We start from the raw sequence: 72,089 nt of genomic DNA, 5'->3' as shown, positions 1-72,089 counted from the left end.
TTTCTATTAAGTGCCGCCAATATACGTAACAAATTTGTCCCAGAACTTCCCCAAACTACCGTCGGAAATTACAACACGAGTATGTTGGTCACAAGCAGGCATGAAAGTGAAACTTCATTAAGTGTGTTGGTTTCCAAGATAAGAAAAGAGAAGATCGACCTTGAACGACTACAAAATGTGTAACTGGTTCAACAAAGAGAGCATTCGATTCTGTCAAATTTTCTGATTAATGAAGATGTCGAAAATGTTGTCAAGAGATCTTTTTTGATGTCGAGCTTATGTGGGTTCCCTTATTACAAAGTCGATTTCGGATGGGGAAATCAGGCAGTTTCAAATATGACGTTAAGACATGCGTATCGAGCTGGTTCCTACTTGATAGATACTCCCAACGGAGATGGTATTGAAGCATGGGTGACTTTAGATACGCAAGACATGGAAAGATTTCAAAATGAAAAGGAACTCCTCTCATTTTGCCAAATTTAACAAAATTTGATTTTATGCGTCAATAAAAGCATATGCGTTGGGAATGAACCGAATACATTGTTTTTAATTTTGGGTGGTAAAGTTATCATATTTAAGTCCGTCGGTTATTTCTGAATAGCTTCCATTCACGTGTCGAAGTATATCAATAAGGCTAAGTGTGATAATCATTGTTCTTTTCCAAATTCCTATTTTTAAGATCAGATGTTCACCTCTTTATTTTGTTGCTGCTATATATAAAGCAGCTTTGTTCATTAATAATATTTTCTTGTTTTGTTTCATTTAATCTAATGTGCTTATCAATTCTGATCCAACTGATGGAATCGATTATCAATTATCAAACACAAAATAAACATCATGAAGAATACTGAATGATCAACGCTAACGTTGTTATTGACAAGCCTACAAAATGGTGTGAAGCAATCAGCGTGATGCTTCAAATGAGCTATGTTCTTAACACCATAAGTAACCACCAAATCCTAATTAACAGACTCTAAGCATATTTACACTTTTGAGTTTTGGCACGTATACTAATTAAATGCATAACAATCAACTTAAATAACTAAGTCTAGATTACTAATATATAATTTAAGATTTGAAGAGGTCGATCTTCTTGCATCGCTTTTCAGTCTTTATATTTCAACTTCCCTTTCTTCAAGATTTGGCTTTGACTTGTTCTTTGTTAATTTCCTTTTGTAGACAATCTTCTTGTTTCATTTTGCGTGTTTTGATAAATTTTTGGCATTTATAGTCTTTTATTGAGATAACGATTCCTAAGAGTTTGGAATCTTCAACTTATTTCATGTTCCTTCAGTTTTTACGCCCATATGCATTGATATATAATTGGAAGGAATTTTCAGCATGAGATATTTCAAGTTGTTCGTAGGTCTCAAACATCATACGGATCAATCTTGAATCAGAACCGAGATGGATGTATGGAGCAAGATCAATCAAACATGAAAGATATATGTCCAAAATGAATTCATTTGAATATACTACGGATAAATCTATATAGATTTACTAATCAAATAATTTCAATATACAGAAGGTGATAAAGATTTGAACCTCCACTAGTCAACAATGAGCCATCACAAAAATGTTTTAACTCAGTCATGATCAAATTGTTCAGTATTTTCAATTAGGCTCTCCTTCCTTGTTATGCCCTCCTAATTATTAAGATGTCTAACCATTTTCTGTCAAGCACTCGAATGAGAAATTGAACCGGCTTGAAAAACATTGGATTCTTTTAAAAATCCCGAAATTGCCCGTTTGACTTTTTCTTGTTAACCAACACCAAACTTTAATTTCCAAAACTGACCCGTGTGACCAATCTTGAATCTGACCCGAATTGTGACCGTAAACACAACCATCAGTGTACCACAATTCGGTTGTCTTTACTTTGACGTAAATAAGTCAATGCCTCAATTTAAAAACAAATCCATCGATGTTCATTTCCCTAAAATTTGGCAAGATTAATATATATATTTTTTTTAATAATGGTTGCAAAATTCTCAGTTTGAGGGTACGAGTTGAATGGTGTAATCAATTACTAATTCTATTACTCTTGACATGCCTGGCAGATCTATGTTTTGTTTATCAAAAAATTTGTTGATTAACAAAGGAATTAGATTTTTAGATGTATTTTTTAATGATGCAAGTCAATGTACACCCTGCTAGTCTCATGAATCCTTTTTAGTATTCTTCAAGAAATAAAACATATGGAAAACCCCAGATCCAAAGTTTCAGGAAGGACTTGAAATCAACCAAAAGCGATTAGCTGTTTATTAATTTGAGCATGCGCATCCATGAAGTATGGATCGATGGGTAGCCAAAGCCTTTACTTTAATGAGGATTACGAATCTTAACAGTATTTGCATTAATTAACTGACAAGCGTGTATGTCCCGTTGTAGATAATATATGCAAGAGACTGATAGGGTGACACTCTGGAGATCCATCCGCATACACGAACAACAAAAAAGTAGGGAACCGGGAAATCATGGATCAAACAGGCTCCGATTTGATTAACTCATTTCAACAGCGTTGGAACCGGCTCATCGAAGCTTGATTATATATATCAAGGGTTATTTAATTATTTATTTATTTTTTTTGTGGGGAACAATACCCGGTAATGTTTTATAAAATTTAAAAACAAGTACAAAAAAAGAAACAAAAAAACCTTAACACCTCTTATGACAAGCCTTAGGGATGAGCAGTGGTACCGGGTATTTTCAGTTTCCACATTTTGAGGTTTGGGGATCAACACTGTACGTATATGATAATCGTATTTTAATGATTTTCGCCTTCGTATATCGTACCTTACCGTACCGAGCATTTTCATACCGGTACTGATACCCTTTTCTTTAGATTTTTAGGATTAATACTTTCGGTCACGGTCCAGCACCGAGCTCATCCCTGACAAGCCCCACAGTAAGTGCTACTTCTCAAACACTTAACTATACATGAGTTTTTCCAACCCAGCAGGCCAAAGAACGATCCCTATCATATTGCAACCAATTTCTATATACTAACAAAATACCGCCTAGGTGCAAGAAATCGAAAAACCAATTCAAAACCGAAAAAACTAAAAAAATCTAAACCGAGAAAACCGAACCAAAACAAAAACCGACAGTTTGGTTTAATGTTTTTGTAAAAACCGAACTTATGGTTAGGTTTTGGTTTTGCATGTAATAACAACCGAACCGAATTTCTAGATTTCTTTATTTTTGTTTTTTATTTTAAATAATTTATAAGAATTTAATAAATATGTAACTTAAATACTTTTGGCCAAATGTAAAATAGTCTGTTAGTTATCAATTAAAAAAATTATTTATACCTAAATTCATTATATCGGCTTCAAGCTCAAATGGCAAAAACCAAACAAACCGAAACCGAACTAAAACCAAACGAAAACCGAAAAAACGAAACTGAACGGTTTCAAAAATCCAAAAACCGAAATCTTAATGTTTGGTTTTAGCCCAAAACCGCATCAAACCGCACCCAAGCAAACCCCTGAGATATCCACAATCTCGGCCCAATCATAGTCAACTTCATCCATTTAGCATAATACCACATGCATTGCTCTCAATTGAATATAGAACATCAATCATTTAGCCCACATATCTTTGTTGTCACCAATAATAATCTTTGCCCACTTTCTTTTTATTTTGATGGTAAATCAGCCCAATCAATCGCCACCCTTTTATGGCTTTATCATATAATCCAGATCCGTTCACTTTCACTATAAGGCATAAGCGTTAAACTAAGGTTCATGTATATTTTAATTTTAACATAAGAACGTTGATAATTCCAATTTATAAAAAAAATGAGAACGTAAGAAACAATACCAACTACAATATCAATCTACATAAACTATGATTTATAAAACAAAGAAAAAAACCTAAAAATTACAACAAAAGAACCAAAATCAAGAACAAAATAATACCAGCAAATACTTATAAAAGCAAAACCAAAAATATTTAGTAATAACAACAAAATATAAATCAGCAAATACTTATAACGTCTTATAATCGAAAATTAGCAAATACGAACAAAAAATAGCAGCAAACACCTATATAAATAAACCTAATAATAACAAAAAATTGTTTTTAACTGTGTTTTCATATTAAGAATAAAATGTATTTGTGTATTTGTTCCTGTTCCCAAAGGATAAAGACATTGATTTTGCTGAAGCCAACCAAATACCAACATTATCATTATCAAATTCTTCCTATGGGCTTTACATCAGGCCCATCAGTACGTAGGCTATTTTTGAATTTTGACTTCTATGTTCAATTTAGCTAGGGGTATTAAAAAAACCAAAATCCGAATAAGTACCAAAATCTCAGATATCCGAATTTTCTGATGGGATATTAATTTTGAAATTTTTCGGGTATCCTAAATTTCAAATTTAATTATTTTTTAATTATTATTATATTTAAACATGCATGTATATCACTTTATTACTGGCGATAATCCCAGCTTCTCACAATCACGACACGAATATTATTATTCAAATTCCTCCTATGGGCCCATCAGTACGCACCCTATTATTTTGTGTGTTCAATTCAACCACAATAGTCCACCTACGCCTATGGTTAGTTTTAACGGTAAAAGTTAGAATGCAAAGAGAGACAAAAATAAAAAGCGTGAGAAGAATTTGTGACAATAAGAAAAACCCCTAACAAACAATAAAAAAATCATAACTAAAAATATAAATAAAAAAAAAGTAAAAGGTAAAAAACTAAAATGGTTCCCGAGCCTTTCTCGTTCAAAAAAAACCCCGAAATAGACACAATGTCGAGAAAAAAAAACATAACGTCGAAAATAAACAAAAAACGGCATGATAAATAAAACAAAACACGCAATCAGATCGGAAAATATAACACAATGCCGAGCAAAATATAAAACAATGTTAAGAAATATAACACAATTTTAAGAAAAAAGACATAATATCAAGGAAAAGGGGCATATTCAATGACGGCAAAAAAAACACAATGATAAATAAAAAAGACACAACGGATCGCAAAATATAACACAATGCCGAGCAAAATATAACACAATGTTGAGAAATATAACACAATATCAAGAAAAAAAGCACAATGTGAAGGAAAAAAACACAATCAAATTCGAAAATAAACAAAAAACACAATGATAAATAAAAAGACACAATGATCTTTTTTCCTCAGCGTTGTCTTTTTTTTGTAGAACGGGGAAGACGGGGGAAACATTTTTGTTTTTTACATTTTTCTTTTTTTTATTTTGAGTTATGATTTTTTTAGAGGTTTTTTTTTGGGCCACAAATTGGTCTCACCCTCTCATTTTTATCCCCTCTTTGTAGAATAACTTGACCCTAGTTTCGACCACACAAAAGTAAAAAAAGATAGTAATTAAATTTGATCAATCGAGCCTTCACATATTAAAATTTCCTTTATTAATAGAATACCCCTGGAAGGTCAAATTTTACCAAAATTTGCTACTTCAATCCAAAAGTTTGTGGTTTGTTCAAATTCACTATTTCGGTTCAAAATTTTAAAATTTGCTATTTTCGTCCCTAGAGTTCCATTTCCGTTGCAATTTTCATCCATCAACGGAAATGGTATAAAGCATGGGTGACTTTAGATAAAGAAGACATGGAAAGATTTCAGAATGATCAGGAACTTCTTTCATTTTGCCAAAATTCATTAAATTTGATTTTATTTGTCACTAAAAGCAATTGGAATGAACCCAAGCCATTGTGTTTGATTTTGGGTGGTAAAGTTATGTTAAGTCTGTTGGTTATTTTGAATAGCTTCCGTTCACGTGTTGAAGTATATCAATAAATCTAAGTGTGGATATATTGTCATTGTTTCCAAATTACTATTTTTAAGATCAGATGTTTATCTCTTTATTTTGTTGCTGCTCTGTATAAAGTGCATTTGTTCATAAATAATATTTGCTTGTTTTGTTTATTCTAGCATGTTCATCAATTATGATCCAACTCAGGGAATCGATTATCAAATATCAACACAAAATAGACATAATCATGAAGATGACCAGATCTATTGTGTGATTCAAAAAATTGTTGTTTAAGTCATACGAACGATTCACGTGCTAGGAGTTGACCTATGTGATCAATGAATACCCAATACTCTATAACCCTTGCCTATCTCATGCCTGTTTTTTAGTATTCTTTGACGGATTAAAGATATGGAAAATCCATAAACTAAGGATTTTTAATATGGGGAACTAATATTAATAGTCTTCGTACATTAATTATTGACAAGTGTATGTACTCAAGATAATTGTTAATATACACCACAGGGTGAGAGGGTGACACTATCGAGATCCACACACAGTCTAAAGAAGTATAAAAAGAGAGGTGATCATTAGATCTAATGTGATAAGGGTTAAGATCAAAGCTAGTGAAAAAACACCTGTTATAAGATTTGACATGTTTTTTTAACTAAAGAAGTAAATGGTGTGTATTAAAGCGTTTTGTGTTCTAACCTCCTTGTTTTTTTGTTTTTTTAACGACTAAAGTTTCACACTATATACGGTTTTAACCCTAGCTTGGCCTCTCATTCTACACCCTATATCACCGTATCAAAGTGGGAATGATGTGTTTACCTCCTTACTTTTTGCACCTCTTAACTTCTTATTTTAAGCCTACACTATATATATATATATAGGAGGGATATTTTGAGAAACATGTTGAGTTTTAAGAACTTAAGAACTCAATTCTTAGCCACACATTTTATTAAATGGATTGGATTGTGTTGTTGAGATTAAATCTGACTAAAAAGTCAAAGTAGGAGAGAGAATAAAATTGTAAGTGATTACACTAATTTTTACGTCCGTTACACATGTGTAATAAATCGACTCAGCGCGTAAAAAATTCTGTAATTTTTTTACGCGTATGTAACTTACGTATATTACGCATGTGTAAAAAAAATTCGAAAAAAAAAATCGTTACACTGAGTTCTTTCGAGTTCTTAAAACTCAAAGGGGTTCTCATTTGTAATCTTCCTTATATATATATATATATATATATATATATATATATATATGATCGTTAGGTTATAATAGGAAGTATACTTTTTGTAGGAAGAATAAGAAGTAATCTTATCCATTGATTTTAAACATGGATGATTGAGATTTGTTTAGGGGGAAATCAAGTATGAACATAAGGGAAAGGGTATAAAAGGAATAACACATTTGTTGACTTTTCCTCTCCACATGCAAGGCACATGCCAAATTCCTCCATCATTTTTAAACTTCCATAACTTTTTCTTACGACGTTTTTATTGAAAAACAAATTCACCATAATAACGAGTGTCTTTTTATCTTTTATATGAGTACCATATTGTAATATAAAAATTAAAAAAAATTTAGTGGGTTTTTTACAAATTGTTTTATACAATAGTATTTTTTATTGTGTTTTTTGTTCATTGTGTTTTTTCCATTGTATTTTTTATAATGTGTCATACAATTGTGTTTTTTATTGTGTTTTTATCATTGCTTTTTTTTCATAGTATATTTTTCCATTGTGTTTTTTCGAACTTTTCCGGCGAGGTGGTGGCGGCGGGTGACGGTTGTGGTAGCGATGGGCGATGGAGTGGCGGTGGTTGTAGGAGATGAGTGAAGATGTAATTGGGTTTTATGTAAGTGGGTTTTTGAAATTAATTTAAGTAGGTTTTGAGATTAAAGTAAGTGGGTTTTGAGATTAAAGTGTTAGACTAAAATACCCTCCTTCCTAGTCTTTTTAGGAAAATCAAACTTCTTATTTGAACCTAACCCTATATATATATATATATATATATATATATATATGGGATCAGGATCATGTGAGAACTTTTTGAGAATTGAGAACTATAAGAAACCATATTTGATCACAAAAAAACACAAAAATTAAAAAAAATCATAAAACAAAAAAAACACAAAAATAAAAAAGTAAAAAAACCAAAGTTCTGATTTATCATCCCGGTTTCTAAAAAAATAAAATAAAATAAAAACATAAAAAAATTTATCGGTTTAACTAAATTATACATATATGTATAATATGTACATATATGTACACACATGTTTTTTTCCTATACAGATATGTATAATATAAGGTAAATGATAATGTACGTATGTGTACATTACGTAACTAGAGAATAAATAAAAGTATACATATGTGTATAGGTATAATACGAATTAAAAAGAAAAAAATCGGTTTTTTTTATTATACATATATGTATAATATTTACACACATGTTTTTTCCTATACACATATGTATAATTTAAGGTAAATGATAATGTATACATGTGTACATTACGTAACTAGAGATTAAATGAAAGTATACATATATGTATAAGTATGATACGAATTAAAAAAAACATTCAGTTTTTTTTAATGAAACCGGAATGAAATATAAGAATTTTGGTTTTTTTACTTTTTTAAAATTTTCGTTTTTTTTTGTTTTATAATTTTTTAGTGGTCGAAAATGGTTCTCAAAGTTCTCAATTTGCCAAGGGTTCTCTTAGGATCCTTACCCTATACACACACACACACACACACACATTTAATTTAATAAGATTGAAAGTAATACAATCTTTCCATTGAAATTTGATGACGACGACGAAGACAAAGACGATGATGATTGATGACCGTCGTTTGAGTCATGCAAAAACCTAATTAACCTAAGTAGCTAGGGTAAGTCAGGTATCGTATCCACCTGGTGTATGTGGTAAGTGTATAGTGAAATCAATTCCTAATATTATGAAGTAATTCAAGTAAAGTGCTGATCATACTAGCAAACAGTTTGGTTTTATAGTAAACGAACAAGTAATCAAAGATTCAATCAGTTAACAAAGACAAATCACACCCGGGAATCCAAGTACGTAACCTAACAGCAAACTCATGCAACTTAACAGATAAACTATCTTGTGTCAACTGCAGACTGACTAACCGGTTAAACCTTAGGCATCCACGCTCGCTAACACACGGCACTGGTTATCAAACGGTCCTTGCCAGTGTGACTCAACTAAGGGCAAACGTATGCTTTCTTGCAATTAACAGGTCAAAACAATCCTACAAGCAATTATCATAGCAACTGGCACACTAATCGTTCTGATCGAAATAAACCTAAACTGACGTTGTGCACAATCATACTAGACATCAATACTCATACATTAACATCAAAGATAGTTACAATCAATTCGTTCTTAATACATGAGAAAACTGAAAGATACAATACTCTACATCCCGGGTATAACTCGAAGGAACTAGCCGCACATCGGCATCTCTCGGGCTTCGGTTATGATCTGGTAGGACATGTATGATGCTTGGAGATGATTGGAAGTGATGGTGGCTCTCCTTTCTGCTCTGAAAATCGTCTAGAATGTGTGTTTTTTTCGTCTAGGGTCGTCAAAATGTAATATAAAACAAAACCCTGACTTTCACGATTTTGGAGACCATCGCGCTCCGCGATGGTCTCCTCCCCAAGTCCATCGCGCTACGCGATGGACCAAAAGTCAACGCAGTCTAATTTACAGGGCATCGCGTAGCCCCACCTTCAACACCCATCGTGCTATGCAATGGGTCTCTTCAGTCAGCAAGTCCATTTAAGTGCCTTGGTTTGCGTGCTGGACATCCCGGGTCTTCATTACGTGCTCGTACAGGTCCAAATTAAGCGCGTTAAGTACCTGTGACCTGAAACACAATAACCACTTATGAAGTACCAAAGTTCCTAAACTAAACTAGTAAAACGACTAAGTTAACAAGTTAATATATGCATAAATAAACCGAACATCAATGACGAACAACACAAAACATACATGTATGTTAATTTATTATATTTTGCTGTTACGAATTTAGTTTTTGGTTTATTTCCGGTACCATAATCTAATACAAACCGAATTCACGTCGACTCACAGCCGCACCACGTAGGTTACCACCCGACTACACATCGTTTTAAATACCAATTTTTATCATAAGCTTTATGAGTAGTGTCGATAATATTACAGGCAGGGGCGGACCTACATAGGTCCCATCGGGGTCCCGGGACACCGATGTTTTTTAAAAAATACTTAGAGACGGTATACTAAATTTTGTAAGGACCCCATAAAAATTAATACTTGGAACCCATACTATTAAGGCTAAACTAGTATAGTGGAAATTCCCTTGTTTTTTCTTTGAGAGGTTGCAGGTTCAAGCCTCTCCATACTCAGTTTTTGTTGATTTTTTATATTCTAGTCAATATTAGTTATTTAGTTAGGGTGTTTGTGTTTTTTTTAGTTTCTCTCATATAGTCATTATCACCATCCAACATATATAATAACAACATGGGTTTTACATATTCTTTTATTAATTATCTTATTATGTAAGACCATATATATATATATATATATATAGCTTATGTTTATGTTTTTCGAGTATGAATAAAAATGAATTAAAAATGTATGTTCTATCTAGTTTCTAATCTAGATTCTTTCTACTTACTCGTTTCCAATGACACCATATTTCCGTGTTTTATTATGTTACTCGTCTCGACCCGACCCGAATAACGACTGACCTGAAAATTTTGTAAACCGAAAAAGTTGGGACCCCGTTGACAAAAAATCTTGGGTCCGCCACTGATTACAGGGGCGTTTACTAATTTATTTTGTGGGTTTTATTTTAGTCATTGTAACGAATTTAACCGATACCGACCAAATGCGTGCCACCGCCGCTACAAAACAACTGGTTTTGTTACTTAGTTACTCTTTAATTACTCGGGACGTAATTTTCAGATCTGTTTTGTTTATCCATAAAAATTGTGGTTTAGTATATACGAATGATGCATGCACGTGACCCACTTTCATGATTAACGTAACCTTAATTATTTTTTAAGGATGCAAAGCCTAAGTATACACCTAGCTATACTTGTGAATTAATGATCAGTAATGCATAGTCCAATACCATGCACCTATCACAATATCAAAGTGGGCCAAAGCCTTTATAATACATAATATGGGGAATGGGGCTTAACTAATAGATCTTCATATTATTAATATATATTGCTATCTACATATAACTTGTAGCTACAAGACTGAAAACAACAAAATCTTTCCATTAAAAGTTGATGATGATGAAGGCAGCGCGCACCATTATTTCTCGAGAAATGGTCAAGCCGTCCTCTCCAACGCCATCTCATCTCCGGACTTATAATCTTTCTGAGACTGATCAACGAACCGCACACGTATACATGCCAATAATTCTCTACTACCCAAACAATGAAACTTGCAGTTTAACCCCTGATGACAAAGTCCAGATGTTAAAGAAATCCTTGTCACAGAGCCTAACACGATACTATCCGTTTGCTGGCAAGTTTCACTCACCAACCGCGCCTTACATCAATTGTGACGATGAGGGGGTTGTGTTTGTTGAAGCCAAAAACGGTAGCCAAATGAACATGTTCCAACATATAAGTGAAGATAATGACACTGTTGGCCAACTTTATGTTGATGGCATGTTCTGGCCAAAAACTCCTCATAGGGCTGGTATTGTTGGGGTTCAAGTCAATCACTTTGCATGTGGTGGAATCGCGGTGGGAGTGACTATGTCACATAGAATTGGTGATGGTTGTAATCTTGGCCCGTTCATTAGTTATTGGGCTTCAGTGGCACGCTATGATTCCACTGATCACAAAGAGGTACTGCCTCTTAACCCTCATTTTATTCAATACCCAAATACGTCCAACTTTCTCCCCCCTGAAGCTTCGGCTTTATTTCCTAAGCATATCAATGCTGTCACCCGAAAGTTCGTGTTCCCCAACTCAAAATTAAGTGACCTCAAGAATAAGGTCGTCGCAGAAGGTGGATCAACACTATCTACAAACAATGTTACACGTGTCGAAGTTTTGACTTCTCTACTTTGCAAAACCGCAGTAGCAAGTTCGTCTTCTTTTAAGCCATATTTTATAAATTTTCCAGCCAATATACGTGACAAATTTGTCCCAAAACTTCCTCACACTACCGTTGGGAATTACGTCGCATGTATGATGGTCACGACCGAAGATGAAAGTGAAACTTCATTAAGTGTGCTGGTTTCCAAGATTAAAGAACAGAAGATCGAACTTGAACAACTCCAAAATGTGCAAATGGTTCATCAAAGGATGGAATCGATTATATCAAGTTTAGGGACTAAAGAAGATTTTTTAGATAATATTGTCAACAGATCCTTTTTGCTTTCAAGCTTTTGTGGGATCCCTTACAGCAAATTCGATTTCGGATGGGGAAATCCTGAAGTTGTAAGTATTCCGTGCTGATGGATAGTCCTAATGGAGATGGTATTGAAGCATGGGCGAGCTTAGATACACGAGACATGGAAATATTTCAGAATGATAAGGAACTCCTTTCATTTTGCCAAATTAATAAATGTGATTCTATGTGTCTTAAGAAACATGCATAATGTAATGATCACAAGACATTGTGTTTGATTTCGGGTCGTAAAATTATGATATTCAAGTTTGTTAGTTGTTTCTGAATTGCTTTCATTCATGTATTAATAAAAACGTATGAAAAAGTTATGATCGTTTTGTTTGTTTTTATGCTATAAGATATATTAAACTTACTCTATAAATTAAACAACAATAACTGGAAATATTTTTATTGGTATGTAGATCTCCAAGTGTCAATGTCATCCTCGTACACTGTTGAGTAGTCAAAGCCATGTTGTATATATTTAACATTATTAATTCATGAGAAGTTCTTTAAGATTCGTTCCCCGTATTAATACTGGATCTCTGATTTTTCGTATTTTTTATTCATCGGAAGACTATTAAAAAGAGTTATCGGATCTATCACGTACAAGTACCAAAAGAGCAGGGCTCTAGCAGTATCCCAGTGATTTTTTCTAGAGCATATCGAGTCTTGTTTGTAACAACATATTGTAAATGAGCCAGAGGTTTTGGTTACCACAGTGGAGTATATTCAAGCGGTGCTTGGAATTGATGACAAGCTAAGTCACTAGTGTTTTCCACGATGGCAGACATGGGTGGTCCTTTTAGTCGTTTAAAAAAAGAGAGAGTTACAAATGTTTTATCAATTTTATTCCAAAGCAGGAGTTCAGAGTAGAGGTGCACGAAAAACCTGAACACGGAACCAGGCCCACAAAAAAAATCGGAACCGGATTTTTTATACTCGAGTTTTTACTTCTCGAACCCGCACCAGACCCTACACGTAGAGTACGGATCAGGGATTAACGTTTTCAGTACTGGTGCCAATTGATACTGGTACCGTCGGAACCGAATTTGTACCAAGTTTTGAGTTTTCGGTATCAGTACTGGACCGATATTTCTTGAATTTTGCACGAAATACCAATACCGAACCGAATATTTTGTACCGGTACCGGTACCAAATATTTCCAAATTTCGGGATCGGTAATAGTCGATACCGGTACCATCCCGAGCTCATCCCTTGTACGTATAAGGGTATGCATTTTAGTACCGAAACCCGGACCCGGTTTGTACCCGGTAATACTTGAAAACCAGAACCGGTTCCATGCCCAAAACTGGGTTTTCCAATATTCGAAACCGGGTTTCAAATACCCGATATATGTCTGAAATTACCTGAAAAATACCCGAATTAAAGGTGCATCCCCTTAAAACCCAATCTATAAGCCAAAAAAACCCGAAAATATGGTTTTTTCGATACCTGGTTCTATATCCGACCTGAACCCCGTGCATAGAGTATGGTTTTTAGAAACAATACCGAACCCGATCCGGGTATGACCAATACCCGATTTTCAATACCCGGCCATACCCGAACCCGATTATATACCCAAAACGGGTATTAGAAAAACTCGATTTGTGCACCTCCACTTCGAAGCTCCCATGTGTTTGAGAACGGGTTAACAGTTGAATCCATAAGCCCAAACTCAATATCATCCACATAAATTCAAAGTTACGAGAAGCCCATGAGTTCAAGCAAGGCCCAAATGCGAACGAAAAAGGAAGTAATTAGAGCAAAAGTAAATATGAATTAAAAAAAATTGTACCACACATAATAGAACACTCCCGGTCAATTTTATTATCCAAAATGTCACGCATAGATGATTCATGAAACAAAAAAGAGAAAATTACGAAAGTAGACATCTTTAACCAATAATTTATTAAAATAGGCAAAGAAATAATTAATATCCGGCATAGCCAATTAAATGGTGACACATAACTCCATTGGTACATTGTGTAGCATCATGAAAGTATTCATACCAATTTTATCAATTTAGAAAGTTGAGAGACCAATTAGTCATTACGAAAGATATATAGAAGCCACATGTTTCTTATGACTCATCACTATGAGATGACACATGTCACCATGAAATGACACATGTCTACAAGGAATGACACATGTCAACACCAAATAAAATGACTCATCACAAGAAAGATACATGTTACATGGTGGTGATTGACTGTCTGACCAAAGATGGCTATAGATAGTGAAAATTAGCTCCTCAATCGTGACATCCAAAACACCAAACCACTTTCACTTTTCTCTAATTTCAGCCACCGAGTTAGAGTCCCGACGCCACTCCGGAGTTTCGACGGTTCATACCTCGACACCCTACGTATAGTCGAAGTGCCGCTCGTTCGTCCTTAAGCGTTATACAATTTTAAGGTAAGAATTATTTTATGATATTTCAACTCATGGCTTTAGATCCTATTCGAGTGTATAGTCTAAACCTTGGAAAGTTTATAAATATATTTAACCTTTTTATATATAAAGGTTTACAAAAATAAACGTTTCTTTATTGTTAAAAGAGTGAACTGCGGTTTTCGTCTCTGTGTTTTGTCCAAATATACGGTTTGAATCCAATAGTTTCAAATTTATTATTTTCATCCCTGTGGTTTCATTTCACTTGCAATCAATCCAATGTTCATGGAAACTGCTTTTTAAGATGATCCAATAGTTCCCGTCATGGAAACTGCTTTTTAAGATGATCTGGGCCGTTTAAAGTCCTCAAGATTGAATCCTGACCATTCAAAAAACAACACAAAAAAAAACACTTCTAGATGGAGCGGTTGAGGGTATGTAGGTCCCGAAACCGGATCCGACAACGAATGACTTTGTTCTTGATAAACGCTTGAGACGGGTGCGGTGAAACAAACGACCGAACATAAATAATATAACGATAAAATAAAGGAACGATCTCGTAACCCGTACAAAATATTCATAATATTAAACGGACCGATCCCACCCAAGGTGAGCTCCCCTTGGGTGGTTGTTTAGACACTGCAAAACACACATTAAAACTAACAACATAAGGCTCTATTTATAGCCAAACAACTAATATTCTAGAAGCTTTCCCATTGAAGCTAAACACGCGTCCCGAAGCTTTCGTTTCGTGTCCAGTTTTTCTCGCCGACATTAAATATTATTTTGACCATAAATATATAACGGGTTTTGTCATTTGATATTGCAAGTCACTTAAATTGGCCTTACAAGGTAGTTTTCTCATCTTCGGAGAAAATGGTGGCACTCCTCCAGAACCTCAAAACTGTCCTCACCCTCAATATTATAAACCTAATTTTATATAAAATTTACTACTTCTCATCAGTTGTTGTACATCAGGTTCTTATTCTTGTTTTTTGTTTATTTTATTTTTTTTCGTTAATAATTTAAGCCCTAACAATGTCAAGGCCCATTACAAGGCTCTGGGAATTTGCGGTAGCAATGCTCATCACTTCAAGGTAGAAGTCTACATGTGTATATTCCTTCTTTTCATTGAAACACCTAATCTCAGAATAAGGCCGTCGCAGAAGGTGGATCAACACTATCTATAAATAATCCTACACGTGTCGAAGTATTGACTTCTCAACTTTACAACACCGCATTGGCAAGTTCGTCTATGTTTAAGCCATATTTATTAAATTTTTCCGCCAATATACCCAACATGAAACTTGAAAGTGCAACTTCATTAAGTATGCTGGTTTCCAAGATTAATGAACAGAAGATGGAACTTGAACGACTCCAAAATATGCAAATGGTTATCAAAGGATGGAATCGATTATATCAAGTTTAGGGACTAAAGAAGATTTTTTAGATATTATTGTCAACATATCCTTTCTGCTTTCAAACTTTTGTGGGATCCCTTACAACACATTCGATTTCAGATGGGGAAATCCAGCAGCTGTAACTATGACGTTTCAATTCACAAACCAAATTGGTTCCGTGCTGATGGATGCTTCCAATTAAGATGGTATTGAAGCATGGGTGAGCTAAGATACACAAGACATGGAAAGATTTCAGAATGATAAGAAACTTCTTTCGTTTTGCCAAAATTAATAAATATAATTTGATGTCAGAAAAAGCATACACATTGGAATGAACCCAAGACATTGTGTTTGATTTTGGGTGGTAAAGTTATTATTCAAGTCAGTGGTGAATCCATAAATTTTAGCCAGTGGGTACCAAAAAAGGTTAACCTAGAACGGATTTAGTCAAACTAAAGTAGGTCAACCCAAGATGGGTCGGGTCGAACGAAAATGGAAGGGGAGGGGGGGGGGGGGTTACATTAAATAAACTTTGTGTAGAAATTTAAGCAACAAATTTTATTAAACATAATAACCAAAATACATATTACAATTGACCAGCGGAGGTCCTTTCTTTGGGCCAAACCGGGCCGTGGCCCCACCATCTTTTTCGTTTAGTAGTGTAATTTTACCGGAAAAATTCCAAAAAAAATTATATTTATTAAGTCCGGCCCAACCATGTTATTTGAGTCCGGCCCATCCATGTTGTTTGTGTCTGGCCCATCCATATTATTTGAGTCCGGGCCAGCCATGAAAGGTTAAAAAACAAAGCCTAGTACAAAAAATAAGCCCATATTTTGTTGGATGTAATTTTCATCTTAATAGGCCTATCACGTGTAGATGACTGAGTCGGGCCTATTGGGCCTATGAGATTCATTAATATGTAATGGGTTTATGAGGTTGCAGTTAGGGTTTTATTATATTTGGTAATGTCTTGGTTAGGAAGTTATGTTGGTATATATAAACCGAGTTATGGTTATATATTAGAAACACACACTAGATGCAACCGAATTAGGGTTCATATAGAGAAACATGAGTTATGTGTAATAGGGGTTTTGAGTTATAAATCCTCTATATAATATTGAGAGTTATTCAATATTATTTATTATGTGTTTATGTTTTGGTAAGTTATATCAATTCGTCCTTGAGATTTGATTGCGATCTATCCATATTATTTGTTTAAGAACGGTAATTTGAATGATTGAATTTAAATTTAAATTATTGAATTGGTATTTGGGTTGATTGTTTTCTAATGTTTGACGATACGAACCGGATTGCCGACCCGAAACATAGGAGTATGGGGAAACAAAAATTTTTTTGTCTCTCGTGAATTTTGGCCCATCCATACTAGACGTTCAAAATCCGCCACTGCAATTGACCTTTACAAGATTTTATCTTTTAAAAATGGTCAATTATAGCTTTATTCGTAACACCTACAAGAAGTGTTTTTTCTCATCATTTAAATAGTGTGGAATTATTGACTATTAAAAATGATACTTCGAATAAATTCATATTCCAGTCTAATTATTATAACAGTCATATTAGACTCTAAATTGGCTAGAATGTTTCAGAAACCTAGAAACTGATTCATCGTTCCTCAAATGACAACAAAAATCTCATGCCTTTTGAATTTCAAGAAAAACATAAACAATTAAATCAAAACAAAACCAACAAAAATCAAAATAAAAAGTGTAAACAATTGATGAGCGTATCTCACATTTTAAAATGAAAACAAGAAACCGAGATCACAAAAAAAAATCTAAACGATGGCATATACCCGATCATATGTGAAAACCTTTTCGTCTCTCACTCCCGTATAACTTGCGGATTCCAAATTTTCAATTTATGATGTTAGACAATTAAGCAATTTAGGCTTAATTGTTATTTTTCAAAACAAAATTAAATTTAAGCTTGGAAACTTGAGCTCAAAAGTTGGGTTTGGGGCACTGAAAAAAATAAGGATGTGACGCATGGGTCATTGTGTTTAATATATTATAAGTTTATAACATAAACTAGAGATTTGAGGGGATGCATACGCTCCCCCAGGCCCAACACTAGATCTGCCCTTGATTCAAGTTTGTTAGTTGTTTCTGAATTGCTTCCGTTCTTGTATCAATAAAAACGTATGAAAGAGCCATGGTCGTTTTGTTTGTTTTTGGTACTATAAAATATATTAAGATTACTCGTATAAATTAATCATCAATAACTAGAAACATATTACTAATTGTTATTAATATGTAGATCTCCAAGTGAATGCCATATTGCATATATTTAAAATTATCTACTGCACACACACTGTAATTATCAATTCATGTGAAGTTCTTTAAAATTCGTTCCCGTATTAGTTAAGGTAATTGATCACTTTAGCAGCCCGTTAATCCTTATTAATTAGGGTAATGACTTGTCTCCTACTCCATCCCGAAATTAATGTTGGATTTGTTATTTTTCGTTTTTATTCATCAGAATAATATTAAAAACAGCCATCAGATAGAGTCACAAACGTTATTCCCATTTTGATGGGTAATAAAGTGGTTAAGGTGTGAAATAGAAGGTCATGCGTTCATACTAAAAAAAAGTCGTTAAAAAGAAGAAGAAAAAAAGTCACAAATGTGATATTAATTTTTTACCAAAAGTGAAAACCATTAATCAGGAGAAGCCCAAACTCAATATCATCCATAACTCCAATGGCCTCATTAGGCACCAAATGAACCTGGACTAGAATTAGACATGGAACAAGTTCTTCAAAGCAAAATTCAAGAAACATGCAGAGCTTAGCTAGCTAACAGGCCTAGCTTCACGAGTTTATTAAAAAAAATGGAACTTGGAAATGGTTTTGGATCACGCAAAGGAAATGGTTTAGTGGATTTCGAAAACAATAAATAAACAAATAATAATAATAATAATAATAATAATAATAATAATAAAAGCCTGCTGAGCCACTAGAGTATTCTCATCCTACCCTCTATCTCCAAACCAAAAATTACACTAAAACTCACTTTATTTTACCTCTCTATTTCAATTAAATAATACTTTTTATACATTTTATCATTACCTTTTTTCTTTCCTTCACTCACAACCACTTTCAAAATATATTAAAAAATTATAGGGGATGAATAGTAACTTTTCAAATATACAGAAAAATCACTACTTTTTCTAAAATATAAAAACTCTTCACTTACAACACCCTGAATCACTCTCTAAATTATAAAAACACCACTCACATGATACAAGGGGTTGGATGAGAATGCTCTTAGGCTCATTACTCATCACATTCCCTTAGCTTTGGGCTTGACACCGTTGGGGCAGGTAGGATGTAGAGGTGTACAACACCGGTTTTAAACCCAAACCGAACCGGTTTATAACCGAACCGGTTTAGTCAACGGCTGGTCAAAACCGGTTTGACTCAAACCGGTTCGGTTTAGTCAACGGCTGGTCAAAACCGGTCAAAACCGGTTTGACTCAAACCTGATCACGTCGGTTCGGTTCGGTTTATAAACCGGTTTAACCGGTTTTAACCGATTTTAGCCGGTTTTAAACCGGTTTTTCTCAAACCGGTTCGGTTTTAAAACCGGTTCGGTTTTAAAACCGGTTTGGTAGATCTTAAGGGAACCGGTCCTGAAACTGGCGGTTTGGGTCGGCTTGGGAACCGGTTTGGGTGAAACCGATTATAAACCCAAACCAGTTCGGTTCGGTTTGCCTAAAACCGGTCCCAAACGGTTTTTTTGTACACCTCTGGTAGATGTAATGTAAATCAAATAAGTGGGCCTAGATAAATACACAAGTGGGCCTGCTAGTTCTCCTTAGGTAACTGTTTTGCGAGAAGCACGATTTTTGCGTGATCTCACGAAATGCGAAAACTCCCATGGCGTGAACCTATATTTTGCGTGAACTCTTAAATGCGGGTCCACCGCTTTTTTGCGTGAACCCCTCAATTCATGGAGTCAATGCAAATCAATTAGAGTGAACCATGATCCAAACAACCCTGTTTGTAACATTCAAAGAAAGATCTAAGCCAAATGCGACATAGGGGTTCACTTTGTCTCACTCAGTTCAATTTACTAACACTTGATTGTTAAAATAGTTAGCAGGGCTCAGTTAAGAAGGGAACCACTATCAATTCAAAACATAAATCGGATCAGGTGGGTTTTTAGACCATTCTATAAATTTGTTTAAACATGTTTTAGGCCGTTATGCATGTGTCGTGTGTCAGCTAAGTTAATGATAAGTTAACTTTCGATCAGTTAGTCCCCATTGTGTAGGTACCATATATTTAGACCCTGTTGTATGGGCACGAGATAGGCCCCAAGTATGGGCACCGCTATTGTGGCGTGTGTAGGTAATTGCAATTACACCTGTTCAGATATGTGTAGTTAACCAGTTTGTCTGTTATGCTTTATGCATGTTCAGTTATGTTGTGTTTGTGCTTCGGCATGTCAATTGTTATTATAATTGTCTATAGTAACTGTCAGATGGTTAAGCTAAAACTCACTCAGCATGTAGCTAAGTTTTTTATGCATATCAGACTAGTAAGTGGCAAGGAAAAAAGATTGTTGTGCATGGATTGAAGATTTATCCTAGCAGTTTATGGCATCCATAGTCTTTAGTTATTGCTAAGTATTGGGTATTTAACAAGTTTTATTCATTTCAATGATGTAAAGTCTTCCGTAGCTGTGTTTAAATTTAAGTTTAAGAACTAGTTTACATGTGTAAAACCAACTAATGAGACGTCCCCGCTTTTGGGCGTTTCACGTCCTTGGGACATGGATTCAGGTCGTGAAAAGTAAAAGAAATTGTCTTTAAAGAAAAAAAGATAAATAAATAAAAATAAAATAAAATAAAGCCATAGACGAAATAGTGAGGGTCCCTTGAATTATACACACGACAAAGTGGTCTGCTTGGAGGAAGAAAAATTGATCACTATTGTTTAAAAGGAAAATGACTTTTTCTTATAATTTGATGTTTCCATTTTTTTCACACAATTAGGAAACTAAATTTGACGATAGAAAGTGTCTGTCGGATGTCACTATCCACGAATCATGTTAGAACGCAAAAAAGAAAAATAACATTAACTTGATCTTCCTCACAAGTAACTAAATGGAGGATTATGACTACGATAACATAAGCTCATCGTCATCGATGGAAAGCTTGGAGGAGTTGATGTGGTAGCATAAATGCTTGGTTTCTTATAAATTTGGCACAAACTTCATTTTCATCAACTGCATTTTGTTAGTTTGTATGTCATACAACAAAATATGGTAGAAGTTGTATACAAAGGTTGGAATATAATTGTACGTCTTATCAATTTGTAGGAAGCGAGTCATTGTTACTAAAATAAATCATAAAATAACAATAACGATACTGTTGTTATTCATAAGACATAATACATTGCATTACCTTATACAACACAAACGATACTGAATACAAATTTAGACGAGAAGCTAGACTTAAGTACCATTAATGTGTAAATCCTAATGAGTTCACACGTGAAAGAATCAAGAAAGTTAAAGGGACGAACCGACAGAAGTTTGAAAGATCATACGTTTAGTTTATTGACTTGTGTCAAATGGGTATGGGTCAAGATAACTGCTTGGTTTGTTTAATATGTTTATCTAGTTCTAGGTATTATGAGTTTGAGTTGGATTAAGTGCCACGTTATGTTTAGTACCTTTGATTTCCAACATAAAACGCGCATGCATGACACATGCTAAGACGTCGAAATGAATAGGATGCTAACAAATATTTATGTAAAACGAAGATAAGCAAATTGTTTCCGTTTCTTTCTCAAACAACCACACACAATACTAACAAAATAAACTTATAAAAACATGAGCTATTGAAACTAGAACACTCAATTAGCTCAGATTTTCCTTAAACTTGAACCCCTAAGGTATGTCTTCACCCTAATCAAATTATGCCTAAATAAGTATAACTAAATTAAAGGTTATTATGCCTATATAAGTATAATTAAAAGGTTTTAATCACCAACCGTTCTTCTTGCCAAAGGTGAACACTTAGAGCCATCTATCAAGTTCATCCCAATCCCATAAAGGTTGATCATCACAATCCATCATAGACCTAGAGTGAGGATGATAAATAACCAAGGAGTCCAGACTCCGATCAGATAAACTCGTCGTGATCGATGGAAGCTGGCTCGGACCAGTTGATGTGGTCGCATGTTGTTCGTTATTTTGAAGGGGTTGAGGAACCGGAGGTTGCTCGTTTATCATCACCCCCATCGGCCTTCAGTCAAATGACCTCATACTGTTTGATTTCACATAAACTCGGCACACACTGAATTCTTTCATCACCTGCAATTTATTAGTTTATATGCCATACAACAAAATATGTTACAAGTTGCATAAGTTAATTTATATACCAAGGATGAGACAATGTGTTTTATGTTCGTTTATTCTTTTAAATATAAACATTATTGTGACCCCTTCGTAACCTGAATGTCATTTTTGTCATTTTTTCTTAATCTGAAGGCAAATGACACTCCGGTTACCAAGAGATCGCAATGGTGTTGAAGAGATCAATGGTATTTAGTATTGAAACTAGTGTGATACCCGGCGCGTTGCACCGGGCAAGTTGGTAAAACTCGGGCGGTGACAATTCCAAACTTGTCGGTCCTGGGTGTTGAGGCGGTAAGTCGACGCTATTCGGTCGGTTTCGGTTAAGTGTGTATAATACCGGAACTAAAAACCAAAAATAAAACAAAAACATATAAAATTTGAGTTGGATCAATTGAGCGGCGTCAGTCGGTAACACTCAGGCGTTGGGAAGATCCGAGCATTTCCGATCCTGGAAGTTGAGGCGGTGAATCTACGCAAATTCGGCTAATTTCCGTCACATTGGTTATAGTATCGAAATTAAAACAAAATGCAGCAAGTCTACGCGAATTCGTTCGGTTTCCGTTATATTTGTCGCGATACTAGAACTAAAAAAACAAAATCTAGGATGAATACGGTGCCGCCAAGTGGCCGAATCGGCACTTAGCGGCACCAAAGTTCCTAGTTATTATATATAATAATAATAATCCTAATTATTATATATAATAATAATAATAATATCAACTTTATAAGTAAAATAATTTAACATGTTTTCTTTTTATTTATGAAACGATTATATGAACTATGTAAACCTACAAATTAAAATTTATATTCTATAACAAATGACCGTCTTAAAGCTTTGTGAACTGGTTTTTAATCTTCCAACACAGAAGTCATGGACAAACTCAAATTGAATTATACTATTTTGAACCTTAAACAAGAAATATAAAAATAATGAAAATATGTACCGTAGGTTTTCTGTTAGTATTTGAGGATTGATCTTGAAAAGCATTGTATTCATTCATCATCCATTTGGTCTTTGTCCCAGTGGGAGCTCTACCAATGTGGAACACCATGGTTATTTTTATTCCAATGGCTTGACTACTAGAAGAGTAAACGGTGCTCAAGGACCCGGTGGCTTTCCAGTAGCCGGTACTTGTGAGGCGGGATTGTTTTCCGCCTCGTGCTTCGTTTTCCTGCCTTGGAATAAAGAAGTACCACTCATCAGTGTCTCCTTGGCAAAGCTCCCCGGCATATTCTGGTTCCAAAATATAATACATGAGACCAAATATACAATGATAGATACATAAAAAAGTGGTACATATATCTTTATTTTAGGGTTTATTCTCAACGACTATCAATCAAAATATACATAAAATATTTAAATCACTAGAATCATGAAAATTATCAATTAGAATGTAGGGGGTGATTAGATTACATGAAAACTAATAAAATCATAAACAAAAAAAAAGAGAGAGAATTATAACAAACCCTAACTATGCATAATGATATTTCTTCATTTTATGGTTTATTCTCAAATTTTGTAACTGTTTTTTGTGTGAAGTCAAGTTATTGCTAAAACATAAACAGTTACTAACAAGATTCCGATTATCATAACGGGTGTTTTTAACACGAAAACAAATCAAAAGATAGGAACTAAGGGGGGCACTAACGAGGGAGGTCCGAATCGTAAACATTAAGCTCGGGTATGACTCTATCAATACTTTGCTTCAATCTATTGGTGCCTGGTTCTATCTTGTGCTTTAAGTAGAAAGATATTAACTCTTCTTCCGTTGGATAGAATCTAAACCCTGGAATTGCCATTTCCTCCCCCGCGGTCTTATTACGTGTAGTTTGGTTTTCTAATCAGCAAAGACAATCAATAATCGGACTAAGCATAGATAGTTGGAAATAGTTGTGGGTTACTGTGGGTATATTATTGTATATATAGAGAATGTAGGTGTGGGAATCTCATTCAAGCCGAGTGAAACGAGAAAAATGATCAGCACACTAATTAAATTTCCAGGCATTTTCCTAAAAGTGTTTTTGCGTTTACATATCCAATCAGTCAGTTTGCTGTCTCTTGTTCAATTCAAATGGCCTTCCAAATTCAAAACATATTAATTGTTGTGTAGGCCATGTTAGTTTAGTTTTTTAACGGTTAGATGTTACAGTACATATCTAGACCGTATATTTCACACCATTGCACGAACCCGTCATAGACAAGGCTCAAAACCTTGACATCACTCTAACTCTACCCCCTGGCCATATATGTTATCTGCTTTCCAAATTCAAATTTAAAAATGAATTAACAAATATATGTTGCTTAAAAGTAAGATCATGCTTCTTCGCTACAAGACATTGTGGCTATGTCGAGTTTTCGACAACAAATTTCGTCACATAGACCCCAAATGTGGTCGTTGCATGGACTCCTGATGATATGTTGTCGCCATATAGATTGTAGCCAAAGTTTTGTCCCCATTGTTGGTAACATGTCATCGCAATCGTTAAATACATTTTTTTAAAGAAAAGAAAACTTAGCTTAAATACGACATGTCATCGTAATAGGGTTAAAGTTATTTTTCATTAGACCTATGACAACGACATATTAATTCAAACCCAACTGAATTGCGAGTTAACATAATGCAACGTTCGTGTGTTGTTAAACCTTTCATGTCTAATTTTTGTTCGGTTTAGTTATCACACCACAACGCGCCTGTTTTTTTTACATAAGCTTTAAAGTATTATCAATGTCATTTCTATAACCACGTGGGTTTATATGGAAAATTTGGTTTCTTTTATATAAATTTTCGAAGACTTTAAAATTTATAGTTGTTTAATGCGTAAAATTTATATTTGTTTAAAGTTTGAAAAGAATAAGGAAATTTTAAAATATGAATTATTATATAAGTAAATATATTTATTATTTATCAAAAAGTTTATACTATATGAAATGACTTGAAACCATGCAAGTGTGCAACGTAGATGTGACATCTTCATACGTGTTTTTTTCCTCTTCTTTGAAGGGCGTGACATCTTCTAATTAATTTATTGGTTTCGTGTTGAAGATTAAAGGGAAAATTTCTAAAATAACCCTTTTTAGTGAGTGAATTTTAAAATAGCCCTTTTTTTTCAAAATTTTTTAAAATTTGGACTGTCAAGACGTATTGGGAAAAGATAAAAATAAATACGAGATTTCGAAAGAAAGTCAGGTAAAAGACGAGATTTGGGGAAATAATGTCGGTAAAGTCCAAATTATTTGTAATCTTTGAGCAAAAGTTCAAATTTTTCAGAAACTTTTTTACTTAAAAAAACCATCTTGAGAAACTTTTTTTTGTATTTCCTACCTTTCCCGTCAAAATTTTCAAATTCTTGGAAAATTATATTTTTTACAATTATACCCCTGAACCACTGTCACCACCTTGAACCACCACCTTGAACCACTACCATCACCGACGCCGTCGGCCCCACCTCATCATCACCACCGTCACTACCACCATAGGCGTCGGTTATGGTTACAATATCACCCACAACGTCAAAACCCCCGTTAAATCCGATGCTAATTCGACTATTGTGCACCACAATCCCATATTTCAAGCTCAGCCCATTATTCCTCACCAAAAAACCCACTAACCCTTTACTCGTCTTCACCCAATTCACCCCCAATTTCAAAACCCCCAAATCAATTTCAATTTCAACATGTCCGACAACCGCGACCCGCCGCCCCAATTCCGTCGCCGGAATCCGCCGACAGGTCCGAACTTTACCGGTCACTGGAAACCACCATGGGCTCATCGTTCAGTTCAGAGCCATTGCCCTTTGGTTATTGTTATTGGTGGCCCAAGTGGTGTGGGCAAAGACTATTTGATAAAATGCCTGAGAGAAGTCAGGAATAATATTCACTTTGTTGTGATTGCAACGAGTCGGGCCATGAGACCCGGTGAGGTTCATGGTAAAGATTATTATTTTGTAAACAAAGATGAGTTTTTAAAAATGGTGGAAAATGATGAGTGACGGTGATAGTGAAGGTGGTGGTGATTGGGTGGGGCCGACGGCGTCGGTGATGGTGGTGGTTCAAGGTGGTGGTGGTGGTGGTGGTTCAATGTGGTGATGGTGGTGATGGGGTATAATTATAAAAAATATAATTTTCCAAGAATTTGAAAATTTGGACGGGAAAGGAACGGTTTTTTTGAGTAAAAAAGTTTTTGAAAAATTTGAACTTTTGTTCCAAGATTACAAATAATTTGGACTTTACCGACATTATTTCCCCAAATCTCGTCTTTTACCTGACTTTCTTTCGAAATCTCGTCTTTATTTTTATTTTTTCCCAATACGTCTTGACAGTTCAAATTATAAAAGATTTTGAAGAAAAAAAAGGCTATTTTAGGACTTCTCTCACTCATCATCATCATCATCGTACTCAGTATATCCCACCAATAGCAAAGCTATGGTAGGGTCTGAGGAGGGTAAGATGTAGACAGCCTTACCTCTACCCCATAAGGATAGAGAGGCTGCTTCCGGTGAGACCCCCGGCTCGATAGTAGTTTTGCATCAAGCCTTGGACATAAGGCACATAGCACTCAATCATCGGGACACCGGCTGATCGGTGCATGTAACCTTGTCTTTCGGCTATCAACGCCACTACATGATGCCTGATTAACCGTCCGTCACTTTTAACGTTATTTTCACGAGATTAGTAAAATAACGTCAAAATTAGTGCAATTTCACTTTTACCCACCCGAGGGTTCACACATATATACATCATTAGGACTTCTCTCACTAAAAGAGGCTATTTTAGAAATTTTCCAAGATTAAAGCAGTCTAAGGACTCAACTGTTAATATTACGGCGTGACCAACTGCTTTTAGTTTTCTTCTAAATATTTGTCGGTGGCGGGTATAACGTAGGTTCAAATAATTTTGGGCATAAATTTTGTTACGTAATTTGAGGATGATCAAACTAATGGGATTTTTCACACGTTAAGAGAGATTTGGTTAAAAAAATACATCGATAACGTTAAGTGTCACGCAATAGTATATTAAGACTTTTAAAATAAAATATATGAAAAGAAATCTACTAAAACCATAAAAACGATTATTATCATGGTTTGATACTGATGTTGGTGCGAATTTATTAGGTAAAAATCGGTTATGTTCGTCTCGTTACCAGTATGGTACCATGAATTAGTATACTTTATGACACAAAATACATTATTGAACATGTACAATTTGGTTTCTTACAGGTAGCGAAACTTCATATTGTTTACAATACTATTTTTTTACGGTTTCATTACATAAAAGTTCCATGACGTAATACAAAAATTATAGCTGCTATTAAAATTGATAAAAAAAGAAAAAAGAAACTTTTATTGAAACTTATATTTGACCGTTCGATCTTGAACAAAACTTTCATGTGTAAAGAAAAAAAACTTATATTTAACCCGTTCAAACTTAGAACAATACTTTTATTAAAACGTACATAAATATGAACACTCTATATTTATATATTATAGAATCACGAAAGCATGATTAAGTCACTTTGTTATTTTAAGAAGACAATTATTATATACCCAAAAAAACTCAAAAAATGTGGCCGATTTATGATATCGTTTGTGGTGGTTCCGCTCACTTTCTAAGTTTGATTTCCATTCCATTTAAACAAAAACAAATTTCAAATTAACGAATTTTCTTGGCGCAGTAAACTCACGACTTTTGAAGTTGTTTTTAAATTTAATTTTTAAGTGATCTATAACTTTCTAAACACGTTCCGTTTAGAAAAGAGATAATTTATTAGCAAAAAGATAAAGTGGTTTTGTGTTCTTAACTTCTTATTGTAATATTTTTTCAAACACCTTGTTATAAATAAGGTGATTAAGTAAATAAGTATTGACTATTGTGGAACACTCACGAATGTTTCGTGATAGTCAATACTTATTTACTTAATTGCTAACACTGATTCTCACGTCAGATAGTGGTTACGAGAAGACCCTCCTTCTCCTTTTAGTAACGAGCTCACAGTGTTCTATTTTGCAGGTACTTACACTCAGATTGACTGGATTACGTTTAACCGCTCATGGGAAAGACTAGACCTCAACCTAAAGGATAAGCAATTAGATTGATGGTTGAACTGGTGTTTTTTCAGTACTGATATTGCAACATTAACGCACATGTAAGTGATGATCCTTTTCTCTTTTTTTATTTTTAAATGACACAAATTCATAAACACATGGAGCTGGTTAGGAAAGACTAACTAAAATGAGATAAAATTTGTAAAGACAATCTCAACTAGAGAGAAGTAACTGATGATCCTATACTTAACCAATTAAAGATCACTACCCACATTTGCATCATGAAAATGGTGATCCCAAGATTGTTAGTTAGAAGTTGTAATGACTAACGACTGACTAGAAAATGTTGTTCTAAAATAAAAAGAAGAGGAAAACCTCTAATTAGCAGCAGAGACCAAACAGTGACATAAGAGCACCCAAACCACATTTGGTTTTCGGTTATCCACATCCCCATAATTTAATGAAAATCATCACATTCTTTGTGTTTACTCCGACATCGACATCTCTATCCCAACTCTCCACCCCCCAAATTTTATGAAATTGCACGAGCTCAGCTGTACACACGGCATCCTTTATTCTCTACTAGAACTCTTTGGTTCATGCTCATCTTCTTTACCATTTATGTTTTCTCTTTACACATTTCTGCACAATGGAAACCGAATCCACCATATTCGTTCTTTAGCAAATTCTAGCAACAACTTACTCAAGTCCCAGGTCAATAATCAAATACGAATAAACAAATAACTCTTGTTTATATTAATTAGAAAATCTAACTTAACACACTGATTACAATATCTCAAACCTAACTCGGTTTGACTCTTGATGAACCCTAACTTGGTTACATCTAGATGAACCCTAACTCGGTTGCATCTTGTGTGTCTCTAGATAAACCCTAACTTGGTTGTATCTCGCACCTGATCACATTCTATAATGTCTAACCTATCTTTGTTTATATAGACTAGCCTAACTTGTTAGCTAAGACATTGCCAAATATAATAAAACCCTAATTCCATGGGCCCAATAGGTCCAACCTGATCACCTACACGTGACGGGCCTATCAAGTTGGAAATTACTTTCAACAATCACCCCCCTAATTTCCGACTTGAAATAGGTGAATCTTTGTCTCCAAACTTGTCTTCTTCACATGTTTGATTCGAACCATGATCTTGACCTTCTTGGCTTTCACAACCATCTTAGTCTTGATCTCCCGGAACTTCTCTTGATCCATGACTGTGCTCTTTCGGCTTTCCCGAACTCGACATCTTCCGTGACCCCGTCCCTGACCATTCACTCAGTCGTATGAACTCGCATAACCACTCCTTTGGTTGCGCTCCATGTCACCTAATCGAGCGAACATTAGTCTTCTTGATCTTCTTAAGTTCCCAAATCGGTCCAAAATATCAAACCCTTGGTCAAAACATAACTCGTTCAACTCGTATAAAAACAAACTCTAAATTAAACCCGTTTGTCCAATCCCTTGCTTCAGCCCGTTGAAAGAATATGAACAAATCAATCTGAACAACTTTTCAAAACTGAATCCGTTTGCTTGTAAACCACTTGAACTTCAAACAAAATAAATTGCTTAAAATATTATGTTTTTTCTTCGTAACCCTTCTAGCTTCCTTTGTAAGCCACTAAGCCAAGCTTTTAATCCTTTTTGAACTTTTGGCTTTTGTAACACCACCTTGACTTTTTAGCAGCCTCCTTGGGTTAATTAATGGCAAAACAAGAAACCTCACTTCAACAAAAGAATGCAATTAGAACCCAACCAACGTTACTGAGCTTTCCGTTGGTTCTCCCTATTGTTGCCGTCGAACAACAAATCGACGTTACAGATCCGACTCTGACTGACCTGCTTGTGAAAAGTGACTTCAACACGGAACCCAACTTGGTGATCAAAATCCTATGGCGTCGACACTTTAGCCGTTGCAAAACCAGAACTGAACGCTAACAACCCTTGTTACACCTCCGTACCCACGCCGCTACTCCGACGTATCAATACGCACCAAACTTGGTTCCAATATTCGCCGATTAATAGCTCCTCCTCAAGCCACCGCTCGCCGCCAACTAATTATTGATTTCTTAAACTTGGCTCTGATACCAATTCAAGTCCTAGATCGATAATCAAATACGAATAAACAAATAACTCTTGTTTATATTAATCAGAAATCTAACTCAAAAAACTGATTACAATATCTCAAACCCTAACTCGGTTTGACTCTTGATGAACCCTAACTTGGTTGCATCTAGATGAACCCTAACTCGGTTGCATCTTGTGTGTCTTTAGATAAACCCTAACTTGGTTGTATCTCGCACCTGATCACATTCTATAATGTTTAACCTATCTTTGTTTATATAGACTAACCTAACATTTTAGCTAAGACATTACCAAATATAATAAAACCTTAATTCCATGGGCCCAATAGGTCTAACTTGATCACCTACACGTGACGGGCCTATCAAGTTGGAAATTACTTCCAACACTTACTAGGATTTCAAATTCACGGCCGCCCTAGGCATCACTAACATTTAGATAAGTTGATAAATAAACTTATGGTGCTTAACTAGCCAATTTGCATTAAGTTTCGTGAAATTTTGATTTTATAGAAATATCGCTTTAAATTTAACTTTAATTGCAGTTTCACTTTCATAACTTAGTTAACAACTCTCATAGCTGTTTATATGTTCATAAATTTTAATTTAATTCCAGTTTGAATTTAAGGTATCCGTTTTTATATGTTCTTAATTAGATGATTAGATCTCTTTGTTAAAGGTTTTTCCATTCTTACCAAGTCAAAAGTGATAAACACATTTAGTTAAATTATGATTTTTGGTTGAGATTTAGAAAAAAGAATAAAGAATCTACTCTGATGCTCTAATTTTGTGTTCTTGTTTAATACATTAGCCACTCAAAATTCTTTATATATTTTTGTGCAAACCAGATGTTTTTAATTAAAAGAATACATATATAGTCAAGAAAATAAAATATGTATGTCTTATACTCAAATGGTTATTAATTCCAATTTTATTTGAAACATGTGAAAGAAAAAAGAGTCAAGAAACGAAAAAGGTCTTTGCACCTTCTTTACGTTGTTGCAATATAAACCAAAAATGATTATAATTAAATAATTAAAACTAATCATTAAACAATGCTACGCGTGAAGGTTACACGAAAATGTCAAATTAAAGTGGTTGTTTCTGATTTTAAATTTTGAGAAAATGTTTTGAATTAACCTGTCTTGTGTGTAATTATTTATGTAAGGATCATCATCTTTAACGTAAACTCAAGCACTTTATAACCTACTAATACGTTAGAGCATTTACATTCTCTCCATTAAATAACATGACTGGGGTTCTTACAACATTGGTGGTGGTGTAGAGTGTTGTGAGTAGATGATAGAGAAAATATAATGATTTTATAGTATATTTGAAAAGTTATTGTTCACTTTCTATAATTTTTTAATATTTTTTAATGTGATTATGAGTAGAAGAAAAAGAAAATGTAATTATAAATGCATGAAAATATATTATTCAATTGAAAATAAGAGAAAAAATTAATGTCTTTTAATGTAATTTGGATTTTGAGATGAGGGAAAGGTTAAGAATGCTCTCAACACTTGTATGGATAGCCACAAGACTTAAATTCACACCCCGTAGAAATTCAAAGTCAAGCCGGCCTAGGAATGTGCGAACCGGAAAACCAGTCGAGGCCCACAATCTTCAAAAACCAGTGGCTGAAAAACCATTTGCTCAAAATCCATAGTTGAAAACCATATTAATCATATACCACATTTGGAAAAGAGACTGATCCTGTTCGCAGCAAACCAACACTTTCCTACGCCCACATATATCTAGGATCTGAGGACAGATAATAATAATTAGATTCTAAATTTCGGAAAAAAAAGTTTTTTCTTTCTATTTTAGTAACAAGGTTTTGTTTTAATAAATTTATTATTTTATTTATATAGCATATCTTATTTTTCTCTTATAAGTTTTAACACATCATGTTTTATAAAATTTTATGTTTATATTTATCTACGCTTCGACATTAATTTAATTTGTTCCAATTTGAGTTGTGAATAACAATGTAGAACTAATATACATACCATAAAAAGTTATCTTTAGTTGGTTTTGATTATGTGGCACCGCTTTTCCTTACCTAGTTTTTTAATATCACAGCATAACACGTTATACAATTCAGAATATACCGTTGCGGCACATTTATTTAATTTACGTTTTGGTAAAAGTATTGTTAACTATAGAGCAACATAGGCATGTCATCCTTATTATCAGAGCCGGTACTGATTTGAATTAATGGACCCTAAAAATTCAATATCGTTGGAATTTTGTTTGTGGTTTATACGTGATTTGCCATTTGAAATATGGACCCTAAAAATTTACAAATGTTGTTAGTTAATGGAGGTTTAGAATGTGTTTCGTCATTCCAAAGAACGGAACTGGTTTGAATATTTTAGGATCCGTATCCAATGAAAAAAAATGTTGCACCAGATCAGATATGTGCTTGTCTAACAAACACTATTCAAGATCTGTCATTTTAAATGGCGGAACTTTGAAAATTCAAACTAATTCCGTCATTTGGAATGGCAGGATGCCTTTGAAACTTTCATGTTACCAAACTATAGCTGACAATATCTGTACAACTTTTAGAATCCACGATTTCACTTAGAAACCAAAAACAATAATCCTCTCTCCTAGAAACCATTTGTCATCTTTTCAGATTTTGGAAAACACAATTTCCATCTATTAATTATTTTAAAATTTAGATCTAAAATGAGAGAAAAAGGCCATAATCACTCAATGAAACTACAAAATGCTTTAGATAAGAAAAGGGGGAGAAGACTTTGGTGTGTGGAATTTGTGGACATTGTGGCCATAATGAAGATGTCTCAATCTCTTTTAAGCTCAGAAGAATGAATAGTGATCATTAAGTGGATCATCAAATTTCTTGACATGTTTTCTTTTATTGTTTTTTGAGATTTAACACAGTTTTATTCGACATTTTTAAATTCAGTTGTATTTATTATTGATACAAGTAGCAAGCGACTTGATTTTTTTGACAAGTTGTTTTTCATTTGTATTTGATAATGAGATCGGTAGTGAGTTAAGTTTTAATGTTTGAATAGCTTTTTTATGTTTCCTTCTTTGTAATTTGAATTTAAATTATTTGGAATGATTCTTGTAGTTTAGATTTGATCGATATGATTTGATTAAAATAAATAAAAAGGAAAAGAAACTTAATGAGCCGGTAAAAACTAAAAAAAATAATAATAAAATAACTCTAATACATCAATTAAGAAAGCAAATTCGATATCCCACTTGTGACATAATGGTAAGAAGTTTGGGTTTTTTAGTGAAGACTCAAGTTCGAATACCATTTGAGTCACTTTTAGATGAATATTTGTAATGAAGGATTTGAGCTATGTCTTGTGCAAATGTTGTCATTTCGAAACCAGAGTCCACCTGGGTTTTCCTAAAGCAAGCTTGATAACCGGCCAACACCCCTATTTTTATAGGAGTATTAACAAAATTCTCTCTTTTCAGGACTTAAACCCACAGGCCATAACCTCAATATATCTTACTTCAATTTTTTAATCTTTTTTTTTAATCTTGCACCCTCTTTAAAGTTCTTAAAAAATAAGATTAAAACCTTTCATTTCTTTCTCCATTTGTCATTTTGATATACGATCCTATCTTGGTTATATTTTATTTATTATCTCTAACCTGTAAGTCATATTTTCCTTTCCTTTGGCCGAGCCAATCAATAAGATTGATCCCTTCGGATCTTGGCCCATGATGGCCTTTTTGATTTTGACGATTAAAAACCTTTATTTTATCTTTTCTACAACGGTTTTTTCTTTCTTTTTATTCAAATACGTTTTTATTTATTTTTTACGATTTTTGAAAACTTTTGCTTATTTAAAAGTTAAAATATAATGATATAAGCAAAACTAATTACAATATATATAAAGAAAGTTGGCTAGACAACTTAGCTAATAAGGTTATCATCTACATATAGTTACATACATATTCAAAACTATAAATCATTTTCTTATTCAAGCTATGCTTTAACTAACCTCAGTCACTCAGAACCATTTATCAAATTCATCTCTTTCCATCATAGAGTAAGAATAATCATTAACATTTTGATCATTCAAGGAGTGATCATGACTATGATCAGGCAAGCTTGTAGTCCCTGATATCATCGAAGAAGGGTGGCTAGGACAAGTTGATGTGGTTGCCTGACGCTCGTTATTTTGAAAGGGTTGCAGATTCATTGGTGGCTCGTGTATCATCACTCTCGACGGCCTTCTATCAAATGCCCTCAAACTATTTGATTTTAGGTAAACTCGGCACAAACTTAATTCTTTCATCAACTGCGTTTTAATAGTTTGTGTCATACAACAAATAAAGTTAGAAGTTGCATGAATTAGACGGGATTTAACAACATATATGAGCATAAATACCGAATATAAAAGTAAGAAAATGGTATAAAAATTATATTCGTGTATTGTTTTAAAAAATTCTTTGCAGGATTCAAATTCCTCTAGAATATTTGTTTCATAGACTATGCGTTTTATATTCGTGTATTGTTTTATATTATAAACAATATGTGGTCCAATAACTCTTATGTCACTTCATGATGTAACATGGAAGTATTTCATCCTTTTACTTTTGTAAACGAACAAAACATAAACGACAAAAGATGTTCTTGTCTAGTTGTCTCATAAACCAACTTTCCGCCAAATGAATCACAAATGGTTTACTGAATATTGTTTGAATCGTTTATAGACCTGTCGTTATTTAAAAACACAAACGCATGTTTTAAAATTTTATTTGCCTTTTCTAATTTCATTGAGCATACAATTTAGTTTTTCTCTTGTAGATTATAATATTTGTTATTTTTAAAACTTCTAAATACATAATTTTATTCTATCTTCCAAAATAGAAGTCGTAGACAAACTCAATTTGAATTACACTATTTTTAAATTAATTAAATAAGAAACGAACAAGATCAAATGAAAATATATATATATACCGTGGGTTTCCTGATATTATTTGAGGATTGATCTTGAAAAGCATTGTATTCATTCATCTTCCATTTGGTCTTCGTTCCGGTGGGAGCTCTACCATTGTAGAAAACCATGGTTCTCCTGATCCCGATGGCTCGGTTACTAGAAGAGTAAACAATGCTTGGCGAGCCAGTGGCTTTCCAGTAGCCAGAACTCGTGAGGCGAGATGGTCTTCCTCCTTGCGCTTCTTTTTCTTGTCTCGGAATGAAAAAGAACCACTGTTCAGGGTCTCCTTGACAACATTCTCTGACATATTCTGGTTCATAAATATTATACATGAGATGAAAATTGTTCATACACACACATATATATATATATATATATAAACACATAAAGGTGGAAGTCTTTATTTCAGGGTTTATTCTTAGCACTTGATGGGTACGGTCTGTCGAATTTTCTGTTTGAATTATGTGATTTTATGCCTTTTAAAATTATGATATAAAAGTTATCATATTCTCAAGTGTTAAAATTCTAAGCAAAATAATGAGTGCTCTCGAATTTGCTGCTTAAATTATATGATTTATGCCTTTTAAAATTCTGATACAAAAACTATGTGTTATCGTATTCTCACGTGTTAGAATTCTACGCAAAACTTTTTTTTATGAAAATAGTTCAGATTAGATTCTGCTTTAAGAAAAACTGACACCACTAATAACTATATGGCATGGATACCAACTTATAAGATTATGATTGTATGCATGCGAACAATATTTTGTACACGAAAATGAATAAAAAGACATATGCTAAAGTCGTAATTGAAGTACTAACGAGGGAGATGCCATGGATAGAAATCGTAAACATTAAGCTCGGGTATGACTGTGTCAATACTTTGCTGCAATCTTGTTGTCCTCGGTTCTATCTTGTGCTTTAGATAGAATGATATCAACTCTTCCTCGGTTGGGTAGAATCTAAACCCGGGTGTCACCATTTCTTCAGTGCGATATTAATTAGTCGTGTGTCTTTCGGTTTTCTTCTCAGCAAAAATGATCAATAGTCGTTGTGGGTGAGTGTATGCATATATAGAGAAGCACAAGCTTGAAGGTGGGTGTGGGACGGGACGTATATTTAAACCGAGTGAAAGGAGAAATAAAGTACACCAAATTTCCATGCATTTGCTGGGAAGAATCTTGTTTCTTTTTAAATTGCTTCCAAATTAACATTAATTTCTTGCTTCTTTTGAATTCAAAATTTTGACTTTTAAACTCATAAGTCAAAACCATTGCATTAAGAATTGAATAAACAGAATTGCAGATATTGCCCTTTATTTTTGCATTTAATTTCATTCGTTAATCTTCAAAATTGATATTTTTTATACTTTACGTTTACAAATCCAACAATGCTTGTTGTTTGACCATAACCTAGCTAATTTTTCTCGTTAAGTCAGGTTATTTGCCTTACACATGATGGCCATTTAGTCTTTTTACCTATTTAATTAAAAATATTTTAAATAAACAAAAAAACAAATTAAAAACTTATCTATATATATATATAGTGTGTGTATATATATATATATATATTACATATATAAACATTTGATAAATAATATAATAATAAATTCCAAAAAAAAAACCTTAAAAACAATACACTTTTTTATCATCTTCAGAAGACCACCACCAGTCACCCACCCCGTCGGAAGCCATCGTTAGCCTCTATCGTGCCGCCTGCATCTCCGATTATCTTCTCCAATAAAGATCAGCCATCGCCGCCAACAAAAAACGATTTTCCCTAGATCTCTTCACGACGACGACAGGCTTCCATGCGGCGGCTGGATCTTGATATTAATCTAGGATACCTCGAGCTTGGACCGCGATTACACCAAGCTCTGATACCAGTTCAAGGCACAGGATCGATCAAACACTTTATTATTGCAAGAGAAAATTGTCTCAAAAACTCGTTACAATAATTCTCAATTGATCACATATCTAAAGCCTTTAATCAAGCCCTATATTTATAATATAATCATAACTTGATGACCAATGCATTACCATAATAATCATATTACAATTAGAAAACTAAACCCACTTGACCAACTTGTCAACTTAGTTCCTTCCATAATTACCAACTTGTAAGCACGGTCCTAAATTACCAACATTAGTTTGTCGGTGAACATCCATCAAGAACCACGACGTGGGTAACTTGTTTTCAGATAAGTATAAGTTACTGACGGGTATTCTAAACAGATCACCAACGGATTGCCGACAACTTTACTAATAACACCCCTAGACATTTAATTAACATATTATTTTTCGGACGGATTACCGACAGACATTCATAGATAATTCATTGGTGATTATCATTAACTAGTGTTGCGTCGGGGCCGGTTGGTAAAACCCGGACGAAGGTAAAATCCAAGTGTTGTCGGTCCCAAGCGTTGAGGCGATAAATCGACATGAATTCGGTCGGTTTCAGTTATATGTGTTATTCCACCGATGCTAAAACCAGAAATAAAACAATTTCCTTAATTTTTTTAGATGAGTATTAACCGCAAATCCATTACAAAGTTAAAGATATTCTGTACTTTTATTCAATTTTGTCACTTCAGTTTCTAATAGAAACAAAACAAAATAATAAAAACATTCATATGTCTAGAGTAGGATTCGCACTACATAAAGTTGTTAAAAACTTAAAAGTATACTATACTTTCAATTTTGTCACTTCATTTTCTAATAGGAAAAAAGAAAAGAAAATAAAAACACTAACATACATGTCTAGATTAGGACGGAACTATGGCATTGCCAACACAAACCAACTTAAAAGAAATTCACACAAGTCACACTATCAAAGAGTTAGATTATGACTTCATTTCAAAAATATATCTTATATGTAAAAGGCCTAGAAAAATTTATTTATGACACCAAACTTCTCAATTATACTAATAGATAATTTAAATGAATTAAAATAAAATATTTCTAAGTTTTCTAGAGATTTTAAAAACGTACAAATAATACAAATTAATGTGTCAAAAAATTAAAATATTTAGGTTAATTATCAAAGATAGAGTAGGGAGCTAGGGAGGAGTGGCTTCTATCAAGGATGTTTTCTAAATAGACTTTTTATGGTTCATTTAAGTTGTATTCATCGTTCGACTGGTCTCCATCTCTTTTTAAAGGCTCTCTCTCCATATCTACGTGTTGTGTGCTTTGCGCCATTTCCTTCGCATTTCACCAGTCACCATTAGTTCATCTCTTAAGATTGTAGTCAACTAACACAAAGCAAAGTGTTAGTCCTTTATTAAAGATAAAATAATTACACCTCTTGTATTCTGGCCAGGGGTGGCTCGGGTAATTACAGTTTTTTGCTCAGAAGTATAAAATTGTCTTGATTAGTTTTAATAATTTTTTATATTTAAAATAATTTTGTTTATAAAAATAAAATTATTTATTATTTATAATAAATTTTATAGAATACATTAAAACATCTATAATATATATAAAAAGAAAACCCAAAAATCCTATGTATCGCGATGTGGTCGCTCCCTCTTTTTATGGAAGCCACCAGATTTTTTGATTTTTAAATGGAGGCCTCTCATTGATTTAACCCAAATTCATGGGTATGGGTCTCACCAAACCCAGATAACTCTTAAACGGGTTATAACATCTCATTAAATTAAAAAATAATCTCATCAAATATTTGATATGAAAATCCTATAAAATAGAAATATACTAAAAATTAATATCTTATTTTATTTTAAAAAAAGATATTATTTATAATTAAGAAACAATTTTATAATAAAGAAAATAAACGGGTAATGGGTACCACCAAACCCAGATAGCTTTTAAACCAGATTATAACATATCATTTATTTGTGAAGTCATTTCATCTCAAACCTCAAGTATATTAATTATTAACTTTCTTACAATAAATAAAATTAAAATCAAAATATAAATATACAAATATTAAAAACGAATAATGTAAAACAACCCCCGTAATACGGGGGGTGAAATCTAGTAAATCATATATATATATATATATATATATATATAAATTAAAAGTTTGTTTAGGTGGAATTGTGAATGAATATAAAAGGCTGAGTTGAGTAAGTAAAATAGAAAGAAATTAATTTTTTTATTAAAGTTTGGGTATGACTACATATAGTCTTTTGTGTTTATCATGCTCTTACATAGCGACTAGTATTTCTTGGTCTATTTCATTTTTCCTTTTAAACTTTTAAGTTCTTTATCATGCTCTTTAAAATTTCATTGAAGAATACTTGAAAAGCAAAGCTAAAAATAAAATTATAATAAAAAAACATTTTGAACTGAAAACTTTTTTTTTAAATCATACATTAGTACTTACAATTTCTTGATTTGTTAATACTTAAATAATATATGTATAAATAAATAAATAGAAAACAAATTTATTCAAGGGCGAAAACTCCATTTTATAAAACCTGTCAAACTTTTCTCTTTAGAATTAGACTTTTGGATGGAAATCACTACAAATGAACATTATGATCAAATAGTTGACATTTTTGTCACTTCTAAGGCACAAAAAATGATGGATTCAAATGGTTAATCCATGAGCTACGACTATATATTGTTTGAAATCAGGCCATGGAAATCAAACATGAAAACAAATAATTTGAAAAACTTATTCAACTATTTTATTTATTATGATAAAACTGAAAACTTGACTCACGAAATTACTAGACACCAAACCTAAACATTTATGACTCAAGTACTTTCAGACTTATCCTAATAAAAAAGATAAACATAATTACATTAAACAGTTAAATAAACTTAAATAACTTACTCGACTCAAACTCTAATATTTTAAAGCTTTAATTAATTAACCTTCATATATAATTTTACTTTTACATGTATATTATGTTGAACTTATTCGATCATATGAATCAAAAAACCGAACATAATATTGCATAAACTTTACGCAACTCGTTTTATTAATAATAAACGAGAACGGAATACTAATGAAACAAATAAAAATATGCCTTGTTCGTGAATTATGAAACTTAGAGACCAAGATATACTCGAATTGTGAAACCTAAAAAACTTCTAAATCTAATTAAAATAAATTTTATTAAAAAAATAACTTAAACAACAAGTTATTCAACTTGGTCCCTTAACTTTAAATCTCGACTGTAACTGCTTATTGAGATCTTTCGTACTACCCTTATACTTTTTGTATTAGTCATTCAGATCTTTCAAGTTGGTATTACACAAAATTTTCCATTTTATGCATTATTAAACTTGATTGTTTAAACGCTATTATATTGTATTATTATCTACGATATAACAATATTATTTTTATTTATTTATACTAAAAAATAGAAGATTTGTCAGTGTGTATAATATTACTCCATAGCTAAAATTAGTCGTTTTCCGTTTTCGGTTATATTCCTTTTACAATATCTTATGAACGTTGTCATTATATGTAAGACACATTCTTGATGGTACCCACGAAATTGTCTGCATTCGTTGTTTACTAAAAAGACTTGGAATGTCAAGTGTTTTTGCCTTTTTGGTCACATGAAAGTGCGATATGGGCTACGTACGTGTGAACTCCTATCTAGTTTCTCAGCACGTTTTCAACGTCATGGAAGAAGTCAACATGACTTATGTGACCATGCATCCCATTAATTCGTTGATACAAATTTGGGAACCCTAATTCTAATTAGAAATTTGTAAATAGTTTTAGTTACCATTTTAAATTAATGAATTTGTGTCATGAACTATTAGAGGTGTCCTCTAATTTCTGCCATGAACTATTATAGGGGTCCTCTAATTAGTGGTAGTGTCGACTAGTGTCGTAACATCCGGGACCGACAATGCTCATGTTTACTAACGTTTGGGATTTATTTTGTTTTAGTTATGGTACCGTAAGGAACGTGATTAAAACCGATTGAAATTGCGTAGACCCACCACATTTTGTTTTAATTTTAGTACCATAATGAGCGTAACTAAAATCGACCGAATGCCGATTTTGTTCTTTTTAGTCCTAGTACCGTAACAAACGGGAAACCAAATGAATTTGTGTAGACTCGCCCCCTTAACGTCTAAGATCGACAACGGTCGGGTTTTACCAACGTTCTATTTTTACGAACCAACGTCACCCCATTGGTCCACCTCATTTTTTATAATTTGTTTGTTTTATTTGTTTGTTTTAGTTCCGGTACAATAACGCACGTAACAAAAATCAACTGCATTCGCGTCGACTAACCACCTCAACGGTTGGGGCCGAGAACACTTGCGTTTTACCACCGTCCAGGTTTTACCGACTTGCCCCGCGCAAGTTACAACTCCTAGTGTGTTAGGTGTTGGAAATAAATGCCCTGGTGATGATATTTGACTAACACTATTAAGATGGGATACAAATGATTATACCATAAGCAACGATTATGTATAATTTTTATATGTACTTTATGTATTTGTATAATTGATTATGTACAAAGGGTATTATATTGTATTGTTTTCCATAAAATAAAGAGATAATTTTTATTGTTTATTCTAAAATAGTCTGCATTCGTTGTTACTTGTGTTTTTAGTCACTTGAAAGTACGGTACGGGCTACATGTGAACTCCTATCTTCTTCAACATTGTTTTCAATATCATGGAAGAAGTCAATTAACGTGACTTATGAGGCCATCCCATTAATTTGTAAATACAAATTAACTAGTGATTTACCTGTCGCGTTGCGTGCGCGCGTGCCGGGGGGGGCAGCTAGTAAAATTCTCAGTGTTGAAACCCGGGTGTTCGTAAAACTCGAATATTACAACTGTGAGTCGATACGAATTTCGACATTATTTGTTAGGTTCGCAACATTATAGACAATGTTGGTAAAACCTAAGCGTTAAAACCAAAAAAATAAGTTGGTCAAGTTAACATATAAAAAATTAAAATATTCGACGTTTATTTGGTCGGTAAACCCGAGCGGCGATAATGCCCAGGCGTTATCGGTCTCGGGCATTGAGGCGGTAACTCAATATGAATTCGGTCTATTTCCGTTACTTTTGTTACGGTATCAGAGCTAAAAACAAAAAACATATAAAAATTTAGGTGGATCGATGGGATGGCGTCGATCGGTAAACTCGAGCGTTGGTATAACCCGAGCATTGTCGGTCCTAGGCATTGAGGCTACGAGTCTACATGAAATTAAACTCAGGTTTCCGTCACATTCGTTATCGTGCCGAAATTAAAACAACAAAAAGAACACTAAATTGACTTTGGTCGGCTTCCTTTATATTATTGTACCGGAAATAAAAAACAACAAAACAAAATGCAAAGACTAAAAAGGTGCCGCCAATAACCAATTCGGCACTTAGCAGCACCAAACTCTTTAATTATTATATATAATAATTAAGAAAATCTAGCCCTAGTCTGAAATTTGTCTATAAGTTTTAGTATACCAATTAAAAGATAAAAAAAAACAATAATCAAACGACTGTCATGTCGAATATTATAGGATATGCTGAAACACTCAAGATTATAAGATTACTAGCTTTAGAACCCGAGTGATGCACGTGATGTTTAAAAGAAATACAATTAAGCTATAGAAATTAAATAATTAAATTTTTTTAAAAATACCTATATTTTATCAAATTAAACTAGATTTTATCCCCCGTATTACGAGGGTTGTTTTACATTATTCGTTTTTAATATTTATATATTGTAAGAAAGTTAATAATTAATATACTTGAGGTTTGATGATAAAATGGTTTCACAAATAAATGATATGTTATAATTCGGTTTAAAAACTATCTGGGTTTGGTGATACTCATTACCCGTTTATTTTCTTTGTTATAAAATTGTTTCTTAATTATAAATAATATCTTTCTTTAAATAAAATAGGAAATTAATTTTTAGTATATTCCTATTTTATAGGATTTTCATATCAAATATTTTATGAGATTAATTTTTAATATAATGAGATGTTATAACCCGTTTAAGAGCTATTTAAGTTTGGTGAGATCTTTACACGTGAATTCAGGTCAAGTGCTTGAGAAACCTTCATTTACAAATAAAGCAATCTGATAGCTTGAGGGAATGGTTGTTTTACATTTTTCGTTTTTTAATATTTATTTTTTGGATTTTAATTTTCTTTATTGTAAGAAAATTAATAATATATTTATGGTTTGATGATTAAAGAGTTTCATAAATAAATGATATGTTATAACCCATTTAAAAGCTATCTGGATTTGGTGACCCATGACCCGTTTATGTTTTTTACTATAAAATTGTTTATTAATTATAAATAATATCTTTTTTTTTTTAAATTGGATATTAAATTTTAGTATATCCCTATTTTATAGGATTTTTATATCAAATAATTGGTAAGATTAATTTTTAATTTAATAAGATGTTATAATCCGTTTAAGAGCTATCTGGTTTTGGTAAGACCCATACCCATGAATTTGGGTTGAATCAATGAGAGACCTCCATTTAAAAATTAAGTAATCTGGTGGCTTCCATAAAAGAGGGGAGCGATCACATCACGATACGTAGGATTTCAGGGGTATCGTTTATATATATTATAGATGGTTTAATAAGTTTAAATTATATTTCTAATGAAATATTCATATGAATACATTGTGTAATCACGTAATATCTTCATAATCACGAAAAAAATGCACTTACATATTTTATAAGTTGTAATTGTATTTTTTAATAGAATAGCAAATTCTAACAAAAAAATGATAAGATGTTTTATTAGGAACGACATAAAAGAAAACATCATATATAAAATTAACATTAATAAAACATAATTTTCTATTATAGTTTGGAAAGAGATAAAGAAAACTTCATGGATTCATGAAGGTTGGTTGAACGAATATATGAAAATAAATTGGCATCCATTCATAATTTTTCTTGTTTTTTAAACCTTCGGATATCGTTTATTGAATTTTACCACATTCATCTTCTACACTCAAAATTGTATATTTTAATAAAAAAAAGGTAGATATGATTTCATTATGTATATAAATATTTTAATTATATTGACATAAATACCCGTATATTTTAATCATATGATTTAGGTAATTAGTTATTTAACTAAAGGATAGATTGATATATTATAATTACACTGATAGATTGATATATTATAATCAATCAGCTAAAGATTTTCATTTACATCGTTACATATATAATAAAAACTATAACTCACCTTCTTATTCAAATTATGCTTAACTAATTACATCGGTCACTTAGAATCATTTATATAATTCTTCCCAATCCCACAAAGGCTGGTCATCACTAATATTCATCAAAGGGTGAGAATGATTATTAACAGTTTGATGATCATTCGAGGAGTTATCATGACTAGTACTATCGGGCAAGATCGTTAACATCACCGGACGGTTAGGTCCAGTTGATGTGCTTGCATGATGCTCGTTATTTTGAAGGGGTTGCGGATCAGCTGGTGGTTGCTCGTTTATAATCACACCCGACGGCCTTCTGTCAAATGATCTCAAATTGCTTGATTTCACGTAAATTCGGCACAAACTGAATTCTTTCATCAACTGCATTTTAATAGTTTGTGTTATACAACAAAATAAATTAGAAGTTGCATGAATCTTTCATTCTTTCATAATTCTTTCACATTATGAAATTCTATTAAAATAATTTGTTTTCTGGTCTACTTGTTCTATTTTCCTTTATATTTTCTATTACAAAAAATAATATGAGCTGTTTTTACAAATATGTGATCTCTTCTTTTCTTTTTCTTTAAAATTGAGTATTTCATAATGTGGAATACAAACCGGATCATTCATCGTTCATCCTCCATCCGCAACCAACAAGTGGTCTTAGAAGCTAGAGCCACCAGGTTGCCACTTTGTGTATGAGTGCGGGTGATCGATGGTGCCATAGTGGAAAGTCGAAGGCATATGATCGTATGGCATTAAAAGTAGTCTACCAAATAGTTCCGGAGAAAGTGCTACTTATGTCATATATCATATATTAAGGACATGACTTAGTTGCAACTTGCAACTTGCAACACCATAGTCCCCTTGCCTCCTTTAAGTTAACTTTCATGGCTGCAAGCGGCTCGGACACTCCACACAAAGACTACCCGCCAATTAAACCGGTCTGGCAAGATCGCCTATTATTTGGTGCTCTTGTCGGTAGCGTATATATCCACCCGGCCAAATCATACCTATCATTACCAATGCAAAACTGTCCCTTGAAGCTTGGAATATCTTCGCCACTATATATATATGCCTCGCCTTTAAGAGATCACATGAAGCAACTCCAAGATCGCTTGAAACATTGCCCCATAACACCAATTAACATGTCCGGTAGCCGACTACCTACAAGCTGTGAAAGCCATTGCAATCCATGCCTCCCATCACCTTCAATGAGTTGCATGAAAAACTCATAAACCAAGAGCTTTATTTAGCTAAACCACCACAAACAATAGGGGAACACTTCAACCCACATCTGATTTTGTCATTCACAACAGCCAATAGCAAACCATGAACAAGATGACAATACAATCGCGGCACTCAACACCCCTTGAACCCTCCTTTGACTTTCTTTTCGTCATCAAGGATCGAAATTCCAAACTCCCCCTAGAAATGGCATATATGAACTGCGGTCCTCATGTCATTAGTCACTCTTCTCATTGCAAAAGACCAACACCAAGCAGTGGCATCATATATTGGGTCATCCCAACAATAAAACCTTTGAATTTTTGTCTTCTTGTATTCCATGCATTTCCCATTTAGATAAAAATTGTAACTCTTGTCAATAAACAAGAGCCAGTAATTACCCTTTTATCAATCTACATTATCTTATAATAATGCGCCTCTACAATTACGCTTTTCCAATTGTTACTTTTCACGGATACAAATACTACAATATATTTGTAAACCGTAATACAAAATACATATTTAAATCCGACTATCTGTGTCACACCTCACATCACCTCACCTCACCTCACCTCCTCACACACCCTACCACAATGGTATGCCAAGCATAGGCATATTGTCGAAACCGGCCTAGCCCTTACACATGCCAAAATGCCCACCTCACAACCGTCAATTATCTCATAAGCTCTCATCAACCCTCCAAAACGCTTCTCCATACTATAGTCTACTTGAAAAAACAACCATACTTTGACAAGCTACGAAGTTTTGTATGTGCTACCTTTGGCTACGTCCATAGACTACAAATAAACTCCACACTCTATATTGTAATTTCACATATAAAAGTTTACTAGCATTTGAACGGACAAAACTTTAACCTAACGCACATAAATTAACATAAATAAACTAATTTAAACGAACCAACATAAATGAACGAGCAAATATGTGTTCATGGTTGTTCGTTTAGCTAAACGAACAAAAGATGTTGTCCAAACTTTTCGTTGAATGAGTAATGGTTCAGTAAATATTCAGATCGTTACAGGCCTACTGTTTTTAAATTTTCTTTTCTTTTTCCAATTTCATTGAGCCTACAACTTAGTTTTTGTCCAATAATTTATAATATCTAGTTATCTATTATCTTAAAACTTCTAAATACATAGTTTTATTTAAAAGGTCTGAAGGCACTGGTTTATTTTTAATATAATCCAGTTTCAGTTAAAATTTACATCAAAATATAAAAGAGGGCCTTTTAAAATATTAAAAATTATTTTCATAATAATAAAACTGTATGTTAAATTAAATCTGAAGAAGAAAAAATAAATAAAATGTTATTCTCTCTTCCAAAATAGAGGTCGTGTACTCGTTGACAAACTCAATTTGAATAATAACACAAATTTTAAATTAAACAAGAAACAAACAAGAATGAAAATATATACCGTTGGATTTCTGTTAGTATTTGAGGATTGATCTTGAAAAGCATTCTATTCATTCATCTTCCATTTGGTCTTTGTCCCAGTGGGAGCTCTACCATTGTAGAAAACCATGGTTCTCTTGATCCCAATGGCCCGGTTACTAGAAGAGTAAACAATATTCGGTGAGCCAGCGGCTTTCCAGTAGCTGGAACTCGTGAGGCGGGATGGTCTTCCTCCTCTTGCTTCTTTTTTCTTGTCGCGGAATGAAAAAGAACCACTGTTCAGGGTCTCCTCGACATCGCTCTCCCGCATATTCTGGTTCATAAATGTTATGCATGAGATGAAAATTCTGAATATTAAGGTGGTAGTTCTTTATTTTAGGGTTTAATTAATACTCTTAATGTTGTAACAGGTCTTAAGGGCTAGACTTCCTAAAATTACAACTCTATCAGAAGTCATCTATAGCATTTTCTGTTTAAATTGTATAATTTTGTGCCTTTTAAAAATCTTATACAAAAATTACATGTTATCATATATATTCTCACGTGTTAGAACTCTAAGCAGTAGAAAATATTTTTTTTTTACAAAAATCGATTCCGATTTTATTATCCATCACTTTGGTAAGAACCGATACCGTAATCACCATGGGCACCAACTTTTAAGATTAAGATTGTACAAAACAGAATAATTCTCTAACTGATAAAGATTAAGGTATGGACATCATCACATCAACTTTCTAATTTAAAAAATATTTAGGGTTTATCTTCAACTTTGTAACAGGTTTTAAAAGCTCTTTAATTACAACTCTATCAGCACTCAATCTTTTGAATTTTCTGCTTTGAATTGCATGAGTTTGCACTTTTTATAAATCTTATATAAAAGTTATATGTTATATATATCATATTCTCACGTGTTAGGATTCTAAACGACAGAATAAATTAATTAGGACAAACCGACACCGGTAATATTCACGTAATGGCATTTACACCAACTTATAAAAAAGAATAAAAAGACAGATACTAAAGGCGTAAATGAAGTACTAACGTGAGAGGTCCCATGGATAGAAATCATAAACGTTAAGCTCGGGTATGACTGTTTCGATACTTTGCTGCAATCTTATTGTGCCTGGTTCTATCTTGTGCTTTAGATAGAACGATATCAACTCTTCTTCTGTTGGGTAGAATCTAAACCCGCCAATGACGGTGGTTATAGAAGATAACTTATCGTTGAACATCCATCGAAAACCACGTCGTGGTAATTTGTTTTCAGACAGATTACCCACGGTCGGTATATATTCCCAACATATCAATGTGGGCACATACGACAATTTTACTAGTGACACCCTTAAACATTGTTTTGACAGATTATCGATGGAACGACGGATTACCAGTAGATATTCATTGATGATTCTTTTTGCCCAACATTTTCCAGCTTAGATGACGAAACTGAAACAAAAAACGAAACCGAACCGAGCCCAAACTAAAACTGAAAAAAAAAAAAAAAAAAAACCTTTTTGCTTTTGGTTTTTGATTCAGTTTTTGCTCAAAACCGATCCAATCCGAACTATGCATACCCGGTCAACAACACTAAACATGAATCAATTTTATAATTAATAGTTTTTATGACAAATTAAACTGTGTTATATACTTATATCACATTAGTAGTTTTTATTGTGACATCTTAGAGCAAACTGGCTCTTCAGTTATGGAAATAATCGAAGAAAGCAAAAGTCAAAAGTCTTTTTATAGGTAGGCATATAATGATATTCAACTAACACTGCTCTAAGCTAAGATTCAAATGGGTTATGCAATTGTACATACATCACCGCCGCCATCTCATTTTGCTGCCATCACCAGCTGCTAGAACGTCGCATATATCACCGTGGCTTGTCGTCGCTAAGCGATAATAAGTCAAAGCCAAGGAGACCGAAAGGGTTTTCGGGTTTGTTTCGAGGTGAGTTTGTGTCTTGATTCTAGCTAGCAAACAAGTATTGTGCCGCGATGTCTCAATTTCGTATGCAATCTGAAATGTATGTAACCTATCTTTACTATGCGTCAATGTTGTAATCTCTCGAGTAGGCGGCCGAGTACTTCCCGATTACTCCCCGCCTAGATCGAGTACTCGGTACTCCCCGCCTCGGCCGAGTACTCCTTAGTTATTTTCCGAGTAATCCCCAACTACTCCCAAGTACTCGCAACTCCCTAGTCGACCGCCTAACGACTTTTACAACATTGCTATGCGTATGTTGTTATTGTATTCGTATATAGACTTTTGAACAGCATTCTTGATTGGATCAAGAATGTGTGTAATCGTTGAAAACCGATAACACGTGAATAAAAGAAGAAATGAAGAATGGAAGAAAATTTTATTATCTCATAATGAAAATTACATACAAGAAACAAAACAAACTATATATATATAGAACAAATATATACGCCGTGTAAATTTATACGCCGTGTAAGTTTAAACGCCGCATAACATATGCGGCGCATGCGTATATGTGTACGGAACCCAATAATGATACCAGAGCCGCTTTTACAAATCTCTAAAAGCAAATTTGCTATACAATGATTAAAGCATTTTGTTTTTACTTCGTCAAAACTTTTGTTTGGCAAAATATTTTTACCTTTTCATTTTGAAATGGTTGTGTTGCTCATTGCCAAAACCTAGACCCGTGGTTGTTTTTATTTTTGGTTTTGTATGTCGTATTCTTAGGCTGTTTTGAAAACCTTTTTATAGTTGTTAGGATTCTCAAATTGTAATAAAAAACAAGAGTAGACACGAAGATCAAGAACCAAGAAAAGAACATAGCTCGAGACAAGATGAAGATATTAATTCATACATTAGTGCTAATGATTTCTTGATTGTTTTACTTTTTTATTTTAATTTATGTATTAAACTTAATTAATGAGGTTATATATATACAAAAGTTAAATAATAAATACGTAAATAAAAAAATAAATGGAAAACAACTTTATCCAAGGACAAGAATTCTATGAAACCTGCAAAACTTTTCTCTTTTAAAAACCATAAGTCAAATTATGTCCCTCTCTAAAACCTTCGAGAATTAGACTTTTGGATTGAAATCACTGCAAAAGAACATTGATTATGATCAAATAGTTGACATTTTGTCACTTCCAAAGCACAAAAATGGTGTTTCTTTTAATACAGTTGTTACGCACGCAATCAGTTACGGGACTTAAGCTTAAAATTGGAGGGGTCAAAATATTAAAAAATACTATTAAGTCCTTGCAAAATAAAATAAGTAAATAAAATTCACCATATAAAGACCATAAATCCTAAACAAAAAATAACAAGTTCTTTTAGTTGGTTTGGTTTAGGCTATCAAAAACCACATATTACCACTTAAGAGTCCAAAAACATTACCGAAAATATATAGGTTATGTTTACTGAAAATATAGGTGTTCTATTTAGAATTTCGGAATCCAAAAACAAGGAACCCCTCTCTCCCCTATAAATTTCCGTCCATGTATGCAACATTGCAACATTCAAATAGTAAATCCATGAGTAACAACTATATGTGATTTTTACGTGTAATATATGTACCGTTATACTTTCTTTAAATGGCTATGATATGCATTTTATGTACTATTATACTTGATTGTGCAAACGCAAACGCTGTTATATTATATTGTATTGTGATCCACAAAATAAAGATGTTAATTTTATTTATTTATAATAAAAAAAATAGAAGATTTGTCAGTGTTTATAATATTATCCCATAGCTAAAATTAGTCTTTTTTGGTTTAAATTATATTCCTCCGAACATTATATATGGCACATTCTTGTTGGTGCCCACGTGAGTTGATTTAAATAGTCTGCAATATTCCTTGTTTACTAAAAAAGACTTGGAACGTGAAGTGTCGTTTGTAGTTGCATGAAAGTACGATACGGGCTGCGTGTGAACACCTCCGATCTTCTCAACACGTTTCTAGTGACCAGTGTCATGGAAGAAGTCAGCATGCATGGTTATGTGACCATTTCCTTAATTTGTAGATACAAATTTAGGAACCCTAACCCTAATTTGAAATTTTCATTTTTAATATACCATTTTAACTTAATGAATTTGTGTTCTCCCTTCAAAATTTAATTACTATTAATTTGTAGATGAGCCCCGCTTCAATTAGGTTATGTTGTTTATCCAATGGGTGCTTTAGACCCTTACTTTCCGAAGCTCTCAAATTATAAGCTAAAACATCATAATTTCGTATAAGTTATTACAAATAAATAAATATAACATAGCATTAATTACTATTCAAATTAAAATAGAAACAAGTGTTTGATCTTATGATGTAATTTCTTTTTCAAAAAAGTTACTAATGTATGAAACAGTTAAAAGAAATTAAAAATAATAATAATAATAATAATAAAGTGGGGGAATTTGAAAAAAGAAAAAAAAAAGGTACTCATATTATAAACTTTTCTTAAAACCTGTACTTTTTCTAAAACAATAAACCTTCACGTACAAATCCTTTTAAAAAATATTATAATTATATATGTATATATGCATGTGAGAGAGAAAGAGAGCGTAATTTCCGTGCCTTCGAGCACCAGTAAGTTATCTGTTGATTTGTGGGCACATTATTTTAAAGTATTTCATAAGCATTTTACTTTTCTATTTGTGCCGAAACAACCATGGTGCCTAGGCTTAGGGTAAATAAAAAAAAGGAAAGAAAAGTTTGGCTAAAAGGGCCTTAAGTTTGACCTGGAGCGAAGTATAATGAGGGTCAGGGGTAGCCCTGACCTCCCTTTGTTTTTTACGCGGAAGTGTAAATTTTCGTTTTCGTCCCAAAAATTTTATATGTAGTGTAAATTTATTTGTTTTTGACCAAAAATTTGACCCCCCGTTTACCAGAAACCATCACATCCGTTTACCAGTTCTTTCGTGTAGTATATTATATAATTTATTTAAATAATTTCTTTTAGATTTGAGGTGTCATCATCATCATCACCATCATTTATAAACAAAATCTCAAAAAACTCTCTGCCCCCCCCCCCCTCAAGTCATGAGATTGTTTCATTTGTAAATGGTGTTCTCTCATGCGTTTGAATCGAAATCATGGGTACGTGTCTCACAAAACCTAAATAGCCTTAAACAAGTTATAACATCAAATTAAATTAAAAATTAATCTTAATAAAGATTTGATATGCAAATCCTATAAAATAGGGTTTGGATATATTAAAATTCAAGGATTACTCTATAGAATAGTAACAAGTTTTGAAATTGCTCCAATCAGGTCATTAATTAAAGTTTTCTTTTTGTTTCAATTCTATATATTTTACCTGTATAGCATGTTATCTAGTTTTTTTTTAATAGTTTGACATTGCATAATATTTTTTTAAAAACTAAAAAATTAGAATAAAAATTGAGAAATATAATTTTTAAATTGCGAAAAACAAACTGAACATATGCCAAAAAGTGTTCTGAAAAATTGCGAAAAATACAATTTTTTTTTGTATCGAAAGCAGTAATAATTCTATTATTAAATATTTTAATATCACCTAACTATCTTTTTGAAATTTTTCTAAACAATAGTGGTTTCTTATAGAAAAAGTAACTTAAATTTTCTTCTTTTTTTTGCCATTTTTCGCAATTTAAAAATTATTTTTCTCAATTTTTACTATTTTTTTTTAAATTGCAATGTCAAACTATTTAAAAAAAACCTAGATATCCTGTTATCTAGTTAAAAATATTTAGGACTGGAACAAAAATGAAACTTTAGTGACCTGATTGGAACAAATATTTTATAAGTGACCTAATTGGAACAATTTTAAAACTTAGTTATTATTCTATAGATTAGTCCCAACTAAAATTAATATCCATTTTTTTTAAATGTATATTATTTATAATTAAGAAATAATTTATAGCAAAATAATAAGCGGGTCATAGGTCTCATCAAACCCAGATAACTTTTAAACGGGTTATAACATCTCATTTATTTGTGAAACCTTTTAATCATCAAACCCTAGTATAATTTCTCAATATGGATTTATTAAAGTAGTGATTCTTTTTCTTTTAATATAACTTTAATGAAACGTTTCACAAAATAATATTCAAATTATAACAAATAAACATGAACGAACAAATAAAAAAATTAAGTAACGATTCATTCAATGTTTCATACAAAAGTGAAGACCAAACATAAATATATCAAAATATGTTCAAGTATATTATTAATTTATTTACAATAAATAAAATTAAAATTCAAAAAAATACATTCGTAATATTATAAACAAAAAATATAAAACAACCCTTATAATACGGGGGATAAAACAAGTATATCTATATAATTGTCTACCAAAAAATCTTATGTTTCTCTCTCTGGTTGCTCCTCACCCTTCTCAAGCTATCAGATTGCTTGATTTTTTATTTAAGACTTCTCATGTTTGACCCAAATTCATATGTATGGGTCTCAACAAACCCGGATAGTCCTTAAATGGGTTATAAAATCTCATTTACTTGTGAAACCTTTTGATAATCAAACAATAATTTTTGCGGGTCATAGATCTCACAAAACCCGGATATCCCTTAAACGAGTTATAACATCTAATTTATTTGTGAAATAACCCATTAATCACCAAACAATAATTTTCATGGATCATGGGTCTTATCAAACCCGGATAGCCCATAAACGAGTTATACCATCTTATTTATTTGTGAAACTCTTTTATTATCAAACCTTAATTTAAGTTCTCTCCTCTACATATTCTCCGTCGTCGGTCTATCCTATAAAAAAAATCATTACAAATTATAAATTAACACATTATATGCTCATCATAAAATGTGTAATTTGGTGTTAAGGGTAGAGAGTGACATGTCGTCAAAAGAATCAATAACAATAGTATTATTATTATATAATAATAATAATAATGTTGATGATGTTTACAATTATAATAATTTCTTATTCCGATAAAAGTTAATAAAAAAAATAAAAACGATCGTACATGAGCCAACTAGAAGGTTTAGTGTTAGATGTCGTCTTGCCCCCGAGGGACCACAAAAGAAAACCATGTTGTCCATTTATGTTTGGTGGGAATTCAACATTTAATGTGAATGCTGATACGTCTAAAATACGTTTAAAAATATATTTACGATAAGATGACATGCGACAATACTAAAAATAGTGTGAGAAAGCATTATAAATGTTTCATGACCTCCAAGCAGACTGTTTTATATATGTGATGACTTTAGATATCGAGTTGGTTACATGTCGAACAATTACAACTATATTTATGGTTTTTAAAACTGTAACTACTTATTTATTACGAGTTTGTTATCTTGTGATTTTTTTAGCAACTAACCAAATATAGATAATGAAACAGATCATCCAAGTATGAAATGAATATCATAGTGTTTTTGAAAACAGTACTGATGAAAACAAAAAGGCGCACCTCTTTTAATACTTGTGCGAATGCATTGGGCAGCACATAAATGTTGGTGGAGCCGAACCTTACTGGAAAAAAGTAACTTATTGTCTGGATTTGCAATAAAAAGACATTCGCTTTGCAACAAATGCAAGAGTAACAAGATTCATCAAACATGTTAGACGTTTATCTGTCAAAATATGATTCAATATATATGCGAGTCGATGTGAAATGCGACATTAAGAGCATGTTTTGGATTGAGTTTGAAAAATGTTTATTGGCTTATTGGTGTTTTCAAAAAGCCAATAAATTAAAATGTGTTTGACAAACACAAAAATCTTTCTTATTAAAGGGTTACAAGAGTTTTTTAAAAGCCACAAATCCTGGCTTTTCAAAATCGCTTTTAAAAAAGCCAATAAGCATTTTTCAAACTCAATCCCAAACATGCTCTAACAAACTGCGTTGGTAGTAGGATTCAATATTTAACTTATATTACATTTCAAGAAATGAAAATAGCAAACGTGCTCAGTATGACATCTCAAGAACTGTCATTTTCATCACAAATTTAAATATACCATTGGAGCATGACACTACATTTACTTATAAGGTATACAAATCAAGTTTTTCTAATACTCGGATATTTAAAAATCGGATAGTGGTCATACCTGAGTCGGGTTTGGGTCTGAGTATTGTCTCTAGAAAACATACGCTATGCATGGGGTTTAGGTTGGGTATAGAACCGGGTATTAAAAACCGGGCATTGAAAATTTTCCCTATTTTTGGGTTTTTTTGAGTATAGACTGGGTTTTTTAAGAGAATGCTCTTTTTTGGGTTATTTGTCGGACAATTTCAGGTATAGATCAGATATTTGAAAAACCCGATTTCGAGTATTGGAAAAACCTAGTTCCAGGTATGGAACCGGTTTCGGTTTTCGGGTGTTACCAGGATCAAATCGGGTCCAGTTATGGGTACGGTTTTGATACTTAAATGCATACCCTATCCGTACCCTAGGGTAGGGTTAGGTACTGGTTTGATAAGTAAAAACCCGGGTATAAAAAACCTGATTCCGGGTTTTTTTTTCTCGAGTTCAGGCCCTTTTTCACCTCAACATTTACTTATAACTAGTTTTTCACTTGGCGCATTGCGCCGAGGCATACTGCTAAAACCCGGCTGGCAGTAAATCTCGAGCGTCGTCGATCCTGGGTGTTGAGACTGTAAGTTGATGTGAATTCGGGTTTTTAGGTTAATGGTATTTGAACTAAAACAAAATATAAAACGAAAAAAAATATAAAAATTGAGGTGGACCGATGGGGTGGTGTCGGTCGGTAAAATTCGGGTGTTGGTGAAACCTGAGCGTTGTCGATTCCGGGAGTTGAGGCGGTTAATATAGACAAATTCAGTCGGTCTCCGTTACATTTGTTACTTTACGGGAACTAAAACAAAAACAAAAGCAAATTCGTCATTCGTTCATTTACCGTTCGTTACGTTACCATAACTAAATCAAAATGCAGTGAGTCTACGCAAATTCTGTCGGTTTACATCACGTTTGTTACAGTATCAGAACTAAAACAAAAAAAAAACACAATTTGCATTCCGCCAGCTTTCGTTATGTTCGTAACGGTACCAAAAATAAAGAAAAAAATAAAATGCATTCAACCACTAAGGTGTCACCAAGTAACCCAATAAAAGTTCTAATTTGTATATATTATTACTATATATTAGTAGGGTTAGGTTCAAATAAGAAGTTTGATTTTCCTAAGAAGGCTAGGAAGGAGTGTATTTTAGTCTAACACTTTAATATAAAAACCCACTTACTTTAATCTCAAAACCCACTTACATTAATTTCAAAAACCCAATTACATCTTCACTTATTTCCTACAACCACCACCACTCCACCGCCCACCGCCACCACAACCGTCACCCACCACCACCACCTGGCCGGAAAAGTTCGAAAAAACACAATGGAAAACACTATGAAAAACACAATGGAAAAAAACACTATAAAAAAACACAATGATAAAAACACAATAAAAAACACAATTGTATGACACAATATAAAAAACACAATGGAAAAAACATAATGAAAAATACTACTGTATAACATAATTTTATAAAACACAATTTTGGTAAAACACAATTTGTAAAAACCCACTTATTTTTTTTCAATTTTTATATAACAATATGGTACTCATATAAAAGATAAAAAGACACTCGTTATTATAGTGAATTTGTTTTTCAATAAAAACGTAGTAAAAAAAAGTTATGGACATTTAAAAATGATGGGAGAATTTGACATATGCCTTGCATGTGGAGAGAGAAAGTCAACAAATGTGTTATTCCTTTTATACTCTTTCCCTTATGTTCACATTTGATTTTCCCCTAAACTAATATCAACCCTCCATGTCCAAAATCAATGGACAAGATTACTTCCTATCCTTCCTACAAAAACTATACTTCTTATTATAACCTAACCCTGTGTTAGTAATAATAGTAAATAGTAATTCTTCTTAAATGGGCCCAGATAACTTTAGGCCCGAAACTATTATTCCAACTTCAAGCGGTTCAATCCATTCAACCCATTACAATAACCCTTCAAAGCCCACTTATTCCCATGGGCCTCTAATGAACCTAACCCAAACCTCTCTATAAAACCCTAACTCATTACGATAACAATAAACCCGTCACTTCATCTCTTTCACTCAAACCCTAGGGTTTCATTAGTCAATCAATTACTGTCCAATTTAAATCTGTTCACGCGTGGCCCTTAAGATCGCCTTCCAATTGTCCAAATGGAAGCGTTTCGAGCTAAATTAAACCAATTTTAGGGCTTTTCGTTAGGGTTATCCTTACGAGAAGCTTTATTGTACTGTAGGAATATGATTGTCGAGGTGATTACTCACTGTTTGATGAATCTATTGCTTTTGTAATGGTCTGTTAATGCCTTTGGTGTTGCAGATTGTTATGAGGGTTTGGGTTTTAGGTGGGTTTGTATGTCTTGGTTGTTCTTACAGTAAACATTATTTAATTATATTATTATTATTTTTTATTTTTATTTTTTTTTTGAAGGCAAGAATGATGTGAAAATTTTGATATGGGAAAGGAGTTACTACTCCTTGATGAGTTACAACCATAAACGCTTATTGATATACTGACTTGCCGTTAACTTAATTATTTTTAAATAATCTTATTGTTTTTATATGTTATTGAAACTTCGTGTGTAGTGGTAACTAAGCATGGAAGTGGGTTGCATAACCGTGGTGTTTCAGTAAGTAATAACGGGATTTGTATTACCCCTTCCGCCTGGGGTGTCGGCTTTTGGTGAGCGGCGTCCACCTGGGGTGTCGGCTTGATGGGTGTGTATTACCCCTTTCGCCTACTAGGGAGCGAGAGCTGGATGAGGTGTCAAAGTTTACCCTTGACTGCCACATGCTTAGCTTCCTCCTTTTGTTTTGCCGGGCGGTCTGGACGTTGTTTTCTCTAGTCCTCTGCGTGTAGAAGTTTGTAGTCTGGGGCAGATTCCCACCTAGTTGCTTCTCTGTTTCGGCAAAGCGCTTGGCTGCCGTCATGATGGCATCCCATGTGGATGGCATGCCATCTTTACCCGTCAACGTGCGGATAAGCTCTGGGTATTCGGCGCCCTGGATGAAAGCGGCGCGAACAAGGTCTTCGCTTATAACGCCCAGACTCAGCTTTTTCGAGTTAAAGCGAGTGATGAAGTCTAGTAAAGGTTCATCCTTATCTCTAACGCAGTTGAGGATCGTCCACTGTTCTTCAATATATTTCCTCTGTTGACTGAAGTGTTGGCTGAACTTGTGTTGGAAGTCCGCCCAATCATAGATGTGGTGGACCGGTAAACGGTCAAACCACGCTCTAGCCGCTCCAACCAGTGTCATCTGGAACATATAACACCACGTGGGTTCCGTCCAGTTGCTGACGGTTGCCCCCGCTATGAATCTGTTCAGGTGATCATCTGGGTCAGATATACCATCATAAGTGCCGATGTTGGGCATCTGCTTGGCACTTTTCGGGGCGATTGCTTTCGCAATGTCCCTTGCAAACTTGGATGTTCCCTCGTTTGCAGCAGTTGGTCTGAAGGTTTTGGAGAAGTCACGTGGGTTTCCCCCCGCGTTCCTTTGTTTGAAGGTTTCTCCGAAATTCCTTCTCGTTTGGAAGTCCGTTTCCTTACGCTTCCCTTTCGCCCTAAGGCGAGGGTTTGCGTCGGTGTCGGATTCCTCCCGATCATCGTCCGAGGACTCGCACTCACTGCTCATGTTGAGCTGTTGTCGAGTGCTTCCAAATTCGTCAGCCTGTTGGACGGAACGCAAGCGTTCGTCAAACTCAGCTTGGAATTCCTTCTGACGTGCCTCCGCCCACGCTTTAACTTGTTCAAGTGTTTGGCGGGGGAGTCTCGTATGTTGTCCTTCCGCCTGGGTATTACTGAATCCCAGGGGATGGTTGTTTACTTGCCCCAGCTTGGGTAACTGGGGTAGTGTTCGTAAAATTTACTGCACTTGCCCCGGTTTGGGTAACCGAGGTAGTGTTCGTAAATACTGTGTAGTCGCCGGTATTCCCCCCAGTAGCTGGGGTTGTGGTTACCGGAGTTTCTTTAACCATCTTTCCAGAAGTTTGAAAAAACTGAAAAGAAATGAAGTTCTAGCTTCTATGCACGGATGGCGCCAATGAAGAAACACTAACCGACCCCAGTCAGATTACGGGTAACCTGGGGGTTAGATAGATGTTTCCCACGAGGGGTTAGACCCGGCAAAGATGGTTCTTCTGATAACCTGCAAAACAGACACCGTGAGCTCGTCACTGAGAATGGGGGGGGTTCCTCCTTGTGACCACCCTCCGGCGTGAGAATCAGACTAGATTGCTCTTAAATATAAATGTATATTAAGAGATTGCTAGAGCGGATATCAGGTATAATATGTAATACGAGATAGTATATGATGATCATACCATTTGGGGTATTTATAGCCGAAGGTAGGTTTCCAAGAAGGTGTAGCCGGCTGAATAGTATTCCTGTTCTACCAACTGTGGCCTACGCACGTGCCATGCTGGTAGTTGGTGGGTAGGCAGCGGCTGACAGTGACCAGGCCTGCTGTGTACTATTCCTTTTCCACCAACTGCCGGCTATGCACGTGGTATGACAGGAGTTGGTGAGTAGGCAGCGGCTAATAGTGACATACAGTACAAGAGCATGCTGCTCGCCATACTGTTGTCAATGAGCTGTCGTATCTTTGGTCAGATCTTTTGCCCATACCTCGTCAGGTACAGTACAAAAGATCTTCCAGTATCGTACGAACTGGCTCATTTGGGCGGGAGTATTCCCCCTCCCGCCTTTGTGCGGGATTGTTCCCGGCTTTGCTCATTCCTTCAGGTGACTACTGAATTATTATGTGTTAAGCCTTGTGCGTGTAGCCTTGCTGCGCGGGTAGCCTTCCCTGATGGCTGGTATCCGTAACTGCGGGAACAGGCGGAGTACTTGGAAACCATTGGGAGGCGTTTCCTGCGGGAACAGCTTGCGTACTGCGCGTAAGGACGTCACGTCTCTGAGCATGGTGGGTCCTGCGGATCCAGTTGGTTTCTGCGCAAACGTCTCTCTTCAAGGTGAGTCTTGCGAGTTTAGCCTTTGCGCAGACGTCCCTCTTTGAGGTGAGTCTTGCGGGTCCAACTGCGCAGACGTCTCTTTGAGGTGAGTCTTACGGGTCCAACTGGGCTCTGCTGGGACCTACCTCTTCAGGCGCTGTGGTAGAAACTAGAAAGCGTGAAGCCATCTTTTAATTATTACATAACTAATTTTTACCCGGCGGGTCAGTAAAGCTTGTACGATGGTAAAATCCAAGTGTTGAGCGAATAATTCGGCGCTAATTCCATCGGTTTTGGTGACATGTGTCATTGCACCAGAATTAAATCCAAATATAACACAATAAAATTAGAGTTATTAGTCATTTTAGCATATGCGGTTAGTTTGATTACCCACCTTTAGTACTGATTTTGAATTTATTTCCAATGACTACCTTACTTTTTTAAATCATGTAATTTTAGTACTTTTTTCTAACCCTGTTTGTTATTTCATTATTTGCGTTACATGTATAGAGGAACGTGTTTTAATTTTAGCATTGAAGTTATTTTTTTATTATTTTTTGTTTTATTTTCTAGGAAACTTGAAACCTGATTAATCCAACCCAAAAAAACCCGAACCTGAAAAACCTGTGAGAGATTTAGGTTGGGTTTCGGGTTAAGATTTAAACTTTGAAACCCGAAGAACCTGACCCAAAAAATCCGAAACCCGAAGAACATCCCTATTTATTCCCCCCTAAATACGCACCTATTTTTAGTTCTACATTTTTATCGAATGTATGGGTTATTACTTTTAACCCTTAAAAAAGCCATTTTCATTATTATGTCTTTTTAGATAACGTCATTTGATTATTATGTTGTATGCATACCTTGATGACATCTACAATCTAGAAATTGATAAATCAAACTAAGCATCCAACAAAATTTTGGTTAAGAGGCCATTTTCAATATTATGTCTTTTTAGATAACATCATTTGATTATTATGTTGTATGCCTACCTTGATAACATCATCAACCTAGAAATTGATAAATCAAACTAAGCATCCCACAAAATATTTAGTTAAGCCTCTCTAAAAGAAAATTTCTGAGTCTCCAAGGGTCCATTTGATGCATATGTATGAAAAAGAAATATTTATGGCAATTTCAAAGTTCTGCATGCTGTTTGTTTAAAAGAAAAACAAAGTTTAATAAGCAACTTATAAGCCACATTTTGTTTTAGATGACAAAACTAAGAACAAACTATAAAATTACCACATTTTCTTTTTTAGAAAACCTTCTTTTTCTGTCAAAACAAGAATCAATTACCACGTTTAACCTTCACCATTTTGTAACTATGATCTCATGACTTTGAAACGAACATAGACCATCCTGCTCAAAGTATGTAAACTCATTGAAAAAAGGACGCAATGATGATAAAGGTTAGACGAAACAAGAATCAATCACCTCATTTAACCTTCAATGTTTCGTAACCATGCTCTCGTGACTCTGAAACCAACTTGGACAACCCTGCTCAAAATGCGAGTTCACTGAAAAAACGAGGATGTGGCTGGCAATGATGAAGGTGAGATGAGTGTGGGGAGATTTGGGAAGCAGTAGATGTTATGGTCGTTAATACTCTTGGTGGTTGGTAGAAAGTGAAACCGAGTGAAGATAACCGGGTAGAAGGTTAAAACCAGGTACTCATGGACAAGGAAGCTGACGTGAAGTAAAGGTTGGGCAACGCTTTTAAATTCAAGTTCCATCTTTAACCAACCTAACACGTTGTGGATTGGGGTTAACTCCAATTCCAGTTGGAACAAATCTTGCAAACCGAACAACCTTGAACTTGTATAACTTCCAAACACACACGAGAGCCGCTTATACACTCGAAATGAACAACAAATGAAAGTAAGAAACACTTGACCAGAGTTCATATCAATCCCATTTAAGCATTAGATCTCCAGGACCCAAAGACGGAAAATTATAACATGTTAAAATCATCAATAAATAAGATGATTAAGATTTTGTGCGGCAAGCATCAGTGTGCCCAAACTCTATGCACATTAAGTTCAGAATCCAAAATCATCAACCGAAAACTGAAAGTGAATCCAGTATATATGGTCCAGATACTGTAACTTCAATCACAACCGCAGGTTCAAGTTCTTGATCAAGTTATAAGTCAAGCTTTATGCACATTAAACCAGCATAAATTACACAACTGAGAAGTGAGAACTATAAATCCTTACTACTGAGTACTGAAGCAGATTCATTAATAGCGAATAGCAGACGATAGCGACAAGCTACCTATACACTACGTAAATAGCGGGCGCTATTTTATGTTTAGCAATACACAAAGGAAATTTTAAAAATACTTATATGCATATTATATCCCAACATAGTGTTTACATACATAATATTTATCGCTAGTTATATTTATATCAAAACAAAAAAATAAAAGAAATAAAAAAAACCTGAAATCCCGCTATTTACTCGCTAGGAGATGCCAAAATCAGAGAGCGATGAATCAGGGCTTCGCTACGCTATTCGCTATTAACAGCTGTCAAACTCCATTGATTACTGAAAAAAAAAACATGCCTGCCCTAATTTACATATTATACATTGCAGACGGTAAAAGCTTAACTGTGAATCTTCAACTTCTCAGTCCAAGGTTTATCGCTAGTCATATCAAAACAAAAAAAATATAAAAGAAATAAAAAAAACCTGAAATCCTGCTATTTACGCTATGGAGACGCCAAAATCGGATAGCGATGAATTAGGGCTTCGCTACGCTATGCGCTATAGTGCTCGCTATCAACAACTATCAAACTACATTGATTACTGAAAAAAAAAACATATGCCTGCCCTAATTTACATATTTATATATTGCAGACGGTAAAAGCTTAACTGTGAATCTTCAATCTCTCAGTCCAAATGCCAAGCGCAACAGACTAATAATAATAATAATAATAATCGAAATTCATGATAAAATGTTCAAGAGATCATACACGCAGCAAACATCAGTATTCCCGCACATTAAGTTCAGAATCTAAAATCATCAATTTAAGTAAAAATTTGACAAAAACGTAACCGAAAACTGAAACTGAATCGAGTATATATAATTTATAACATAAAGTATAAACCACATATTATAATCCAAACACATTAAAAAACAGCAAGAATCATTGCTCAAGCTTTATGCACTTTAAAACCAGCAAAAGTTACACAATTCAGAGCAGATTCAACATCAAACACATGCCCTAACTTATATATATCTTAATCTTATATTCCAGACTGTAAAAGCTCAACTAAAAAACCTCAACTTCTCAGTCCAAACTGCAAAACTCACCAAAAACTAACAACAATAATAATTATCATCATCATTATTATAATTCTAATTCTAATTCTATTAATAACAATAATCAAAGATCAGTCGAGAAAACCTGTCTTCCGCCACACTGCATTCCGAACCAGCCTTAGATCTCTCCCTTTCAATGTCCTTCCCGTGCCTTCGAGAACCGAAAACGTCGTATGCGGCGACTTCGACGAGCCTCGGGCCACAATCTCGTGCCATCTCCTCTTCATCATCATCATCCTCCACGTCCACGTCAGCAAGCTCTCGTCCGGTCACAATCTTCCGAGCAAACACCGGCACGTTCACCGGCGCCGATTGCTGAAACTTCAACGGGGACATCAACACATCCTTCTCGTGCTTATTCGGCCGTGGAATCGACGGAATCAAACGCGTGTTTGACGGAATTCGACGGTTCATCACGGAGCGGTTAGGTTTTAGGCTGTTATCGCCGTTAACGCCGTTATCTTCCGGTAATGCTGCCAGGATGCCGTAGCCGTACTTGTCCTGCTGCCGGAACTGACTGTTTCCGTTTAAGTTACCGTTACCGTTATGTTTAACCGGATCTAACGACTGCCGTTTATGTTCGGCGAAATCGCCGGTCCAGAACACGTCATCTTCACTGAAATCATCGCCGGCGACGGAAATGACGCCGGAGGAAGACGGCGGCGAGAAGACGCCGAGGAAGCGGTCGGACGATGGTGAACGGCGGTGATGGTAGCTAGCGACGGCGTTAGAGTCCATCGGAGATTGGGGTACTGTCTACACTGGATTGTTATTATTAATATTATTATTATTTATTTATTACTGTGATGGTGTGTATGAGATTTATTGTTGGTGAGGGGTAATTATCCGGTGCGAACAGACTATCGGTGATTTCGGTATGGTTGTTTTGATGGACGGTTGAGATTGGGGTTTGGTGGGACCGTGGTGATGTATTGGTTTTTCGGTGGGTTGTGATTATCGTTATGAGATGACGTGGCGTGTAGACGCCGAGACGGTGGAGTTATCAGAGTGTTGGGGCCCACTTTGGATATGTTTAATGCATAATTGTTTTTCATTAAAATGTTTTTTTAAGGTAATTCGTTCAAGTTGGTTTAATGGCAAAGGATGATGGTAAAACCATTGTTTTTATCGGGTCAAAAGTCGGACTGATTGGGAGGACGGGTTTTTAGACCCAATCCAAACGTCGATCTGGACGCTTTTATCGGGTCAAAAGTCAAACCGATTTGGGAGGACGGACCAATATTTAACCCGGATGACATCATAAATAATTTAAATTTATATTTTTATATATATATATAATTCATATACATATAAAAAATGATAACCAATAATAATAATAACAAACTTTAATTTTTATTTATGTTTTATACATTGTTATTTAAATATATATGATTTATGTTGATTAATAAAGATATTAATGAAGTTTGGTTAGTTAGCTCATAGCTAATTATTAAAGCTTCTATCTTGGAAATGACCCAAGTTCGAATCCCGGTATGCGCTTGCATTTAATGAAAAAAGTGGGTTTTATCGGTTTACCTGCCGGATCGACGGGTCCGGGCGGTATAGGGACCGGGTCCCGGTCAGGCCGGGCCGGGTTTCAAAACACTGGGTAAAACACTTCGTTCGAAAACTCACTGTGGTAAAATCCGGACGCTCTTGGGATCGAACCCGATATTACAAAGATCCTGGTTTTCTTTCATTGAGTCACTCATGTCCTTGCCGAAGTGTTGTCTATTGGAATTAAACCTAGGTCTCCATTAAAGAACCCGGCCTTTCTAGTTTTTGCTACTACTACACATTAGAGATAAGCTCGGTACCGTACCGGTACTGAAAATCCAAAACCCGAAAATCACAAATTCTTGGTACCGGTACGGTAAGGTATCGGTATTGAAGGCAAAAAATTAAGAAATACCGGTACCGTACCAGTACCATACCGATCCCAAAACTCAAAACTTTGATACCGATTCGGTATCGAATCGATACCTGTATCAATCGATACTAATACTGAATTTACTCGTCCCTTCTCTACCCTATCTTCTCTACCCTATTGAAAAGGACTTACTGTTAAAAGTATTAAATTTCAAAGCAAAGGAAAAAGAAGCATTCTTGAAAATATAAAGCAAGGGCATTTTAGTTTTTTCTTTTTGTATTAAAGAACGAAAGGGTGCAACCAATAAAAAAGGGAGTGGTGAGGTAAAAGGAACTTGCTAGTTGTTTTATCTTTCAAACCTCCTATTGAATGTACTCTTTATATTAGACTAGTTCACTTTACTTTTCAAACCATGTTAGACATTCGTATACATATTCTATACACCCATATAATCTAATGGGTATATAATACGGGAAAGAATATTTGGTGGAACCCCTTTCAACAGCTTTGATAACGATCTCTCTTCTTCTATTGGTGGTGATTTCTTCTTATTCCCTCTTTTCGGGCACGTCAGCTAAATGGTCCTCTTTCGTAACCGTTTTATTCTTTCTAGTTTGTACAAGATTTAGTGGTGATCACCTATTGCGCAGTGTACACTTTATATATTTATACGTCCTCAACGTGTAACAAGCATATGGATGCATGTTTTGTCAAAATCTTTTCTGATACCACGCGTCATTTATGACCGTTTAAATTTGTTTAATAGATTAATATATGATATCAATAACGAATAGTGTGGCAAGTGGACGCCTAGACGGTGGTATGATTTGGGGCCCACTGGGCTATGATTTGCATACTATTTTATTGGTCATTTTTATAACTTCATACCATTTTGGTATATATCATATTAAACTTACTCATATGTTTTGTTTGCAATGTAATTTATGTATTCCTTGTATTAAATTTCTATCGTATTCTCTTCCTAAAGTTGTCAAAACGAATGCATTTTGTGTTGTCTTTTGGCATGAAAAGATAATACTTGCTAATTGAGAAGTTGAAAGGGGAGTGAAATAAATGAAAAGGAGTAACTGTATGTATAAGATTGCTTGTTTGGCGGTGTGATGGTGATTAGAAAAACACGGGGGAGAGGTTTGAGGGTGATGATAATGGTAACATGGCTAGCTTTTTTTTTTGAAAAGAAAGATGAAGTGGTGGTGTCGGACCTACAATTTTTATTTTTCAAATCATACTAAAATTAAATGCTATGTCCACAATATACTATTACTAACTACAGGAGGGCAAATATGTAGAAACCGAAACCGATTAAAACCGTATGTTTGGAATCGGTTTGCAGTTTCTCCACCAACACCGGTTCCAGACCATTAATCGAACCAAAACTAGACAAAACCCGAATCAAAACCAATCAAAACCCGAACCAGAACTGATCTTAACCCGGTAAATGAACCGCTTTGGAACCGATTATGTAGAAACCCGTTTGGAAACCGATTGAAACAGTAGGTTTGAACTTTGAAACCAATTTGTAATATTATCCACCAAAACCAGTTAACTGAACCGAAACCAACCAAATCCAAACCGAAACCGATCATGATCAAACCGAACTCGTTTCAACTCAAACCGTTTTAATCAAAGGAAGTTAAGTTCCGTTAGTTTAGTTCGGGAGTAAACAGTTAAACACCACCAAATGTTGATCGATCATCCCGAAGCTTGAATCAAATCGATCCAATTCCAGCAACAATCAATCTCATGACGACAACGGTAATCACGCCAATCTCTAATTATTATTATTATTGCTATCCAATTCGATTAATTAAAACCTAACTAACTTGCAATAACTATAACATGCAGCCAGTAAACCCTAACGATGGATCTCCGTTGTTTCTATCGGTTTCGGTTACGGATCCAGCTAAAATGGGCAACGGTGTGCAAGCTTACATCTCATATAAGGTCATCACCAAGGTATATTCATATTAATATTAATAATTGATTAATTTCACAATTCATGATCTCATGTTTCGATAATGTTATTATTGATCGATTAGCTAGAAGGTAATAATAATAATGATAATTTAATTAAATGTATTATGATTTTATAAACTGATTAAGCTCCTGAAATTAAATAAAACCTAGATGCAATGTAGGTCATGACGTTGTGTCGTGTAACTTGTTTATTAAACATGTTAGTGTTTAGGTAAGTGATGCTTTCGTATTTTCGTGTTCGGATTTAAATTATTTAATGCGTCTGGTAAGTTTAACGAGCTGAAATGTTATGCTTAGGATCGGATTGGATCGGATCGTCAGAAGGTCGAGCCAACTCGTGGCTTGTTGAGCTGGCTCGGTTTTAAAATGTTGTATTTTGTTATGTACGCAAAAACATGAAATGTGTTTGTAATATACATACACTCTAGTTTATATACTACAGAATTCATAAATTATTATTTATATCAAGAGAACTTTCAATATTTTTTATTAAAAAATGTCGTAATATTAGTATGCTACTTATTAAACTGCAGCGTTATAAAATTACGCTAGTTGTAAATACTATAGCGTAATTTTATTACGCTAATTATGTATTGTGTTGTAGTGTAATTACGCTATGCGTGTAATTGCCAAACTGCCACCATGTCGTTTTCGCTCTTCGCCTCGCAGGTTAAATCACTTTGTGTGTGTGTGATTGTGTGCTTTAATTTAAATTAGCCGGCTTTTTGCTCAGGCTTGGTTTGTTTATAGACCAAACCGAGCTAACTTTGCTCTTTACAAACGAGCTTTTTTTGAGCGAGTCGTGAGCTTTTTGATCAGCCGTAAATACCACTTGAATTTCATTAAAATGCTTGTTTTGCAGACAAATTTCCCAGAATATCAGGGCCCGGAGAAGATTGTGATACGACGGTATTCTGATTTCGTTTGGTTGTACGATCGTCTGTTTGAGAAATACAAGGGTATCTTCATTCCTCCACTTCCAGAGAAGAACACTGTAGGTATGATATCAATTTATTAATCACTCTGTTTGTTTTTTTAATGTTTATTTTTTATTTAGATCGCCTTTTATGACTGATTATGACATCATTAATGCAGAAAAGTTTAGATTCAGTGCTGAGTTTATTGAAATGCGGCGCCAAGCATTGGATACATTTGTTAATAGGGTTGCATCACATCATCAACTACAACAAAGTGATGACCTTAGAATCTTTTTAGAGGCTGATGAACAGGTAACCTTTACGGTTGAGGGTAAACAGGTTACAGGCGTTTTGTAAATGAGTTGACCCGACTAACCTATTTGGTTAAGGGGTCAGATTTGGTTGACCTGACCAGCCTGTTTCCAACACGCCTTAAAAGTTAAAACTAGAACTAAAGATTTGTGGAGTATTAATTCAATCTGATTACAATTCATTGGCCTGATCAACCCGTTTACAACGCATTTAACCTGTCAACCCATTTAAATAATCTGGTTACACAGGTCTGAGTTGGGCTTCAATCTTTTGACATGATTAAGTTATTGGATCATGTTCACGCTGACCTCTTCTAAGCTTGAGTTCGATTCGTTTAACTTAAGAGAGCTCGAGCTCGGCTCATGAGTAGTTTTTCAAGCTCGACTTGGGCTCGGATCGTTTATTATTTACTTAATTATTTTGTTTTGTCTACATATCTATAATTATTTTGGTATATAATTGTAATTTTTATATATAACATAATATATACAACTTAATTATTTTTATTGTAATTTTAAGTATAATATTAACTATTAACTATTATGCAAATGTGCATTTAATATATTAAATAAAAGTTATATAAATAATAAGCTTGTGTAGGCTCATTTAAGCTCACAAGCCTAGTCAAAGCTTGATATGTGAAGCTTGAACTCACTTCTTTAAAAGAGCTCGGGCTCGAGCTTGTTTAAGCTCCACTCGATTCAAGCTTTCAGCTAGCTGATCCAAAGTATTTTAAATGCTAAAATATATTGATATGAACCCTTAAACTTTCAACATTTTTGTTTAAGGTGATTTGTACCGGTTAGCAGGTCAAAATGATGATGCGTGACTACCTTTGACATGTTAAGACTTTTATGATGCAAGTAAACTTGATTATTTTAAACAGAAATTGGACTAGATTCAGTTACCTTTTTATGCAATTTATATTAAAAGATTCACTCACTTTTCTTGTTCTGTTTTCTTTTTATGCACAATCTAGTCAGTAATTTACAGTTTTGTTGGATGCCAAACATGCCAATTGTTCGTTCCAGTAGTTTAAATAATTAATTTTATTCTACATTCTTTTGTATTTTGCAGACAATGGAAAGAGCTAGGTCACAAGATACTGGAATCTTCAAGAAGAAACCGTCTGATTTGATGCAGATTTTCAGGGTAAAATATACAAGTCTTGGAAAAATTGGTGTTTTTGAGCTAACTTAATATTTTAATATAATAATGTGAATTGCTATGCTGATTAAATGTGCATGCCTTAAGATTATGGGAATTGCTATGCTCCCTACCACTGAAGCACCCGTCAAGAATTTGACAGCATCTATCCATCTGTCGTACAAAACGGATCAAAATTAGGACGGCTAAACGGGTTGCGGGAGAGTAAATATTTACAAACACTTAAGGTAAAAACTAAAAAAACTACAAATACTTACCCGCCACCATCCCGAGAGAGTAAATATTCAGTGGATCCACCACCAAAGAACATGCAAGGCATTGGGACCAAAACATACATGAGTGCTGCAAAGGGATCATTTAGTAATTTATTATTTTATTTTCACATCAACTTAAATAAAATATGCAAAATTGCTGTGCTGCAAAGGGATCATTTAGTAATTAATTATTTTATTTTCACATCAACTTAAATAAAATATGCAAAATTGCTATATTGTAATAATACCTGATAACATTGGCCACCAGTTGCTGTAAATTGCACAAGCCTGTTTGTAACAGAAATAAGACACAAAAACTGTGGGTACATTCGTGTTTTTTAATGATATTTTTCTTTTTCATGCATTATTTATTTTTTTTATTGAGTTTATTCAGTATCATACATCATGATACTGAGCTGAAACTTAGCTTCGGATAGTCAACCGCATAGCTTCTCGATAACAGCATCATCAAATTCTAGGTCAAAATTAGCCTAACAAGTAAATTCCAACATCATGTTGAAAACTAGCCCTAGATCAGCTACAGCAGTTAACAGCAATAGCTTATTAATAACAGGCACCAATTTTAGGTCTAATTAACAGAATAATAATAATAATAATAATGATAATAATAATAATAATAATAATAATAATAATAATGAATTAAAAGTGGCTAACCTTCAACTGTCATCGCCATCTCCGTTAACGTTTTCAGATGAGCGATGAAGAGTTAACGAATCGACGGTGTTAGTTGACCGATGTTTATGACGGTTAACGACGGTGATGAGGTGGAAGATAACGGAATCCACGGTGCTAGTTGCGTGTTTCGTTGCTTTGCTTATTTGAGACTTTGTGACCATAAAGTGCTAATAATCAAAGTTTGGGGTGAGTTTTGTCATATACAAAGTACAAATTTTATCTGCGCGATACGGCGGGTATTTGAACACAGATACCAATTTTATATGTTCTGGTAATCACGTGACAATTATGCTGTACTAACAGCTAGGCCCACATGTTTAACATATGATATGACCGTTAAAACTGACCATGAGCATCCCTACGTAAAATATTAATTTTTTTCAGTTAAAACCAACCATGAGAATCCCTACCATCGATGGTTGTGGCGGCGGCGGCGGAAGAGATTTGGCGATGACAATCGATAGGTGGTGATGACAACCAATGGTCACGTGTGTTGCTCACTGTATGGACACGTTTTAAATTAACACTGGGATACAAATGACTCGTTATTTAACTTAATTGAGTTGATGTAAATGACTAATTGCGTAATTTAAGTAAATTAAAATAGCTCATATACATTTTTTTTTGACCAAATCAATTCATTTATGGACAACTGGATCATGATTATCAGGTATAGTTTCCAAGTTCATATATATTATGTATACTCTTAACTTTTAATTGGAATGTCAAATGAACCTAAACTTAGTGGGCGGACTCTCAAGTCGAAGCATTCGGGGCTAGTATTTGGGTACAAAATTTGGTTTTAAAATATTCCGTGATTATGTGATGGACGTGGTATTAGAAAGGATACATTATAGATGGACCATAATTTTCATCAAGTTAATCCGGATTACACATTCAACAAAATTTTTAAAGATTAAGGATTCTTTGAGAAAGACTAAAGATTATAGAGAGCTTCTTGGAATATATGAAAACCTTTTTGGAATACCTTAGAACTTTGTACAAACTAAAAAAAGAGGAGTGATCATAATGTTTGCTGTAAATAGATACTAATTGACCATTTTGATTAGGGACTACTGTATATAGAATTGTCTCCATTTTGCAAAGAGTAGCTAAAAAGAAAGTTGTAACTTGTAAATCTCCCACATTTATTCTAACTAGGAAAAGTGTCCGTGCGTTGCTGCGGGTACGCGCACGTTATCTCCTCGTATTAATTTGTAGCATTTGGTGTGATGTGTAATGGTTTATCAGTGTCAGCGCGCCGATTTATGTGGATATGGCTTGTTGGATGTTTTTTTGGGGGGCGAGGGGGTTTGGGCACAAAAATATTAACGTAGCATAT

General features: G+C 34.1%; 3 protein-coding genes, 1 long non-coding RNA gene and 5 pseudogenes across 4 annotated transcripts; 4 read left to right on the top strand and 5 right to left on the bottom strand.

Moving 5' to 3' along the window:
- Positions 1 to 483, top strand: part of LOC143553600 (akuammiline synthase 1-like) — a 1,557-nt pseudogene extending 1,074 nt beyond the window's left edge.
- Positions 484 to 11,009: 10,526 nt separating this feature from the next.
- Positions 11,010 to 12,249, top strand: LOC143553577 (akuammiline synthase 1-like). Its single transcript, XM_077043548.1, has one exon. The coding sequence runs from the start codon at positions 11,065 to 11,067 to the stop codon at positions 12,247 to 12,249; it is 1,185 nt and encodes a 394-aa protein (XP_076899663.1). The 5' UTR covers positions 11,010 to 11,064.
- A 9,776-nt stretch (positions 12,250 to 22,025) lies between these two features.
- On the bottom strand, positions 22,026 to 24,173 carry LOC143553599 (NAC domain-containing protein 90 pseudogene; annotated as a pseudogene).
- A 1,726-nt stretch (positions 24,174 to 25,899) lies between these two features.
- Positions 25,900 to 26,357, top strand: LOC143553575 (guanylate kinase 3, chloroplastic pseudogene; annotated as a pseudogene).
- Positions 26,358 to 29,591: 3,234 nt separating this feature from the next.
- Positions 29,592 to 36,428, bottom strand: LOC143553597 (NAC domain-containing protein 90-like). The gene is made up of 5 exons (XM_077043562.1): positions 36,269 to 36,428; positions 35,467 to 35,756; positions 34,530 to 34,804; positions 29,751 to 29,801; positions 29,592 to 29,688 (listed from the first exon to the last, which is right to left on the bottom strand). Exons 1-5 carry the CDS (start codon positions 36,426 to 36,428, stop codon positions 29,592 to 29,594), a joined length of 873 nt encoding a protein of 290 aa, XP_076899677.1.
- An 8,235-nt stretch (positions 36,429 to 44,663) lies between these two features.
- LOC143553596 (NAC domain-containing protein 90 pseudogene) lies at positions 44,664 to 48,464 on the bottom strand (annotated as a pseudogene).
- A 14,983-nt stretch (positions 48,465 to 63,447) lies between these two features.
- LOC143553574 (uncharacterized) lies at positions 63,448 to 64,319 on the bottom strand (annotated as a pseudogene).
- A 2,944-nt stretch (positions 64,320 to 67,263) lies between these two features.
- LOC143553595 (sorting nexin 1-like) lies at positions 67,264 to 69,830 on the top strand. Its single transcript, XM_077043561.1, has 4 exons — positions 67,264 to 67,380; positions 68,264 to 68,399; positions 68,497 to 68,630; positions 69,708 to 69,830. The coding sequence occupies exons 1-4, from the start codon at positions 67,264 to 67,266 to the stop codon at positions 69,828 to 69,830; spliced, it is 510 nt and encodes a 169-aa protein (XP_076899676.1).
- An 82-nt stretch (positions 69,831 to 69,912) lies between these two features.
- On the bottom strand, positions 69,913 to 70,342 carry LOC143553573 (uncharacterized). Its single transcript, XR_013138853.1, has 3 exons — positions 70,300 to 70,342; positions 70,055 to 70,139; positions 69,913 to 69,950 (listed from the first exon to the last, which is right to left on the bottom strand). It is a non-coding gene; the product is annotated as an uncharacterized LOC143553573 (long non-coding RNA).
- Positions 70,343 to 72,089: the final 1,747 nt, after the last annotated feature.

The sequence above is a fragment of the Bidens hawaiensis genome, unplaced genomic scaffold (assembly GCF_021521415.1).
Source record: "Bidens hawaiensis isolate Kalapana, Puna unplaced genomic scaffold, B.hawaiensis_p1.1 tig00017340_1, whole genome shotgun sequence".
Classification (NCBI taxonomy): domain Eukaryota; kingdom Viridiplantae; phylum Streptophyta; class Magnoliopsida; order Asterales; family Asteraceae; genus Bidens; species Bidens hawaiensis.
The sequence above is the reverse complement of the archived record's forward strand: the minus strand, read 5'-3'. Positions and strand labels throughout refer to the sequence as shown.

What these genes read in the sequence shown, in the direction of transcription:
- LOC143553577 (XM_077043548.1), top strand. Translation starts at nt 11,065, where the DNA reads ATGATGATGAAGGCAGCGCGCACCATTATTTCTCGAGAAATGGTCAAG.
- LOC143553597 (XM_077043562.1), bottom strand. Translation starts at nt 36,428, where the DNA reads ATGGTGACACCCGGGTTTAGATTCTACCCAACCGAGGAAGAGTTGATA. An exon ending in CTATCCATGGCATCTCCCTC is followed by an intron (nt 35,757 to 36,268) that starts GTTAGTACTTCA and finishes TTTATGAACCAG; the next exon opens with AATATGTCAGAGAATGTTGT. An exon ending in ATGATGGAAAGAGATGAATT is followed by an intron (nt 29,802 to 34,529) that starts TGATAAATGGTT and finishes TTGATATTTTGG; the next exon opens with ACCGATTTGGGAACTTAAGA.
- LOC143553595 (XM_077043561.1), top strand. Translation starts at nt 67,264, where the DNA reads ATGCAGCCAGTAAACCCTAACGATGGATCTCCGTTGTTTCTATCGGTT. An exon ending in CATATAAGGTCATCACCAAG is followed by an intron (nt 67,381 to 68,263) that starts GTATATTCATAT and finishes CTTGTTTTGCAG; the next exon opens with ACAAATTTCCCAGAATATCA. An exon ending in TTTTAGAGGCTGATGAACAG is followed by an intron (nt 68,631 to 69,707) that starts GTAACCTTTACG and finishes TGTATTTTGCAG; the next exon opens with ACAATGGAAAGAGCTAGGTC.